The following is a 72,089-nucleotide window of genomic DNA, read 5'->3' as shown; positions in this document are numbered from 1 at the left end:
GTCATTTGGGAATGATTATTTCAAAGGTTAATAGCTATTCCCATTCCAGAAAAGCAAGGATAATGGAATGTTATCTTCCAAAAGCATACCCTGTAAACAACTATCTAAACTTGTTGAATCTGAAAGCTGTGCAAACACACAGCGATCAGAGTTACTATAACTGATAGAAAGTCTTTGTTTAAATAACGTACAAAATGTCAATGTAATACAAATAAGATAAAGAGGAGTTCTTAATGACACAACTTCTGTATTTACACTATTCTCAGCAGCACTTAAATGTGCATTGGAGATACAAAGGGAACCTTTTTTCCCTAGGCTGACAGCATGCTTAGTTCTCTCATTTACACCACACTGCAATAACATAAAGAGGGTTTTACCATTAATCCAGGTTTTACTACAAAGCATCCCGTTACTTCTCTGTCAAACACTGGCAAGAGTGCCAAATGTCTGTCATCCAATTCAAAGGATTAAGTCTTCTTTTACAGTGCAATTCTTGTACAAATTTATAAAAATACAGATATAGTTTCTTAGAGCTGGTCACAGCCTATATTTTGGCTTGAATTCATGCCACAGAGGTTGAGTATGACAGCTGGCAGGAAGCTGAGGGGAGAATACATCCTCTCCCTTTTCAGTCACCACATTTCTGTTGCCATAGTGATTAATCCTCAATTGAATGGCTGTCTTTGTACATTTCTTTTCAGTAAAACTTTAAGTAAACTTAAGTTGAAAACATACAGTTAACAACAAAAACAAAAAAGTGCCTTCACATATTCAACAGGTACAGTACAAGCTCTTGTGACCAGTACTTTTCAACATATTAAAAAAGTGTAAACTAAATCTAATGTGGAACATCATCAGTTTTTCACATTACTCAGTATCTCCTGTTCCCACTTTTTGATTGTTTTGTGAGCCCACGGGCCTTCTCCAGTCTTCCCTGTGTTTTGTCATTCCCTGCCTTGACTCAAATTCCAGTTGAAGAAATGCTAAGCAAATTAAGCTTTATAGGCAGTAGTGAAAGCCTATTTTGGACTTCTGTACTCGTGTAAAATCTTTCACATAAGCTGTTTTTACCAATTAATGGAGATATTAAACAGGAAATTAATTCAGGAATGCAGTCACTTAATTCAGAATAGACTAGAAATTAAATATCTTCTAATCTTGCCGCTGGGAGTCTTCTGTTTCTTATGGTAGCCAAGAAACACTTTAGATAACAGAACCAAACAAGAACCAAATCAAGAAAAAGCTCCCATACTGAAAATCTGCCAGGTTGCTTAGAGCCTGGAACCCATCATAAAAAGAAGAGGACTGAAGAAAACCCAAGACCTCTACAAATACTTGCTGGATGCATAATTGTTAGCAGTTTGATTGTGTTTTTTTCACCAAAATTAATAAAGTCAGAGTAATTTTGAACACACTATCACACAAATATTATGCAAGAATTTATTTAATTTTACATTTTTTCCTGAGTGGCTGAAATAACTGTAGATCCATTCTGAAAATTACAGCCTGGATTTCTATAGTCAGTCTACCATGTCCAGTCCATAGGCTTATTTAACATGTTTTCCTTTAGAAGCTTTGTTCTGTTTTGTTTTTACCAAATCCTCCTTCATGTAGTTACTCAAGATAGTTCACCATTTTGGTTTTCAGCCATCTTCTTAACAGATATTTTTAACCAAGTTATTTGCACACAAGTGTAAACAGAAGAATTTAAACTAAAATGCATTACATCAGGCTAAACCCAACAAAATAATGAAGTTATTCATTCCAGTAGATTAACTTTGAATAGAATCTTCTTCCCTCACACTTCTAAATAAAAGACCAGAAAACTATTGTTAAGAATAAGCTATGATGTAACAGATCAAGTGTATTTTGTGGTCATATGCATAAGGAATCAACAAAGATCAGCTTCTCAGTACTTTTCACTGGGGTGGATATCTGACATGCCAAAACAAAAAAAGGCGTGGATTTTTAGAATATTTAAGCCTGGTGTGATTGATTATCCTTGCACCATGGCACCACAGATGGGACTATAATTTGCCCTAACACAGCAACATGCTATGAAAGATTACAAATATCCAGAGACCTTGGACTGCAAAAACAGACACTTGACTGCTTTTTGAGGTACTCGGGTTCTGACATGTACTATTAACCCATAAGGCAGTTTAAATTGCTTCAGGGAGAACTGTCTGCCACACTTCTGCATGAAACAAAAATCCCTGGCTTTGTTTTGATAACTGAGGCTCTTAAATACCTCTAGTTATTGACACTACAGTGCCTTCACTTAAGCAGCACCACCATAACTGTTTGAGGGAAGATTATCAAATTATTCTTACATCCTTTCTTGTCAACACCTACATTGATCTGACACTGCCAATTGTGGTTGATGGTCAGACAATCCCATGGACTTCCATGATAATGGGAAATACTCTCCAAAGCACAATTTATTTTCCTTACTTTAGAATAATGCATTAATAAAATCTTTCATGTTTGTCTGTTTCTACTATTGTCACATTCAGCCTACCTTCATACGGTTATATTTCTTTAATTCAGATGCTAGGCAGGATTATGTTTTTTTATTAATGATATTCAACCAAAATATGGTTTGTTCTCTTTCTTCACCAATAAAGGAAGGACTAATATATCTAATTTGTAGTCCTTTTGGCTACTGCATATAGAAAAACAGAAAGAAGAGTATTTTAATACTGCTTTCCAAAAACTTATTTTTTAATTTTACTCATATTAATAATAAATCAGCTACTAAAATTAATAGTTTAATTTCTCGATGCCATTAGTAGTAAATTATAACAATTTCAAGGTTGAAATTCATCTTAGATGCAAAAGTTGATGGGAATTTAGGGAGGACAAAATGTGATTATGTGACTACTCGGTAACAAGGAATCATCAAAATGTCAATGCTCTTAAAACAGAAACAGCTACATGACAATTTGTGAGAAACACTGTTAGTCTAGTGATGTTAGAAGGTGACATCAAGTGAGAAACCAGCTGACAAAAATGTTTTTCTTTCAATAACTAACAATTAACATTCTAGTATTTAACACTGTAATTTTATTTACCTAAAACTATTATGGAAATGCACGCTGCTCCGCTGTATTTTTAGTATTACAAATAATGGTACTTTAATTTGTCAAAAAATAAACTTCACTTGAAATCAGTATTCTCTTTATGGTAACACAATTAGATGCCGAGAGTGAGCATTCAAACTTAAAGTGACAGCAAACCAGCAAAGACTGCTATCCAGATGAGCAATAACAACGAGATTTTTCACAGAACATCTTCTACAATAAAAGTAAAATCATGAAGGGAAATAGCAGCAGTAACATTCTAAGTCAGTCATATCTAAAAAAGTCGTCTGTGAAGCCCTGGCAGATATTGGGTTTTTCCTAGAAGCACAAAACAAAAAACCAAACCAACCAATCAACCAACCAACCAAAAACCCAACAAACAAAAATCAATGCTCTGCATTTAAGAACAGGCACCCATCTAGGGATTATTTCTGAATTAGTCTCTCTATGTAAAAGAAAGAACAGGAAGCAAAGGAGAGGCAGGCTTCTCCATAATTATTGATGGCTTTCTCACTACTCATGTCTGCAAGGGAGTTCATATGACTGTTGCTGAGTGAAAACTAGATACTTTAGAAAAACTGACTGACAAGTTAATCAAGATAAGTTCATTTGTAATACTTGCAGTTACACAAACTCAAAATAATGAGATATAAGGCACACAAATACAAATGATCTCCTGCAAAGTATTTTTAAACATAGGTGGATCAACAGACATTTACTCAAAGTACTCTCTTCAAAGTTTTCTTTCATTTATATTTAGTTTTAATAACATTGCCAGCTACTGCCATTAAGTAAGTACTTTTTCACAGTATTATTGAGTATTCTTGACCAACTTTTCTGCTAATAAAGTACATTCTAATGTAAATGTGTTAGAATTGAAAAGGCTTCATTTTTACTGGTTGGCCTGGTTTCATCTTACAGTGTATAAAGTCTTTGGCATCCCTGCTAACAGTTTAATTAAATAAATTACATCGACAACACTGAGGAAACTAGCCATTGCAGATGGTCAATACCCCAGAACAACAGTCTTGGACTAAACTGCACATTCACCAATTACTTGTTCTGTGCTTGTGGTTTATTGCATGAATCTCTCTAGGAAATTGCAAATGTTTATGACAAGGCAAACAACAAAGTGTCCAGACAGTCAGAGTAGATTAAAACCACTATGCAATATGAACAAAAATCTGGAAGCTGTACCTGAATTTATTCCAGGTTTGTATGTATCCCAAATGTAATCAAACAAGATGCATGACCAACCAAAAAAGCATAACACATATCTGTTGATGTAAATGAGCACTCCCAGTGAAGTCTAGTTTTACGTTTGAGACATTTAAGCACAGGCAATTTAATTCATTACAGCAACTGCATGTGTCCACCACTCCCAAAAAAAGTGCAAACCAACTTACATTTTACTTTCTGTGTTGCATATTCTGGCATGTATTGTGGCAATTGGATTATTTTTAACTGGATCCAGGACTGAAGCTTTTGCAAGCCTCAAATCAGAAAAATATGGCAGAGAATTTGATTTCAAACACCCAATCTTTAATCTTACCATTTCTCCCACAGAAAAATCCCACAGAGGGTGCTGTGCTGCTTAATTCTCAACTCTCAGAGCTGGCCAATGTAAAAACCACCCCAAAAAAACAAACCACAGAAGTAATTTATTAGACTTCCATTTGAGCCTTCTCCTCCCGTCCTCAGTTGCTTTGATCATTCTTGGTAGCCATTACCAGAAAAACAAGTTTGTTAGAGTTTAGGAAGAAAAATGAGGACAAAAAACCACCCAATAAAACACTCAAATAACATTTCCCAAACATTTCTCTTTACCTTGGCACTACAGAATGCTGCATTAGCAGGGAGCTGGGAAAACTGCTTCAACTCAAAAACGTCTCGCACTGCCCACCGGCTCAAGCAATTCTCAGCTTTGCTGGATCCAACCACATTCTGATTTGAATGAATATATGCCACTTCTTGAACACCATCTGATACAGTAGGAGAAAGATATAATCAAAGATACTGGTTATTCCAAAAGCCTAAAGGAGATTCTAATTAAAAAAAAAGAAAAAGAAGAAAGTTTTATGTGAAAGTTGAATAATTTGTTATGATTTCGCTAAATACCAAGTTATCAGCTCTATGAAATCAACAACAATCATTAGACTTATTGAGATTTATCCAGTTTAACACGGTTGCCATTTCACTTTTTTTTTTTTCAGATGGGCAAAACAAGTTTCAAAGCATCTATTGATTTAATGCCTGCAATATTAAAGTTAATTCCTTAATAGAATCAAATCTTCTACATTGCATTTCAAACTCCCAGAACGCATTTTTTCTTTCCATGCATGAACCTTTTTATTTAACAGCCCTGTCAAGGTCTACAGTTCAGTTATTTACATTTGCGAATTCCTAGTAAACCTTCAATCTTAGCACATTTCAATGGACAGGAAATGTTTAACAAAATACAGCCCATCACCCCAGAAGGCATAAAAGCAAGGCTAATTTTTCAAAAGGGAGATACAGAAAAAAATTGCTCAACTAAATTAGCAGAGCATCTATTAGTCTCTTCTAACAAAAACCATGTATAGCAGCAATAACTTAAATCTTGCTAGCAATAAATGAAATGTTTGTACTTTAGCTGAAATAAAATCAAAGAAATTAAATTATTAATTACCTAAATATCTGTCCATTGATTCCACTTTTTGTTCCTGACGTTCCAATACAGTTTTACTTGTAGAAGTTCTATGCACAGCACAATTGCTAGACTTCATTTTTGCCACAGACATGTCTTTAATAAGATGAAGCCTTTTAGACTCAAACTGAACTCTACCTCGCTGTTTTCTACACTTAGAACTTTGCCTTCTGGAAGGAATTTTCTCAACTGGTAAGTTATCTTCAGAAGATGAAAATTCATCTATATGCTGAGAATCACTTTCTTTTTGTTTTCTATTGGTCTTCTTTGCTTGTAGCATAGCTTTGGAAATGCTACCCAGTTCATCGTTATGCGTATGTCGGTCTTCCCCTTTCAGAAACGTGAAAGTTCTTAACTTTCTTGATTCAGAATTATGGGAAACTTCAATATCATCAGACTCATCACTTAGGTCACTTGCTTCATTCAAATCTCTTTTGTTGTTCTTGATGTCTTCAAAAGACATGGCTTTCCTGAAATTTGCCTCAGTACTATTGAATCCAAGATGCCTACTGTCGTCCTTAAATACAAACTCATCTTTTTCTTTCTCTAACTCTTCATGGTTTTCAGATATCGATCTGTATATTTCAACTTTTTTAGTAAGCATTGTTTGCTGGCATGCTGGAACTTGGGTAGGAGAGATGACATCAGTATCCTCTTCAGAACTGCTTTCAGTTTCCATGACTGTATAACACTGCTTTGAAATGCCTTGGTCCTCACGTTCCCTGTCCCCTTCCTCCTCAGAATCAGATAAAACAAGGCAGCCTGTGCTAGATGCATCTTGTTTATCAGTTTCACCTGGTGACTGAGTAGATTTCCCATGCTCCAAAACAAGCACATGGCTTTGACATTTCTGAAAATCATTGCTCTTGGTATTCACATCCGTTCTTATAATCTGATCATCAGAATTTGAATAATGTGAGTTATAATTATTATCCTTTTCTTTAGTAGTTTCAATTTCTTGCTGCAACAACTTAGAGAATCCACACTGCATTAAGGAAAGCTGTCCCTTAGTTACCATTACATTATTTGTACTGCATGGCTTACTTCTGTCATGCTTTTTCACAGAAGTTTCCAGAACATCATCATCACTGAAATCATCACAAAAATCCCTTTCTTCTCTCTTTAATTGTGCCTTAATGCTTCGGGGATCTCTATCATCTTCACAGTCTGGCTGTTCAAACTAAAAAAACAAAAATAATTTACAGCATAGGCATTAAAAACATAAATAGTATATGGAATACACCTAATTCCAAAGCAGTGTAAGACAAATGGATTTCCACTATGTTACTCAATCATCAAAATACACAATAGTATTACACTGCACAAACAGAAAACAAATACAAAACAAATAATAAAAGAAATTAGTCTTCAGAGGAATACAGTTTTTATCAGAACAACAATGAAAATAACAGAAGATACCATCTGAGACAATATATGCTACACTGCTATAATAACTTGCGTCTTCACTTCCACATTTTTCTAATTTATGCTACTCTTGCGGAAACTTCTAATTGTCATAAGTTGTTTGAAAAGAGACTTAATGATTCAAAACCTTGAAACTGTGTAATGACCTTCATAAAAAGAATGTCAGAGCAGAGGTTAATATCCTTGTATATGGCGATTCAACAGTGTAGAGGAGCTATGAGAACATAATATGTTGCTCTAAAATTAGTTCTTTCCTACTGTAATCAAACAAAAATTACCCTCAGGAAATCTTAAAACCTTTTGAAGATACAGAAGTCCAGAATACAGCTCCTAAACCATGTAGAACTAGACATGTATATAAATGGGAAGTAAGTAGGGTAAAAATTAAGTTTTTTTACACAAAGAGCTTTAAAATTAATATACTAATCCTCCTATCACCCTGCTTATGATAAAGAACTTAACATAAGCTTAAAAAGCTACTGTTTGTCACCAAGTCTGAAGTGACATTATGAACACACAGCGATTTAATTAAGAACTGTGAATTACTTTAATACTGACCTCTACCCACAGAAATCTCCAAAAAGCTTAAGAGATAGTGGCCAATTTTAGTATTAGAATACATAGAATACATAGAATAAACCAGGTTGGAAGAGACCTTCAAGATCATCGCGTCCAACCCATCAACCAATCCAACACCACCCAAACAACTAACCCATGGCACCAAGCACCCCCATCAAGTCTCCTCCTGAAAACCTCCAGTGATGGCGACTCCACCACCTCCCCAGGCAGCCCATTCCAATGGGCAATCACTCTTTCTGTATAGAACTTTTTCCTAACATCTAGCCTGAACCTCCCCTGGTGCAGCCTGAGACTGTGTCCTCTTGTTCTGGTACTGGCCACCTGGGAGAAGAGACCAACATCCGTCTCTCTACAGCCTCCCTTCAGGTAGTTGGAGAGAGTAATAAGGTCACCCCTGAGTCTCCTCTTCTCCAGGCTAAGCAATCCCGGCTCCCTCAGCCTCTCCTCATAGGGCTTATGTTCCAAACCCCGCACCAACTTTGTTGCCCTTCTCTGGACTCGTTCCAGCAAGTCAACATCCTTCCTAAACTGAGGGGCCCAGAACTGGACACAGGACTCAAGGTGTGGCCTAACCAGTGCAGCGGACAGGGGCAGAATGACCTCCCTGCTCCTGCTGGCCACACTGTTCCTGATGCAGGCCAGGATGCCATTGGTCCTCTTGGCTGCCTGGGCACACTGCAGGCTCATGTTCAGTCTACCGCCAACCAGCACCCCCAGGTCCCTCTCAGCCTGACTGCTCTCCAGCCACTCTGACCCCAGCCTGTAGCTCTGCATGGGGTTGTTGTGGCCAATGTGCAGAACCCGGCACTTGGATGTGTTAAATCTCATGCCGTTGGACTCTGCCCATCTGCCCAGCCTGTCGAGGTCCCTCTGCAGAGCCTCTCTACCCTCCAGCAGATCAACTCCTGCCCCCAGCTTGGTGTCGTCAGCAAATTTACTGATGATGGACTCGATGTCCTCGTCCAGATCATCAATAAAGATGTTAAAGAGCATGGGGCCCAGTACTGATCCCTGGGGCACACCACTAGTGACTGGCTGCCAGCTGCATATGGCACCATTCACCACCACTCTCTGGGCTCGTCCCTCCAGCCAGTTCCTAACCCAATGCAGTGTGCTCCCATCCAAGCCATGGGCTGACAGCTTGGCCAGGAGTTTGCTATGGGGAACGGTGTCAAAGGCCTTGCTGAAGTCCAGGTAGACTACATCCACAGGCCTCCCCACATCCACCAGGCAGGTCACCTGATCATAGAAGGAGATCAGGTTGGTCAGGCAGGACCTGCCCTTCCTAAACCCATGCTGGCTGGGCCTGATCCCTTGGCCATCCTCTAAGTGTTGTGTGATTGCACTCAGGATGACCTGTTCCATAATCTTTCCTGGCACTGAGGTCAGGCTGACAGGTCTGTAATTCCCTGGCTCATCCAACCGGCCCTTCTTGTGGATGGGTACCATGTTGGCCAGCTTCCAGTCATCTGGGACCTCTCCAGTGAGCCAGGACTGATGAATAATGATGGAGAGTGGCTTGGCCAGCTCATCTGCCAGCTCTCTCAGCACCCTAGGATGGATCCCATCTGGTCCCATGGACTTGTGGGGGTCTAAGCTGCTGAGGAGAGCTCCTATCACTTGCTCATGGAACACAGGGAAACTATGCAGCTCCCTGGCTCCTTCTGCCAGCTCTGCAGGCCAGCTGTCTGGTAGACGTTCTTTCCTGCTAGTAAAAATTGAGGTAAAGAAGGTGTTAAGTACCTCTGCCTTTTCCTCATCCTGTGATACAACATTTCCCTCCATGTCAACCAAGGAGTGGAGGTTGTCCCTGCCCTTCCTCTTGGGATTAATATATTTATAGAAGGATTTTTTGTTGTCCTTCACATCAGAGTCCAGTTTAAGTTCCAAATGTGCTTTTGCCTCCCTAATTTTCTGCCTACATGCCCTAGCAACATCTTTAAACATTCCATGAGTTGCCTCACCTTTCTTCCAAAGATGATATACCCTCTTTTTTCCCCTTAGTTCTATTAAAAGTTCATTACACAACCAGGCTGGCCATCTGCCCCGGCAGCTCCTCTTCCGGCACATTGGCACAGCCTGCTCCTGAGCCTTCATCAGTTCTTTCTTGAAGCAGGTCCAGCCCTCCTGGACCCCTTTATTTTTAAGGGCCGTCTATTCAGTGCCATCTAATCTACCAATATTTTCATGCTTTAGAGGCCATATTTGAGATCTATTTCCCACACAAGTTCAGCTCAAAACATTCATGAAAATGCTCCCATTAAAATCAACCTTTTCGAAAAAAGTAAACCCCACTTCATGTTCCAGAAGGAAACCATGAGATACATTGTAACTATGTTTTCTACAGAGGCCCACAAAACCTGAAATAAGCTTTGAATCCTCCAAACTGTACTCCTTTCCACAAGTGAAATCCTCTAAAAAGCAATAGGCATAATATTCTCAACTGACTTCTTTATCAGAAAACTGTCCTATCACATCATAACACTGTCTCTTTAAGACACTGCAGAGCAACGTTTCAGCAATAGTGCTCTTCACTAACAGCACATTTGTAACACAAGTCATGCAGACTGAGGAAACCCACCTGTTGTAAAGCTCACAAAATAGTCTATTACCAGGTGTTCAGAATATTCCATTTTAAACAGAGGAATAAAGACAAGATGACATTATCTAATGCTTTCAGGTATGTAAAACTAGAATCAATGAGATAGTCAAAGATGGCATTATTGGCCTAACAATACTGCACACAGTTGACACTGAAGTACCAGGAACTAGAGGGACTGGTCCGTAGTCCACAAAGATACCTCACCTTCTCAAAGTTGCATGGAGGAGTCTCTTCCTTTAGCCACGTACTTGCTGTCATGACTCCTGCTTCTACTTTCCCTTCCCTCTAAAACAATCAAGAATGTATGTAATAAAACAGTTAGCACAAGTTAACAAAGGAAAGCTCACAAAAAGACAGTTTTTCTTTTATTTCTACAGAGGTGTAAGCATCCTGAATTACAATCAGCAAGGTCCAGTCCGTAACTTCTATTTTGGCAATACATTTACTGCTCTTTGATCTAATGCAGAGCCTGCAGGAAAAGCAACATAATACATAAATTGGGAGGATCTTATGTCTTAATGATCTTAAATACCTGACACAATGTTCATATTACACAATGTTATAGTTTAATGTAAAGAAGTTTTGAGCTTAATATCCCTGTAGTATGTGTTCTTGTACTACATTAGTCTTCTGGCTATGACAGCCTGCATGGTGCTGCATTACATTCCTTAGTATAGGCAAAATAACAAAGGGAATGGTGCAAAGAAGCCTTGGATAAGGCTGCAATAAATTTCAAGATGCAAGTTTGCTGCAGCAAATATGCTGGACAGAAAAAAGTGTATTATGCACTATGGAATAAGGCCAACAATCTTCCTAAACTAAGAAATGAATCTTAAAATACAAAGCCTCAGGTGCTTCCACCCTGCAGTATTTTTAAATATAGCATTATAAAATATATTGTAATAAACCATTTTTGACATCTCAAAAGGTACTATAAAAAGGTTCCTATGATTATAAAAATGTTTTTAAGATCTGAAATCTGGCTTAAAAAGTAACTCTAGAGTACTGATGCATAAAAGGCATCTGTGTGAAGTTGACAATATGTGAAAATATCACAAAAATGTTAGAGAAGATAAATATATTACCAAACTTTGGAAAACCATAATAAAAACTTTCTTCAGATTTTTGTTTAATGGAAGGAAATTTGCTCACTCTGGTCTTTACCAGAGTGAGCAATTACACAGAGACTATTTCACTTAAGGCACAGCCTAGTCAAGTACTACTTAAGTTTCCCCATTCTGTTTCATAAAGTGTTTCTATTCAAAATTATGACAAAAGATCTCAAGAGGAAAGGGAAAACATAAAACTGATATCCCAAAGTTAAAAGGTTGGACTTCACACCTCCAGGATGTCTTTGGTAAGACAGGACCCATGAGTCCTAAATCTGAAAAGGTTATGGATCCCAAACAGCTCTCCTTGATGTTCCTTCGATCCTTGCACTGCCTCGAAATACCGTTTGGCATTTTCACTTCCAACCACTGCACAGTGGAGTTGCTAAAACAGAACAACACAAGGGATTTCAGAAGTGGTTGCTTCAGTGACATGTCAGAATTTCCTGGCATTCACATTATATACACAGCTTTAGCTGGAACACGCAGAAATTCCTAAGGGAGGGTATTTTGTTTTAATTTTCCAGGCAGATTCTGGTGGAATAGATTAGGGTATAATATCAACCTGCTTTGGTTTACTGAATTAAAAATAAATTTAAAACAAAAATCTTTTTTCTTCATTGTTGTCTAACATCAGATATTTACTATACATACTACTGATACTTCTACGTATCTGGATTCCTCATCTCTCCTCAATACTACATTCTTGCTGTTTTCTTCACACTCCTTTGCACTGCGTACTTACTTGTCAAGGACTAAATAAAGCCACAAAATTACTCCTACTGATCTCTGAATATATTAATTATTATGCACACTTGATTAGTTGACTAAATAGAAGTGAATTTCATAACCTTCTAGGTGAAAAGGAAAAATAAGTTAATAGTTTGTCAGGCAGAATTAAAATGTTTTTGAAGCCAAGCAGGTTTAGCTGCATTCCAATGACTGCAGTCTCTCAATACTTACATAATTGGTCTGTCTAAACCATGGTTTTATGGATACCAGACCTGGAATAATTTTTGTAATTGCCTCTAAGCAGTTCGCAGTTCTTCAGTTCTATTCATTTCTAGTTCTAGCACTAAACAGGTATTTTCCTAGACAGACACCTCTTGAATTATGTAGACCAATAACCACACAGTCAAATTCTACTTTATCTAAGCACAGTTTACATATTTTTTAAATGGCATTTTAAAAAGTAAGATATTATATATAATTTATATATAGTTGATTCGAATTTCTGTTAATTTCAATTTTACTTACAGTAGATTTTTCAATCACACATGACTGTCAGACAACTCAACACCACTAATAAAAAACAAGTCAGCAACTTTAACATCAAGTAGATCTCTCAGTAAGAATACACTACAAACCTGGTAACGCATTCTCACATTAATTTCAAGAAAAGGATGGATGACAACATTTAGCTGAGAGCACATTTACATCATTCACCAAAAGTCACATGTCCACATGCATTCACAGTTTCTGAATTTTCCATTGCAGAAGAATGCATTTTCATCATAACTTATTGAAAATTTCCTAACTTTGCTTAAATGTTAACATCACGGAATGCAATCCAAATGTAGACTAAATAAAAACCCCAAACAAAACAACATAAAACCCAGACCCTATATTTACAATTATTGTGCTTGTTGCTTCTTATTCAGCTTGAAAAATACATGTTAACTTCGAGAAAAAATAAATGCACAGGAACCTTTCTATAAGTTATATGCATGCCATTTGGAAATCCAAACAATACCCAGGTCTTCTTTGTCTACAAGATCACCAACTCCAAAGACCTCTGTGAAGCACAACTTCCTTCAGGATTTCAGTGAATACAGTATACCGTAATCTGGTTTTGTTCATTTTGTTAGCCTTTCTGAGACCTCTCCTACTTATAGTTGCTGTTGAAATGAATCCTTGCAAGTATTTCACATAAGAGAAACAGGAACAGGATGCTCTCTAAGCTTTTCCATGAACACTCCTTTAAACCTCACTAAAAAGTCATGGCCATAAAATATTACAAGTCCTGCTTCTGATGTTTTCAAAAACCTAAATTATTAGCTTTTATGTTTTCAGACCACTGTCCTTTAGAAATAGTTCTTGGAATTACCATGTTTTATATTTAACTTGCTTCGTAATAGTATGATTTCAAACATTAATACAAGGCCTTTTTCATTCTGGGCTTCTGATAGTTTCTATAAACTGCCCAATTAACTGTAAGCACTTCAGTCCTCGCATACTTCTTTTAACTTCTTAGCAAGTTTCCTCATTTAAGTTAGACTGTTTTGTCAAAATCAACTGAACTCACATGGCTTTTTGGCTTCTATGAAACATTGAATTTAATCAAAATTTCAAAAGGAGCATTTTAAAGCAGGCTACACACACTACTGAGAGCAAATGTGGATTTTCTATATTCTGTTACACAAAATCAGACATCTTGGAACCTAGACCAGCTAATAGTATTCAATACCATGCTGACATCAGGCCAGCTTTAAAATCAGAAGTGCCAGGTAGAGCAAAGCATCATGGGGCTTATAGTTCAGATTGTAATCTGATTGGCTTCCTGTGTCTGGGGCTGTTTCCAGTTTTGGAGTGTAGGTCTGTTTGGCTGGGTTGACTATAAGCTTGCGGGTTCATTTTATGGTTGGATTGCTTCTGCTGCTGCTTCCTCTTTTTCTGTGAAATAAGCTAGGGTAATTGTACATTGTATTATACCATTAAACTCCTCTTATCTCAACCAATAGGATTTTTCGTGTATTTCTCTCACTCCCATTCATGGGAGTGAGCCTTGTTAGAGGAAAATGTGTTAAAAACAGGACAGGAGGACAATGACAATCTGTATACTATTGCATTTCCCCACTTACCTATCCTCCAATCTCCTTGTAAAAAATTTAGCTACAACAGGGTGCATGTTACTGAAGATGTGTTATCATTTTTTTTCCTATTTATGGAAAAACATTCAAATTACTATGTTAATTAAATTTCATAAAGCTTTCTTTAACATATTCTAACACTTGCCCAGTGAAGTGATCTACCTTGTCTTTTATATGCAATGTATTCTTCAGGACAACTGTAGCTCATCAAGTTTCTTCCCTTCTCCAAGTTCACATGCCTGTAATGCTAGCACCTTAGGTCTTTAGCGGCCAGGCAGAGAGGGACCTGGGGGTACTGGACGATGGTAGGCTGAACATGAACCTGCAGTGTGCCCAGGCAGCCAGGAGGGCCAATGGCATCCTGGCCTGCATCAGGAATAGTGTGGACAGCAGGAGCAGGGAGGTGATTCTCCCCCTGCACACTGCACTGGTTAGGCCACACCATGAGTCCTGTGCCCAGTTCTAGGCCCCTCAGTTTAGGAAGGATGTTGACTTGCTGGAGCGTGTCCAGAGAAGGGCAACAAAGTTGGTGAGGGGTTTGGAACACAAGCCCTATGAGGAGAGGCTGAGGGAGCTGGGGGTGCTTAGGCTGGAGAAGAGGAGACTCAGGGGTGACCTTACTGCTCTCTACAACTACCTTAAGGGAGGTTGTAGACAGGTGGATGTTGGTCTCTTCTCCCTGGCAGCCAGCACCAGAACAAGAGGACACAGTCTCAGGCTGCTCCAGGGGAGGTTTAGGCTGGAGGTTAGGAAGAAGTTCTACACAGAGAGAGTGATTGCCCATTGGAATGGGCTGCCTGGGGAAGTGGTGGAGTCGCCATCATTGGAGGTGCTCAGGAGGAGACTTGATGGGGTGCTTGGTTGCATGGTTTAGTTGATTAGGTGGGTTGGATTAGTTGATAGGTTGGATATGATGATCTTGAGGGTCTCTTCCAACCAGGTCTATTCTATTCTATTCTATTCATCTTAAAATATAATGTCCTATTTCTTTACTTGCAGATTCTGTTAAGAAAAACAAGCTCATATTTCATATGGTTTCTCATTATTCTTCAATCTGCTCTTTGCTGTTTAAGTTTGCTTTTATTTTTTTAATTCTGGTCTCATCAGGTAGCAGTTACTAGATTATGTGTTCCTCAAATCACATACTTCCCCACCCCCAGTCTCAGATGTTTAAGCCTACCAATACTAGTAGAAAAAATCAGAAAGAAAAGTGTTTCAAGTGAGGTGTTCTGCCAAGCAACATCACTTATCATATTCATAACAGGCAACAGCACAAGTTGTTTTCCCCTTCTTTTACAAGCAAGTTTGTACAAGTAGGACGGCAGCCATGCCTTCTTTCTGCTCTATTTTCACCAACCCTTCATAAAAGCAAGCTGACTAAATTGACTGCTGCAGAAACTAAATACAACTCTCATGGATATATTTCACAAGTCTTCATATAAAACAGTACCCTATATAGCCTCATTAATGTATATTGCACAATTAATATGTCAAAAGTTACAGAAAAACTTGAACAGAAATTAACTCCGCTTTGTTCTTTGACAATTTCTAAATTGCATATCTCTGCTTTATAAGTTAAGGTAACAACATATACCATAAAAGCAAGGTAAATTACAATTTTGCTATAGGCTAGCATAGCTTTCAGTCATTGGAAACACTAAAAAGAGCTCAAATGAACTTCATGAACTTTACCTGTTTATAAACTTGTCGCAAGTACATCAGCTCTTCTACCGTTCCCAAGGATATCAATCTAAATACTTTAACTGCTTTGTACTGGCCAATCCTATAAGCTCTGTAAGGACAATGGCATATTAAAAAACATTTTTATCAGTGGGAAAAAAAACCCTCTACTCTTAGGACTAGTTAAATAAACAAACAAATAAATAAATAAAAGCATTCCAATAAAACAAGACATTATCCAGCTGAAAAAGCTTTCTCCCCATTTGTATCACAATGCCTGTCTCCCATTTCTCATGAAAACACATCTTCCACTATGTTTTCTCAGGTGTTCCTTTTCCCCTCTCTGCCTCCATCTGCTCTTGAACAAGATAGCCTCCTATTTGCATTATAGAGGAGTTAGATCATGGATTACTTGAGGCATTGCTTGAAGCAGTCTGTTCTTTCTTAACTTTATAAAGCACTCTGCAAGTTACAACATCATAAAAACAGCTAATGAACTGTGTTCTATCTAAATGGTAAATTCTAAGACTCCTAATAGATTACATCCCAAGAATTCAAGAGAGGCTGAATCAATTTATAGAAATGTAACCTTACAAACCAGTCCCTTCCAATAATACACATTTCTGACATGCATATTTTTGTAGAACAGATGCATGTAAACACCTCTCAGAATTCATAAAGACCCTTAAAATGGAATTACGTAATGGCATAGGACAGTAGAAACAAATTGATTTCTGCTTGTGAAGATACATAAATCTACTGAATTCTGAAGGCTTCCAATGCTCTTTTAGGGCAACAGCCTACAGTCAAAAAGCATTGAAAGAAAAAAAATCAGATTCCTGGAAATACTCCAATGGCATAATATCAGAGATGGAAGTAAATACTGAAAAGACAGTAATCTCCACAAGGGTGAAGCAGAAGAGAACATAACTGTTTTTCTTTAAGGATTCTGGAATTCAGATCATCACTTGAACTAGGGTCAGCTGTAACTTGTTCTGTCCTGACAAACACAGGAAAGGTGCCATCCGGATACACATACATACATACACCTTCCGGAGAGCATCAAAAGTTACAGTAACTATGGATTTTTATTAATTTTGTTAAATAAGCTCAGCATAATATCACCACAAAAGTAAAATATAAAACAAGAACAAAATTCAAGGTTAAAAGTAAGAACATCAAAGCTAAAAAAAAAAAAAAAATTAAAAAAAAAAAAAATTAGCTGGAGATTTCTTGCTGTCCTCAGGACAAGTCACACTACTTGAAAAATCTATTCCAGGAGAAAAATTTTAGTTGGTCAGAATCAGTGCAAAAAAGAGTACGGTAAGGACCAATTCCTGTATCTTGAGGGTATACCTGTCAATAGCTTGAAGATCATTTGCAGGGTTCCATGTAGGATCAAAGAGTATAACAACATTGGCACCAACAAAATTAAGACCCAGTCCACCAGCCCTGAAAATGTAAAAATGAGAAAACAGAACTATTTGACAGTAAGAAAAACAATATGGTTCTGACTTTTTACAAGTATATTAGGTCTGCCATCACCATACCCTTCCCCAGCATTCAAAAAGAAATAAAAAATAGGGGTACAGCTTTGAGTTACTGCTGTGTTAATAACCAACAACTCTTAAATAATCACTGATGTAAAATGGAGTTTTCTCACTGAAATGTTAAGAAGATTACAAACTGTAAGACGAGCTGAATTATAACGGTTATCACCTTATTACAGAAAAATTTACCAGTGATACTTCACATCCACTGAGCCCTACACAAGCCAGCTCCCCTAAGAATTATACTGAAATTCATAACCATTTTTATGCCTGTTAACTTTATGGAAGCAGGAAAACTAGCTGTTACAGGTTTAGGTCTAATATTATTGTAAATAAAAAGTTTCTAGAGGGTTCCAGAATCCAGGGGTGCTGGGCTTTCCCAAAGGGCTGAACCAGACATTGCAAAATATCTGCATCCCCTCCCATTTGCCCTGCAAGTTTCTCTATCAACTGAAGTACAGCTTGGTCTCTCTCTTTTTCCCCCCTTCTCCCCTTCTGCACTTTGCTTGCTTTTCTGCTCCTTGCTTTGTATGGGTTATGGTAAGAACAGTGGCGGGGATGGGGAAAGATAGTAATTGTCAGCCACACAACAGCCTCCAGGCTTTGACGAGGGGAGTCTGAGCTATTGTTGGGTTAAATGTATGTATACGTATGTATTTATTACCTTTTATTTTTAGTTTGGATTACTTTTATTGTACATACTATTTTCATTTAACTTCCAAATTCTGTGCAATGTGGTTATTTACTTCTCTAGGGTAAATTCCAAATTCTGTGTGATGCAAAACCACCACACTAGCTTAAATACAAAGTATAAACTAATTGTAGTCTAGGGTATATCACATCTGTAAGAATTAACAACTGTCACAAGTATACTTGTGTGGTATGAAAGTCAACTGTTAAAATACACCTGGCCATACAGCTGTATACAGACAACATTTATACCCATCATTACAAGAAGAATGTCACTGTAAGAAAATTGTCTACCATCAATTGTCTACCTCTGTCTAGGATCACAGAGAAACCAGTTTCACCACCTTAAACCACAGAAAAGCCCCACCACTTCATGGCCTTCATGAAATCCTTGTCAACATAAATACAGTTGTGGCCTCTTCCTTCCAGGTTTGGTGTGACACTGGGTTAGTTACATCTGGAAAGGAAGAGGACATGGGGACCTACCAATATTTGAAATGGTGAGTAAAAACTTTTTTAATTTTTCAGCATACCTTACTGCAATTTGAATGTTGATGTATTGCTTTTTAGTGAGGACAGAATTCAGACTCATCTTACCCAACTGACCCTGCACTTAGACTGAAATATAAATCAACACATTTTTCCAAATACTCTCTCATAAAAAGTTGCAATATTTGGAACTGAAATAATAAATAAACCTTAGGGCTAAGCCTTAGCACAAGTAAAATAGACTGACTAGAAAAATTAACTAAACAGGATACTCAGCTTTTTACCTTTTAAAATTTTTAGGTATGCCACAAAAACTCATACTCCAAACAAGAAACAGATGGCTCCTATATCCTTCACAGGCAGAATGAATGCAGTAGATAACTTGAGCATTGTAAAGAGTATCTTCAATTTTAGCTATAATTTTAACTGTCTGTCAGTTATTACTGTGAGATGGTCCATACAAATTACTACAGCATGACTCAGATGAAGACCCTTGTGTGAAAGGCTTCTGGTTCAGTTACAAACAACAGTTTTCAAGAGATCATCTTACTTAAAACCACACATTTTTGTTAAATGAATTGCTTAGCTTTATATCCTATCACTAACAACGTAATACCTCAATATTCAGAAGTTACAACAGCAATAATACATTAGGAACCCTTTGATTATACAATTCTATTTACTAAGGTAAGTATTTGTATAAAATTATCTGTTTCAGTAAGACTTGTGGCTAAAAGTTCTTTGAAGGCAATTATGTACCCATTAAAAATGATTTGCAACACAATGGTGAAGAGGTCAAGTTAAATGAAGCCCTGTAAAAGTAAAATATAATGGACAGCAGCGCAGTAACAGACAGTAATTGAGAATGCTGCAGGTAGAAAAGTACTGCATACAGTAAAACCCTGACTATTAATTTCTGTAACCATCATCTCTTCATCATCTAAGCACTTCTCTTTACATAATAAAGGAAACTGAGAAGCAGAAATATTTTCATTTATAATTATTCTGAAGGAACTAATACAGAAAAAGACTAGAGTGGAAAAGCTGGAAACAGTGATTTAACCTCAGTGTTCTTATTTCTTCCACAGGACTGCACAGAATTCAGCATTGTACATCTACAGTTCCCCTTCTTGAGGCTAAGCAGAAACAATGGAGTTGCAAGCTCTGACATTCTCCTATCAAGTTGTAGCAACTCCACCACTTATTTTAATGTTTCTAAGCATATCTAAAACTCTTGTTCTTCCAAACAGTAATACATTTTCCAAAAAGAACCTGCACAGGACTGAAGTATTCTGAAACAGATTTTACTGCATGAGCTTTAGAAGTTCCAACAGATGTATATCTACTTTTCCAAAATGCTCAAGGCTGAAATTCATGGTCTGTACCTAATGGTTTGGTGGAATTTACAAGCTCTGAAGAAAACCATATACATTCTCAACACCCACAAAATATATTTCTCCTTACAGCTATGCTAGTTATGCTTAACAATAAAAGCATTATGGGTAGCTATGTAACTATGTTTGATGCTAACATTATAGATTGACCTGAAGTCTTGCAGTTATAGACAATTGTTATTTATTTTACTTCATTGTTTAAGACCCTGTTTCTCAAAAAGCCTCACCAAACAATTAAAATCAGGATTTCAAATATCTATGGGCAATACATAGGCATTTCCAGGCAGAAAATCTATTTTGCCAGTATTAACAAAAAAAAAAAAAAAAAAGGGGTGGGGGGGGTGTGGAATATAAACCAGGAACACTGTAAATTTAACAGTGAAGTCATCATCATTGTCTGCATTGTAAGTCATTAATTTATAGGCTGGAGTTTCCTGTTTCAAATTGTATGTTAACTGTGCCAGTGGAATATAATGAGACTCAAGATCATAATGCATGGACTTCATCCTTTGCAGAATGCATTTCTGCAGCCAAAAGACAGTGCAAGTATTTTCAAGAAAAATCAACATGTAGCTCTCCAAGCAATAGGACCTTGAGATCGCATAAAAGTTGATTACACAAATGCTGGCCAGAAAGTTTGCAAGAAAGATAAAAGAGTGTGACCCAATTCCATCAACTTACTATGTATTAAGAACTAAAGATATGCCCAAAATCTCAGTAAGAGGAAGATGAAACTGTTATAGAACTAGAATAAATTACCTTCTGACTTCCAAAGGATTATAAAATTAAAGCTGCTTCCATTACTATATATCAAGCAAGCAAAAAGATCACTTCTTATTATCTGTGACATAGAATTGCACCTGCTGTTTTGCTTAGTAAACAGTTATTTTGACTGCAATTCCATCAATGTTTGTACCTTCGCACTTACTCAGCAGATGTGAAACACTACAAACCAGAGAACCAAGACTCTAGTCTCAAGCACTACCAGCAGGCATGGAAAGCTCACCAGTCACTGTACTCAAACTCTCATAACTGACAGAGAAAATCCATCTCCGATTACCTGACCTTCATTTTTATTTCCATATGTATCAGTGGAAGAAAACTGAAAAGGTTATGATTATACAACTAAACTAGACTAATAAATATACAAACTAGAGTATTTCCAAATGCTACAGATGCAATAATTCCCTGATGCCCTCAGAGACAAGCAATAGGGATTCATGAAAGTCTTAGGGAAGCGGATGGCCACATTCCACAGTTGACAGAGATTACAAACAAATGTGCTTGATCAACACCACAAATCTCTTCATAACCCTTCCCATATGCATCTGAAGGCAGTTCTGACATGTACTTGCAATCATCTCTAAGATTACATCTGACTTCTAATTAAACAGAGTGTGGACCCTCCTAAGTCCACTCAAGTGCACAGGCAAGAACATTGTGTTTGCATGTTTCATGGAGTTTCACTGAGGTTTCCTCTGGGGAGGAAGGTTACAGTTTTTCCTTTTTATTCTTTCTGCCCTTGTCTGGTCACAAACTTCATCCAAGATGAAACATGGAAGTAAGGAGAATTGCACCAAAATACCCAAACCATCATAAAGTGCTAAGCAGAGGTACTGGGTAAATACATTTTTAAAAGACAATCAAGGATTGTTTGAGTACTTTAAATAGACATATGCTTATTAACATATTAATAAAACACATTAACACCAACAGATAATCTTTCAGTTTGATAGAATACTTAATGTTCACACTCACTTGGTAGTTCTACTACTGCAATAAAGGAAATAGAGTTGTCCACAATAAATTGACAGCTTTTCATGGATAATGAGATAAAATAAAGTTTTAATAATAATGTTTTTAAATGGCTTCCTCACTTCTACAGCACCCAGAAATTTAAAACTAGAAACCAGAAGACCCCCTTCTTACACATCTTTAAAATCCTCATAAAGCAAAGGAGAGGGGAAAGAAGGAAGTTGACAGATGTTTTGAGAATCTTCAGAACACAGCAGTGAGTCTCTGTTTACTAAAAGACAAGAGAACAATGAAATTTCTCAAAAAAGTAATCCCTTACAAGGCCACCAAGCAAAATACAAAATAGCCTATTATCAAACACTACAAAGGCAAAATGAAAAAGACTTTAAGTTGTATTTTCTTACATTGTAGATACAAGACATATGTTAATTTCTTGAACGGTGTTGAACTCTCTTACAATTCTGATCCTGTCTTCGGATTTTGTAGTTCCATCAAGTCTTCGATAATCTAGCCCAGATGCCATACAATATTGTTCCAGCACATCTAGCAACTGAATAAAGTAAAAAAAAAATAAGTAAGTGATTATATGCTTACCATTATCTTTCTAATTAAACATAATCACAGAGGCCACGTTTCTCAACTATATTTTCAATAGGCCATTGGCACTTTCAATAGACATTCAAAATGAGAGTTAATCTTCACTATTTTGAAATCAATACCCTTGACTCTTTAGCTACAATTCTACAGCACTCAAGATGTTTAATGTTGGTTCTCCAACTCTGGCTGCCTGACCCTCCTCTATAATTGCTGAATCAATTTAATCCAACAAGTAGTCAGGCTACATAAGCAGTTTCCTACCAATTTCATGATCTTTTGAGGTCCCTTACAGCCCCTGAAATTCTGTGATTCTGTGAACTTTGCAAGCTAAAATTACTTGAAATACAGTAAATGAGCCAGCACAGAGAAACACTCTGGAAGGCAGAGTTCAGATGGATGGAGTGAAAGAGACTGCAGTAACCAGCAGTATCTCCTGTCTTGAACACTGTGAAGCACAGCCCAAGACACATGAGCATTGCAGTCTTCCTTAAAGTCACAAAATGGTTAAACATTTAAGACCCCAAACTGTCACACTACTATTTTTCAATATTTAAGTAAAAAAAATACCCAAATAAACTACAGACTAATCATATCAGGAAACACATTACACTCTAATAAGAAAACCAAGGAGCAATTCCCTCAAAAGGGAACTATGCATATACCTCTTGCTCCAATTGAACCCTGGTTTGTTTTCCAGTAAGTCTCAGGGTTGAAGTTTCATTACTGCTGCTGCTGAAAAGCCAGTAAAGCAGACGAAATTTAACTACTTTCAGTGTGAATGCAAAGGTTGCATGATACTTTGGCTGCAATTTGCTGTGACAATGCTCTAACTTAGATGAACTCAAAACTGGCTATCTACACCTGAGGTATTACAGTGATTTTTAAAAGCTCTAAGGAAGGCAAAGCATTACTTTTTTAAAAATTTTTTTGCAACTGCTATTTTTATCATAAGATAATGTAAGGTTTCAATATACTTCTGGAATGTAGTACACTGTCCTCATTTTTACTTCCCACAGTATATAGAGAAAGGAAATGTGGGTGCCAGCTGTCACCTCAGTTCTTCAAGCTTCATAAGTTACTGCTGCAGTTAGTTGATAAAAATCACATGTAGCTCACCTTTGTGGAGAAGGAGAAAAGAAGAACTTTATCCTTGTTTTTTCTGAAGTGATTTAAAAGCTGCTGAAGGACCTGTATATGAACCACAAAATACAAATGAAGAGGTTTTATCTACAGGCCATCTCACACACACTTGTGTTTTCAACCTTTAAACAGACTACACTGTAATTAATTGCTTGCCAAGCCAAACAGAGGCATAACAAAACCCCCCACATTACTAACATAATAAATGTGCCAAAGATAATGGAGATGCTGGACATAAGTATTTTTCAGTCATCTACATGGAAATAATTCGCCCACACACAATGTTCTTCTGGTGGGGAAGCAAATAATCCAAAGCCTTGTGTATAACAGCGATACTGTTATTTTCAAAATAAGCATGTCCACATCTGGCAACAGCAGCTCCAGAGTACTGTGCAGAGGTAATACACAAAGGAGAAAAAGGGATTGTCTGTACCATGACTGTAGCTTTCATGATAGTAAAATGGCGGTCTCCCAACAAGGCAGCGCATTCATTTTAATTCTCACATATTCAACTATTTCAAGCTAAAAATCTAGGCAGGAAATTCAGCTTTCAATACAAAGTGTACACAAAGTCTTCTGAAAACTCTGTGCTCTGTAGTGTAACTGAAAATGAGGTAACAATTGCACAAAAATTCTGAAACTTAGATAACATCTGTTGCCCACGTCCCACTCTAATGAGGATGTATTAGCTTTATATGTGTAGATTTGGATTACAGGGACAAATTTTACCAGGCTCTTGTTGTATCTCAAATTCAGACAGAAAACCTAAGGTGGCACATTGTAAATGCCACAGCTTGCAAAACACAGAGATGATGGCAGCCACAGCACAAGGCAGGACTAAAGCACCAATATGCCACACTCTCACGTACAGTCAAGCAATTCTGCTTTTACAGGTGGCAACAGACATATTCCAAACAAAACAAGTAGAACCCCTCATTTGATTCCTTATGTAGGAGAAAAGAAAAGTCCACACTGTTTTGTATCTTAACCTGCTTCTGCTGCAGCGTAGTGTCTGATTTTACTTTTTTTAAAGGGACAGAGTAATAAAATGTTCCTTGAAACAACTATAGCACTTTTAATAATTTATTTTCTCACTTTTCAACAGAAATTTACGCCGCACTCAACTCTCACCTACCAACCATACTGAAGAAATACTTTTCACTACATACATTACTTCAAAAATACAACTGCATTTTAAAATCCAGTTTCCTGTGATACATGCTGCACTTCTAAAAATATTATTTATTTAAATGGATCTTCTCAAAACATGTTCTTATTTAGTTTGGGGCTTTCAGGAGTTGTGGGTATCTTTAGCTTATTTTGTTCAGTGGCTTTTTTTAAATCTATACAACATGTTTTCTTAAAATGCATGAAAATTGATCAATATAGAACAAAAAGCTAAAGGATTAAAAACATAAAGCAAATAAAAAGCACAATATATCAGAAAGTCTGTAGTGAGACAATGAAAATCAGGATTAGAGGGTTCACAAACAATCAAAAAGCCTCAGAAGCAATTACCATACTAGTAGCTCTCTATTTTTAACCACATATTCCTCATCTCATTCTACTTATGCTTGGGCAATTTATCTAGAAAAGCCAACTGACCTGAACTTATATACCAGTAGCTGAGAGACTTGTCTTTCTAACTGTGCGGATCTCCTCAGCATTGAAGTGAACATTCAGTCTGCCTGCCATCTCATCAATATCAAGCCATCAGCATAGTGTCAGCATACTTAAGACGACCACAGACTCAACTCTCTTGCCAACTCAGTTTGCTACCAGTCAATGTAACACATAGTCCACAGGGCCACAGCTGGCTACATGACTGAGAAGATGCTGCAGTCCATGCGGTCCAAGAAGCAACTAAGACTTGTGGAGATAGTTTGGAATAGATTCATTCCAATAGACAGGTCTGTAAAGTTGTAGGCTTTAAAGACACATAATGTTGGAACTTCCGTCTTAACTCGGGCATTTTTGCTTGCCTGTGTTGCTCATTACCATGACATATTGAAAATGTTGTAAAAGTGCTGGAGTGATGTATGCAACAGCCTCAACAGGCAAATTTCAAAGAGGAAGCAAAATCAATTTTAACCAATAAAATAAGAGTTTCATAAGCACCACTGAAAACATGTTTGTATGGATATGTACTAAATATTTGCTCATAGGTAATTTAACAATACCTACCTCATGAAAATCAACTTTAAGAGTATGTATGTAGTAACAGAAGTAACAGAAAAGAAAGATGTTGCCTGCATAATAACAAATCACTAAATCAATAACAACCATTACTGTTACAGAAAATAGCCCTGCCACTGGCTTCCCAACAGTCCCAACCAGCAACTCTGAACAGCTACGATTTTAGACAGCAAAAATACCATATTTTCTGCATTCTGCCTAACTTCTCATCCTCCAGTTACTCTCAGCTTCTGGAACACTCTGAAATCTAGGATGTTTTTCTTTTTTATTACCATTACTAATACTTACTTTTCTTCTAATAAACACTTTACCTTCATTTTCCCACTGTACTTTGGATCTGAAATTGTTTCAAAGGCTGCATCTTTCCTTAACTGCACAAAATCTGGAAAACTGGAAGACAACTGGCTGCACAGCCGTTTGATATGTGCTTCCTGGAAAGAAAGCAAAAAGTCTGAATAGGCATTAAAAATTACAGCTACACTGGGATATAAGTAAGCCATACAAAGAGTTAAACAGGTTGAAACAAGTGATTTGTTGAATCTAACTGAAGCAGAAAGAGTTGTGTGTTTTATTCAGTTCACTACAGAGGTAATGATAAAACATCTCCTGTGTGTTTTGGTCTGCCTCATTTAAAACAGAAAACAAGGATCTTAATGTGAAACTGTGGGTTCTTGTTACCAGAGGAGAGAAGGCCAAAATTTCTTCTCCTGGACAAAGACTGAAATAGAACTGGCCTGAATTGTCAGCCTCAAACATTCTGTTATTTTGAGGTTTGTGTTACTCAACAGTTGCATACCAGCATTTCTCTTGATTCTTGGGCATGACAAACCAGTATGGGAATTACATGCTGTCCAATGGATACAACAAAACCCAGCATGGTAAACGCATTTAAACTGCTCAAAAGCCATGTAAAGATCCACTGTTAGAATTTTGGTAACTCTGAACCTAAACATGGCCACACACTTCAAGTGTACTTTTCCAGAGGAGCAGAAAAGATTTATCCTCTCACCTAACACTGGTAATGCACTTTAATACTAAATGTAAGAAATATTATAAAATAGTACTTTTTTTTCAGTAGATCTTGGAGGAGTTAGAAATTACACAAGCTGTAAAATACAGTAATTCTCAAATAATGTTATTTCAGTGGCTATTTAAGCTTTCAGATGTTATTGCAACAAAAAGTATACACACAATATAAAAAAAGGCAACAATGAAACATTTGGATATATATTGCACATAAGGCACTGGACACTAACAGCAACATTTCCTGAAAAGCAAAACTGCTTTGATGGAACAAACTTGCCAAAATTAGCTAAGATTTCCTAATGTGTATTCATTTGTGGCTTCTGAGAAGAAGTGGCAAAATCCCTTTCCCTTTGCTCATTCTTGGATCTCAAGGATCACATACAAGCATTTTTGAAAATTCTGCACTTTGTGGGTCTTGTAGGTTACTTGCCACAGTAAAAAGATTAACTGTTCTCTTGTTAAGCATTTTCCACTAAAGCATGTTTCTCATTATTCAAGGAAGATCAGCTCTGAATATAACATACTAGAGAAAACAAAACCCAACCACATTCTAATTACCTACTATTCATTTGCAGCAAGACATTCCTCTTCCTAGGCACTTGTCATTAGTGGAACACAAGTGGCACTACTACAAATCACTACAAAGGACTCCCCAAACTCTCCAATGTTTCTACAATCCTTATTTACAGATATGCATCAACTAAATGGACATACTGTTGTGTAACACCTTTATCTAAAAAAGCTGCATTCTGAATTACTGAATGGAAAAAGAATTTTGCAAAATATCTCAATTTCAGTTACTTAGTGCTACAGCAGCCATTTTCTCCCAAAGTTTTCCATCCAATTTTCCACAGGTCCGTTTTCAGATACCTCCGAAACTAACCTGCTGCTTGCTAGTGTTGTCTGTCTGCAACAGAGCTGCATGATTTGCAACCTTCTGTAGGATTGTCAGGTAACTGAAGCACAGTGACTTAACTGTTTCACCATGAGCATTTACCTACAAAAAAACCAAACCAAATAAAATCAATCAAACAAACAAACAAAAAACCAAAAACCACACAATGAAAATGAATGACTGTTTACACAAATACTTAAAAAAGGAAAAAAATAACCTAAAACATTATCAAGTGATGCAAAACAGAGCACTGACCACTACTGCCCGGCTCAGCCCATCTGCCTGATCCTTCCCCACTGCCTGAACCATGCCACAGTCACTTGCTCAAAGCACCTGCACTTGCCCCAGCTAGCCCTCCCCTTATGTGGTGGGCATGACATCAGTGTGATATCTGAATACCCACTGGCTGCCTCTGCTGGTGATCTTGAATGTGACACCTCCCAGCTTCTTGTGAGGAAAACACAAAACACCCCAACCAAAAATTTAATTCTATCACAGCCAAACCCAGGACACTTAGAAGTAAGAATTCCTTAGCAGACAAAAAGACATTAACTTCACAAATAATCTCAATGTAAAACAAACCAGAGTGCACCAGGGGAAGTTTAGGCTCAAGGTGAGGAGAAAGTTCTTCACTGGGAGAGTTGTTAGCCATTGGAATGGGCTGCCCAGGGAGGTGGTGGAGTCACTATCCCTGGAGGTGTTCAAGAGGGGATTGGACGTAGCACTTGGTGCCATGGTCTAGTCATGAGGTCTGTGGTGACAGGCTGGACTTGATGATCTCTTCCAACCTTGGCGATACTGTGATACTGTGAATGACTTCTTACTCTACAACCACTAATTCTAAAAACTAATGAAGTTTTACAAACAATTCAAGTAACATCACAGTACCACAGTATCACAATATATTAGAGGTTGGAAGGGACCTCCAGAGATCAAGTCCAACCCTGCAGCCAAAGCAAGATCATCTAGGGTAGTCCGCACAGGAATGCATCCGGACAGGTTTTGAATGTGTCCAAAGAAGGAGACCACACAACTTTGGGCAGCCTGTTCCAGTGCTCTGTCACCCTCACTGTAAAGAAATTTCTCATGTTCAAGCTTGTACCCATTGCTCCTTGTATCATTATTGTGCACCACTGGAAAAGAGATTGTCCCCCTCCACTTGACACCCACCCCTCAGATATTTATAGACATTGATGAGATCCCCTCTCAGTCCTCTCTTCTCAAGACTAAACAGCCCCAGGTCTCTCAGACTCTCTTCATAGGGAAGGTGCTCAAGTCCCTTAATCTTCCTTGTGGCTCTCCATTGGATTCTCTTCAGCAGATCCCTCCCTTTAACTGAGGAGCCCAAGACTGGGCACAGTATGCCAGGCATGGTCTCACCAGGACAGAGTAGAAGGGGAGAAGAACCTCCCTAGACCTGCTGGACACACTTTTCTTGATGCACCCCAGGATACCATTGGCTGTCTTGGCCACAAAGGCACATTGCTGTCCCATGGAGAACTTGCTGTCCACTAGGACTCCAGGTCTTTCTCCATGGAGCTGCTTTCCAGCAGGGCAGCCTTTACTGGTGCCTATTGTTATGCCTCCCCAGATGCAGGACCCTGCACTTGCCCTTATTGAACTTCAAACTTCAAACATTCTACAACACAGCATCAGCTAGTTTTTTTTGGTTATGGTTGCCTGATTTGATCAATATTTGCTTCCCTTTTCCTTCTCAAGTTACTAAATTTCACAGTTAACTTTGGAATAAGACAGTTCGTAAGAGAGCTTAAGTATCTGCAGGCCTGCCTACTGCTCTTTGTGGGTGAAGTTCATCAGCATTTTACTTTTTCTATAAATATCAGCAGAAACTGAAGTCTGCAAAAGAACTAACACTAGTATCTGTGGAACATTAAACAGGCTGATAGGGGGACTGATTTTAAAGCAAGATGCAGAAGAGTGAATAGGCTGCATTACATGAGGGGGAAAAAAACCCAACAAAACAAAAACCCAAGAACATAAGAACATAAACAGGCTAGAAGAAAAATAGAGAGAAATAAGTATAAGACATATGCATGTAAATACTTATAATATTTATATGCTTAACCTGAGCCTACTGAGTGATACAGGAAAAGCAAACACAAAACTAGACTTGAGTGTTAAAAAAGTCTAGAAAAGAGAAGAAATATGCAAAGCTGTTACTAGTGCATAAAACTCTGCCTGTGCTCCATGCCTACTGCCAGTTCTCCCTTCAATGTAGCAAAGTAAAATATGTTTAGTGACATAGAAAGACACAACCCAACCACAGTTATAACACAAGCAAAGCCCAGACAACCTGCAGGGTTCAGGATGCATGTGATTTGCATCTTCTGCACAGACTGCCTGAGGCACATGGGAGCAGCAGGCCTGACACATCAGAACATCCCTTGCCAAAATTCATTATATCACAATTGTACTTAACACGATACATCCACAATTTAGTGTACAAACAACAACCACCAGCTGAGGATGTGCAAAGCAGCTCTGCTATAATCCCAGCTCCATTCATGCTTGTGATACAGCAAACCCAGGTTTCCAGTTGAGACTTCCCAAATAGATGGCCTACCACCACGTTCCCCTTCTGCACGGGAAGAGTTTCTCTACAGAACTAGAAAGGACGTGTTCTAACATTGTAGCAGTGCAAGTTCTTACTTTGTAACAACAGTTCTTCCTTTTACATCCACTGTTGCAACTACAGGGCTCTCCCGCTCCTAATATTAAGCTTACATCCTCTGTGTCCAGCACAGCCTGGTACACTGCTTTCTGGAATTCAGTCAGGGAACAGTACACGATCTGTCAAAGAGAAGCCCAAACCCACTACAATTATGCACAGCACACCATGAAAACAAAAAAGCACAGCATCAGAAAACCTAGAACATGGAACACTGAAAATAAAGAACAAAACAAAAATACATTTGCTCAAATAGTTACAGGAAATTATTCTATCACCAAATGAAAAAATAAATGTGTATCTTGCCACCAAAACAGCATGAAATTTTAATAAAAAGGTACATACCCCCTTCAAAAAATCTACAAGGAGTATCAACGTCAAGCTACAATAACCTGATCTCATGTTTCTATGAACCTCTCAGTAATGGCTTTTGTGGATGTATGGGAGGAGGGTAAAGGGGGAGAAATAAACACATGATTGTAATTATGGATTCCCCTCTGTTTTGCAATTTGCTTAATTTGCCCTTTCTTTCCTCTTTTGAGGTGTAGCTGTTGTAGGGCACTACCACAGACAGGACAGACAGAATAAACAATGAGAAGGCAAGGATCTACACAGTGGTATGGCCAAAACTTCTTAGAGAGCACGGGTGGCATCTCTTGTGACATCTTTAGTCTTAAACAGCAGGAGACAGAAATCCCAAGATCATTCCCTAAGTTAGGCCACCCACACAGCAGCAGCACCATGCTGAGCTATCATAATACAGCAGTAACTTGAACATTTACTCACATGAATGAAAAGAATAAAACCTGCTACATTTAGAAAAGCAACTGACAGACGTTTGTGATAATCTTTCCTTCAGAAGATACTTTAGATGACATTATTATATGCTAAGGATGAAGAATAAATAACAGAATAAAAACCACTACCAACAAAACAACCTCCCCCAAACTGTAAACTAATGTATTTGTACACTTAGAAGAAAAGCATAAATAAATATAAGAACTTATCAAAACTCTTAGCTATAGTCATAAAGTATTATCACTTCATATAATGTTTACAATAGCATTAGATGAACAGGATTAAACACCTGTCTACAATCAGATTTTAGTCTGGGGGGTTTGTATTCTTTAGTTGTCAAAAATGAGTGAGTTAAAAATTAAAAGCACGCTGTTATTTTCACAAAGTGTCATGTTTCAAACTCAAAAGTCCTACACAGAATTTCAAAAGATTTACATATAGTGTCTTGGCTTTGCACAGGTAAGTACAAAAGTGCACACCAACCCTAGACAGAAGTCTAGCCAAGCATTTCTATGCCTAACTCCAGTTCAACATCCAATCCTAATAATTATGTGAACAAGCACCCTACTTCGTGTGCATTTTTTCCAAGCCTTCGGATTCCTCTTAAATTCATAAACCCAAAAGAAAATCACAATCTACTACAGGCACGATGAAAGACAGAATATGTGCACACACACAAAAAAAAAAAAAAAACAAACCACAAACCAAAAACCAAGAACAAAACAAAACAAAAAAAAAAAAAAGAAGAAGAAAAGAGAAGAGAAAATCATTATCACATTAGCACTGTATTTGAAATGTGCAGGTAGTCTTACTCGGTCTTCCTTTTTTGGCAATTGATCACTGATAAGGTCTTTGGTACGTCTCAGGAATGAGCCACACATTTTTCTGGCTAGCTTCACCATGGCCTTACGACACGTTGCTAGCTCCCTTTTAGTTGCAGTGTGCCTCTGGCCATGCTCCACTGGATCAGAAAATTTCTTCTTGAAATGTCCTCTGCTACCCAAAAGTCCTGGTACAGCCCTGTGAAAAAACAAAGGGAGGTATATATGAAGGAACAACAATGTTTTATTTAGTCCAAGGCAGTCTATCTTTTTGCTATTGATTAAAAGTACACTATAAATTTTTCCAGCTAACAGGAAGAGATCTTAAATTAACAATCATTAGATAAATGAATAAAAATTGCATATAAAAATAGAAACATATACTACTTCCAGACATGCTATTTTTTTAATTTGCTTTCTGTGACACTCAAATATTAAGTGATTCCCCTTAGGAAAAGAGTTGACATTCCAGAAAAACAAAAGCTCAGCAGAACAACAGGCATCACAAACAGGTAGAACTTCTAAAGCTATTACTGCCTCAGGGCTGCTACTGTCCAGGACCCTTGGAACCTTAGCAGTCATGTTTTCATTTTTTACTGCTTTTATTAAAAACAGGTTATGCTGATATGACAATTTACTAAATGCAATATTAAGAAATTCAACAGAAAACATAACTTAGTAATCATTTTATAATTTAGCAGCAGGACATTTTCAAAAAGTATATTAACAACATGAGCACAGTTATGAAGGTCAGAATAGAACATTAAGCTTACATTAACAGTATTACATTAAGGGTAAGTATTTATTTCCTGATACTTTGATTCGGTCTGTGTATCATATTTAGGTATTTTTGCTTTGTTCGTCCTCTGAAAAAGCATTCCTAGCAAGTCTTCTACACTTACATTTGTATCTCAGGTAAGTTCCATCTCTCCCTCTGCATTAAAAGTTCTTCCTGGACAAAACTGCTGCTTTGCAAATATATGCAAACTTATGCATTTTGAAAAACAAAAAAAATATTACTAGTTTCCTTTTCCAGTTAAGTCAAAATGACCTGCACACATGGGACAGAGCAAAGGCACAATATTGTTGTGCAACGCAACATTACACCAACTGTGTAACAATTCTCTATCTACTGTGCAGGGGACAGAAGAAGAAGAAAAGATGACTATTCTTAGAAAACTAAACATGGGGGGGATGGGGGGGGCGAAGAAAAGGAAATAATTTTAATTGCTTCCCAAATTCCCCCAAAGAATCCAGATAGCAGGAGCTTCAAACATATTAAACAGCTGCAACATTCATACCAGGAGCTTATTTCCACAGATATATTGGCAAAAAACCCATACTCTCATTCATACAATACACTGGGGTTTTGTGAGTAGAGAGGGCTATGTTTTGTTGCTGTTGTTTGACATTGTCGGAGATGGATTGATATCATTCAGCTCTACTCCAGTCCTACTGCATGGTTAACACATAGTGGTGTTTAATCATTTAAAAAAAAAATAAAATTATTTACCAGTCCATAACACACCAAAGCTCCTTCATATTGTTTTGCAGAATGGTTCCAGTAAGACCTATGCGAACATTGCATTTTAATGACTTCATGGTTTGAGTTACTTGAGCCTTTGGATTCTTGATTCGGTGTGCTTCATCCACTATCACAGCAGACCATTCTACACTGCAGATCAACCAGAAATACAGTATTAACAGAACCTACTTAGCCTGTCGTTGCACATACACATACAAGTTAAGTCAGCCACACAATTAGCTGTGGTTAAAGACACAACTCTCTGACTCTTATAAGCAAGTTTTAGAAAAATTAAATAAATCTCTGAGGGTAAACTATTGAAACATTATTAACACAGATATGCTCCATTTTCCCAACAAAACCTATCCAGTGTAACTAAGAGACTGAAAGCATTTCAATCTGCACATGAAAGCAACACCTTCTGTAATATCTATATGACAAACATATGGCAAAGGAGTTTCAGTATTTCCTGAATTTTTGACTAGGAGGATGTATCAAGAAGAGCAGACTGAAAAATATTTTACAGGCAGTTCAAGCATAAACCTGGAGATAGAAAGACCTGTATAATGTGATACTAATTTAAGTTACGAAGTCCCTATGAAAATATTTATTAGCTTTACAAAATCACTTCCACTTTGATGATTCTTCAAATAACCAAAAGCTGTTAACAGACATGTTTAGAAGGAAAACTCCCTCCTGAGCAGGCTGCATATAGCTCACTAATCTGAAGTCTGATCTTTCAGCAGTTTCTGATGTCTGCTAAATACATTTATTCTTATTAGAGTTCCTTACATGTCTAAAATCTGCTAAAAATACCTAACAGGTAAGCATATACTAACTCCAACTTAATCTCTAATTATCATGATTTATATGCATAACTAACCCTATGCATTCTTATTAGTGATAACTAGCTATTTAAGTCTAAAACTATTTTGATGAGCCTTCTTTTAAGGCTGATCCACCATTCTGTCTAAGCAAGACACAAAGCTTCTTCCAGTGTCAAGATCACAGGTTCAACCAGTCAGATGCTCGGCAGAAAGTCTGCCAAATACATATGCTGAAGCAATGTATTTGCAAGCAGTCTGTCACACATCAGATCTGCTCTGCACATGCACCTATTTCCTGACCTTAGTTTATTCAAAGATCAAGCCTAAAATGCTCCTCACAAAGACAACAGCAATGGTACTGCTAATACAATTCCTTTAGTCTTATCCTATCTGCACTTCTTTTTGAGACCTGAGCAGAGAGAGATGGAGATCTGGTAGTTTTGGTGATGGTAAAACAAAAGCATTATGACATACTCTGTTGCCTGGACCTTTCCCAACAAATGAAATTACAAGATCCACTGACAACACCAGGTGCTAAGGGCAGGCAGCTGCTATCACTAGCTATTCACACAACTTGTACACTATTTCCAATATTACATAATGAATACACTAGGATCAGATGAGAGAGAGGCTATGTACTCCTGAGCATAGCCAAAGGAAAGGCAAGACTCCTAGTTTGACAATGCTGACAGCTAGGGAGCAAATAAAGGAGGATTTCTAATACAATTTGCTGTCCAAAATAACTTGATTCTGTGAATTCCATGAGGTACTTAGAACTATGAACAGACACATACACATTTTGTATCTAAAAGTTTCTAGGAGTCAAGAACTTCATCAATCTAGTAAAAAATGCAAATAACAAGGAAAATATCTTTTGAACATCTGCTCAATATGCCTCCCCACCCCCCACCCCGTCCTATATTTTTTTGTTTTTCCTTTTGCCTTTTTTTTTCTTCCTTTCATTGTAATGAAAGACAAAAATCTCTTCTCTTTTAGTTACCACTGGTTTTCAGGCAGGCAATTCCTGTATCTTGTGGGGAAGACTTCATGAACAGGCTAACAGCAAAGATTAGCCTTATGAAAACTATTCAAACACTTCTCCAAGAATTCCACTACAAAGACAGAATGGTGCAAACTTCCCCAAGATCACTAAATGGGACTCACCTCTCCAGCACACTGAGTCATTGTATTTAACAGTGAATATATTACACAGTAGGACTATACAGTATTAGACAGTTAGAATTCTGCATGCAGAAAAGCACATTTAAATTATTACCTGTTAAGTTCATCTAAATACAGGCGAAGTATCTCATACGTTGTAAGGGCAATTTCACATTTCCCTTGCTTGATGCGACTTAAGTCATAATCTTTTTTATTGCCATGTAAGATACAGATCTTAAAGTACCCCCAAGTGTCTAATTCATCCTTCCAGTTGTACAGCACTGAAAGAGGGGCCACTATGAGGAAAGTCTGAAAATGAATAGATATTACAGTATTACTGGAAAAAAGTACAACATAGCACTTTCTCAAAAAGAAAAGTCAGTATGTGGAGACTTATTTTACTGCTTTGAACAATCTGAACTACCTAATTCTGTCACTTCAAAGCACAGTATAGAAAATATCTGTAATTCAATAGCAATCAGTTTACTCAGGATATTGTACAGAAGAAAAATACAGTAAGACTACAAAAAATAACAAAATAGTGCTACCTACTCAAATTTTACTCTACCTACTGAAATATGCCAGGAGATAGTACCACTTTGCTTTCTTATAGCATCTGTACACCATAAGAAAACAAAAAGATTAAGAGGGTAAGCATCTTCTACCAATCCCCAAGTCTAGTCATCATATGACTTCACAACATAAGGACCTGAAAAGGGTTTAAAAAGCTAACACAGCTCATACAACTCAGCAAATATCATAGAATAATCTGTGAGGGGGGAAGGGATCTCAGGAAGTTTCAAGGCCAACTTTCCAGTGTGTCATGGACTGAGTTGGACTGAGTTGGACCTGTTGCTGTTATTCGTACCATGCTGCCGTCATGTCAACCTCAAAAATGAAAGTACTGGCTGGAGCAGAATATTATGTGGCTTGAAGTTCAGATTGTAACAGGGAGGTTTCCTGTTCTGGTTTCTGCTTCTGGGTTTATTTGGTTTTGGTCTTTTCTGCTGGGATGGCAGTGGGACGATGAGGGATGGGAGAGTAGTTTTCTGGCTTATGTTTTTGGCTCCTGCTATTAGGCTAAGGTAGTTATGTATTTTGTACTATGTTTATCTGATTTTGATTAGTAAACTCTATCCTTATCCGACTTTTTTTTTTTTTTCCCAATCCCAAATTTCTGTGTATTACTTTTCCTTCACTTTTGTTTTGGGAAAATAGAGGTCAACCTGCTGGTTCAGTCTGACCCATTTGGTTCTGATTCAAACCATTATACAGTGAAAGCAGGGACAATACTGAATTCAGATCTGGCCATTAAAGTTAAATTCTGCTTCTCTTTTTCCCATTAGGAGTCATTTCTGTCTTTTTCAGACATGCTCTTCACCTCTTCTTGTCTGCCTGTATTTCCTAAGGAACTTACATCCATTATTGAAAAGAGCTATAGCCACATGAATCATTCTACCAGTGAAATATTATAATTATTCCAATAAAATAATGGAAAAGAGAACTCACATGAGTCCTGTGATGGGCAAAATTAAGATGATCTTTGGATTTCTCTCATATGCACACAACTTTTATATGTAACTTTATTTTCTGCAACTGCATTTGATTATGTGGATTATCATACTTCTGGTATTTGACAGTCATGCAAGAAAATATCTGCAATCACACTACTTGGCGACATGGACTTTTCAAAGTACTCTAGTCACAGATTTCATCCAGATATTTCAGAATATTTTATGTTAGTGTAGATCAACAGTATCAGCAGATGAGGCAAGAAAGGCTGGACAATGCAGTATGGCAGTCCGAAAACTGAAGACCCTCTTAACACCACCAGGAATCATGAATTGAAGTAGCTGAATTTTTAAAGACAAAGATACATAAACTCCTAAAGCAAACAAACAGAAAAAGTCCAAGTACTGCCTTTTACCAAAATCCATGAACTTGCACCACTAAAAGCTGTACCTTCTTGGGGTTACCCTTCAATTCTTTTTTCATTGTCCTCAGTAGAAATGCTGGCATATTATTTTCAATATCCTCACGTGTTCCCTTTTTGTGCAACACTGCAGCCAGAAATGAAATTACCTTGAGAAAGGAAACAATTCTTAGTGATTATATTCAAAAATGCCAACAGAAATTTGAGTGATTTCCATTGAAAATAAGTATTTAGGATAAAATCCTGGATGGGATTTACTAAGGTGGGGTTTTAGGAGGATTGGAATTTTTTGTTTAGGTTTTTTGTTTGTTTGTTCTAATAAATCCCCACTTCTAAAATGGAAACCCCTTTCCTTGAAGAACCTTGAATTCATGGTAAAAGCAATTACTTGATCAGTTACACTGTTTCATCCTCTAAGAACAAAAGTCTCAAAAATGCAGAAGAGTTTATGGATGAGCCAGGAAAAAAATAGAGAAGAGGCATTGCAATTATTCTCCATTTTCAGATGGATATTTGAATCTTAGATGAGAAAACACAAACCCACCAACGATACTCTCAGCACTACTTCTGCAAAAGGATGAAGAGGTTTAAACTAGGTTAGATTTTTACCAACACATCATTTTATTTACATTCCATTCCTTCCAATTCCTGTTTTTAGCTTCAAAATCAGTTCTTTCTTTTGTGTTTATGATTCTCTCATTTGCCTCAAATCAGTCAAGGCAATTTCCCTTCCATTATGAGGAGACACTTATTACCACAGCAAGGACAAATATCCCAGCACAGACTATTCCAAGGTGCTCCAGTAGTAATCCAAAACAAGAAGACAACACAGAGGTATCTGGCCAGAACATGCAAATCCATAAAATGCACCCAGGCTAAATGGTATCCATAGGGCTAAGCAACAGTAAGGGATAGATGTGTCATCAGAGAGGTGCCTTTGTTTTGAAAACTCAACAGGCCAGCTTCAGTCAGAGCAGCCAGCTCCAGCCACTTTTCCTTTAGCCCTCACAGTAGGGCAGAAGTAAAACCTTTTGATTACTGAAAATGAGGAAATTTCCAGTTTCCTCCCTCTAAGAATGGGAGGAAAAGAGCCAGCCAGGAGTGCAGGAAAAATATCTGAGAATAGAAACTGTAGATGAGCAGAGAAGAGAGCAAACCATCACATACAGGGCCACAGGACAGGAAAAAGATATATAGAAGAAAAAAACCCAAACTTTTTACCATGTAATATGTCATACAAACTGCGCCTAAGAGGAATTCTAAATTTGCACATGTTGTTTAGCTTTCTCTTTTTAAAATCCATTTGAGAATAAGAATATAATTTAAGTGAACATAGGATCTCTCTGTGTCTTCCAGATCCTCCTTTTTTGGAAAAATTACACATCAAATTTGTAACAATAGCAGGCCAATTTAAGCAAAAATCAGTTCAGAAGTACAAAGAACGCTGAAATGCAAGAGTTTGCTAGAAAAGCATTTACCTCATAAGTCATCCTCTAATTCAAACCCAGTAAGAATCAGCCAACTAACAAGCATAAGGCAAGTTTTCATTAAGACTAAGTTAGTTACCTAATGAAGTTTAATATTTATTCCATCATATATAATATTTTTTTCTAAACAATTTAAATAGGTTTTAACTTCACAGCCACTGAACTGCCTATCCCTTACTGAACTTCATGAACATTAAATACTGTGTTTTATAAACAATACACAAGATTTTCTTTCTACTGCAAACTCTACATTCATTAAAGTAGACGTGATAGAGGTGATTTCTACACAGCAACACATTGCCACTTTGTCAAAATGTGACCAGAAGACTATAGAATCAGTTCTGCATCTCTTAGATTTTTTGAGTATCCAACAAGACAACTTCATTTTCCCCTCTACAGTTTGCTGCTGTCTTATATAAAGGTTTCTCTCTACATTAAGTGATATTGTTTGCATTTATGAGTGGAAACAAATTTCCATAACTGCCAAGGTCCTAAACTGCCAAGAGACATGGCCAAGCCTTGGTAAAACACAAGATAAATGGAAAATGCTTAGTTTTAATAAACATCTGCTAACAGATCAGCAGCAGCTACACACATCCACAACACACCTCTAAATGCTCTGTTCAAAGTTTTGCCAATTTATTCATTCCTCTGGTCAAATTTGCTATAGAACAAAACTTCTTTTCACTGAAGGGTGTCTCCAGACATTCTCCTAAACTGAAGGGCAGCAGACACTACTGCCAGCATTTGTCAGTGAAGGAAAGAGTTTTCAACTTGACACATGGAGGCAGAAAAGACAGAGGGACAAAGACTAGCCATCACAGGATTCAAGCTGTTGACCTAAAACCAGAAAGACTGAAGAGAATTTTAAACATAAACCCACCCTAATTTTAGTAAAATAAATAAACCTTTTGGGCCACACTGATTCAAAGCATAATGGAAAAATCTAGCTATACTTTTGTCCTTTCATCAATCCAAGTTGTATTTCCAAAAAAAGTGATAAAAATAACATAGAGCATCTAACCACTTTTTCCAGAGATGGGAGTCAATGTGCCTACTTTGCCTTGTTCCCAGTAAACTACTTGTTTTCAGGGAAACCAAACCCAACCAACCAACCAAAACACCCAAGCAAACAAACAAAACACAGAAAAACAAATCAACTAACTAACCAAACATAAAAAACAGCATTCAAAGAGCAGCAGTCAGGTAAGAGCTGTTAAGTATTTCCAGCATACTGGGTGAAAATTACTTTTCATCATGCACAGGTACCAATCATGATGGTAAATTCACCATAAAAGGATTTGTAACATTTTAGCTACTGTTACTAGTCATGCTTACACTAAAAAAGGCCACATCCCAGTTTTGTGGCCTGTCAGGAGTGAATCATAAATCAGCAATGGCTCCTGGCTCTAGGTGCTGTCTGGGACAGTTGTATTCTGCCTCCTCCAGTTCCACAATAGCAAAGGGAGGTCAAACTGCATTGAAGTGATTTTTCTTAAACACATTATTCTGAAAAAGATTTACACACTGCTAACAAAAAATTCCATTCTGTCATTGCAAAAATAAAAAAGAATACCTGTATTGTCTTTCCAAGGCCCATATCATCTCCAAGAATACAACCCCTTTTATTAGCATAGTGTCCATAGAGAAACTGGACTCCTTCTCTTTGATAATCACGCAGGTATCTGTTGATTGTATATGGGATAAAATCGCCATTGTCAGACAATTTAAAAGCAACTTCCGGAGATGGAAAACTTTGGTTAGGAAAATAAGGCTTTTCCAGGTCACCATCATCAAATATTAAGCTTTTCCAGGGTCCTCTACTGGCTTTGACTCTATGAAGTTTAGTTATTGGTATTTTTCTTTCTTCAGACTCAGTGAATGATACAACAGCAAATGCTTTTCCATTCTTGTCCTTTTCAATAGAGCATATTGTTCCTTCATGAAGTTTTCCATTTTCAGAACAAGGGGCAAGGCATTTCTCCCCAGTATGCCAATTATCTATAAAAATAAAAAAAGACCAAACACACATAGTGGTAAACTGGACAGATCTACAAATACTTCATTTAGTCACACTAATAAAACATTGAATACAAATTTACTTTGTAAAATGCATGTAACTTATGAGATTTTACTGAAGGTAGCATTAGAATCAGGATACCAATCAAGGCCCCAGCTGACTGGAGGCTAGCAAATGTGATGCCTGTCTATAAGAAGGGCCAGAAGGATGATCTGGGGAACTACAGGCCTGTTGGTCTCACCTCAATGCCAGGAAAGGCCATGGAGCAGGTCATCATGAGTGCCACCACATGGCACATATAAGACAACCAGGCAATCAGGACCAGTCAGCATGGGTTTATGAAAGGCAGGTCCTGTGTAATTAATCTGATACCCTTTTACAATAAGGTGACCTGCCTAGTGGATGAGGGAAGGGCTGTGGACATTGTCTACATGGACTTTAGTAAAGCCTTTGACACTGTCTCCAACAGCAGTCTCCTTCAGAAAGTCATGGCACAAGGCTTGGATAAATGCACTATGCAGTGGAAAAAAAAACTGGCTGGGTCCAAACAGCGGTAGTGAACTGTGACAATTTAGGCTGTGCCTTTAAAAAAATTCCGAGTTAAAACCAGCTGGCAGCCAGTCACTGTGGTGTCCTCCAGAGTTCAGTACTGGGGCATGACCTCTTTAATATCTTTATTAACAACCTGGATGGTGGTATTGAGTGCACCCTCTGTACATCTGCAGATGACACCAAGCTGGGTGGCTGGGCCGATCTGCCAGAGACTGGGGAAGCTTTGCAGCAGGATATGGACAGGTTAGATTGGTGGGCCAAGGCTAATTGTATGAGGTTCAACAAGGCCAAGTGCCCAGTCCTCCACCTAGGTCACTACAACTCCATGCTAAGCTACAGACTTGGGGATGTATAGTTAGAAAGCTGCAACTTGAAGAGGGACCAGGGGCCATTGGTTGATAGTTGTCTGGAGTCAGCAGTGTGCCCAGGTGGCCAATAAGGCCAACAGCATTCTAGCTTGTATTAAAAACACTGTGGCCAGCAGGAATAGGGAGGTGATCACCGCCCTGTACTCAGCACTGATGAGGCCACACCTCAACTATAGTGTTCATTTCTGGGCCTCCCACTGTAAGAAACATATAGAGGTGCTGGAGTATGTCCAGGCTCATAAAGGGCCTGGAACACATGGCCTACAAGGAGCATCTGAGGGAGCTGGGGTTGTTCAGTCTCGAAAAGAGAAGGCTTAGGGGAGACCTCATCATTTTCTACAATTACCTGAAGGGAGGTTGGAGCATAGAAGGGGCCAGCCTCTTCTCTTAGTGGAAAGTGACAGGACTAGAGGAAATGGTACAAGCCATGTCAGGGGAGTTTTAGGCTGGATATTAGGAAATACATTTTCACTCAGAGGTTTATCAAACACTGGAGTAGTGTAGTCACCATCCCTGGAGGTGTTTAACTGGTGTGTGGATCTGGCACTTAGGGACATCCTTTAGTGCTGGGTCAAAGGTTGGACTGAATGATCTTGAAGGTCTCTTCCAACCAAATATATTCTGTGACTCTCCAGAGAACCAAATCCAGAGTGAGACATAAAATTATAGCTTGCTCAAGAACTGCTGTTTTATGAATATCGGAAAGGCTATATGAAAAACAGAAGTGCCAAATTCTGATACATTAAGTTGTTGCGCAGTGGCCTCACACAGACAAACACTGATGTGCTGATGTCTGCAGCTTTAGTGTCCAATTAACAGACCATATGACCTGGTCAGAAAGGTTTTTTGTATCAGACAAACATCTCATCTACCTGAATCTAGTATTGCACTGTAGTAAATTGTTTTGTAGTTATAACCACATAGGAATAGACCACCTTTCTCTCAACAAAATCTGGAACAGCTTAAAAAAGCCCAGCAATCTATATACAAAGATAACAGTGTGCTCACACACTAGCATATAATTTGCCTTTACTGTTCATCAAATTGACTAATTACTCAGCAACAACACAGCCCTAGTCTTGAACTATTCAAACCTGTTCCTGGGCATGGTCTCACTATAGCTTTAATACAGCATATCAAATATTAACAGCAGAGATGACTGAACTGCTTAATTTTCATCTACTCATTTTTATATTTCACGCACAAAGATGACAGTTAAATGGCATGTATGACGCTATCAGAGAAAGAACAGCAGCATGTCAGAGCCAAAAGAATCCACATCATACTAGCAGTAAATCATTAAATAAATAACCTCTGCTACTACTGAGAAAGTTATTATCCGTAGCAGTGAGAGGCACCTATGGTTTTTATGGGAAGGAGCAAGTCAGAGAGAATCTTGCATCAGAACATGTATTCATACTTCATACCTTTCTGGGAATGTCAACCCAGCTACTTTTCAGAAGTAACAAAAAGAAAAGTCCTGAAGGCAAGAAACTCCACTTTGCCCCATTTTTATGTCTCAGAGCAAAAAACTCATGGAGAAGATAGATTTTTCTTATGTGCTCAGGACCTCCCCAAAGTGCATGCTCCTAGAATTTTCTCCAGAACATGTTAGTTACATCAGCGACAACTATACTTAATTAAAAACAAAAACAACCAACAAAACACACCACAACACCAATGTAATTATGTACACTAAGAGAAACCAAAACCACCCATATCCCCCTTATCCCACTATTCTTCAACCAGTAGTGGCTGCAAGCTGACCTCCAGAACAACAAAAATTGTACAAGTGTACAGAATACCTCTCTTAAATTCTTCAGCCTTGAAAGTATTTTTTTTAGCTATAGATTTCCCCAGGCAGGTGTAGTTTGTCTATTTAGCAAACCTCAGTGGACCCCTCTCCCATGTAGCGCCGTTCTCCCTTCAACACACTCAGATTTCTTGCATTTGGTGTCTTCTGACTACAAATTTCACAGGTCTGTTCTCTAATGCCTACTGTGAACTTGGATCCCACAGCCCATTACTTCTTATACTAACAAGATCATAAACCCCAATCTCTCCATTAGAGTCATCATTTTGCAGATCAATAATGCTCCCTTTATCCTTACTTGAGAAATTCAGTCCTTCATGCTGTACATAAACTGCTACATACCTTCAGACATTCTTGCTGATCTCCTCAGACACCTGAAGCTCAAATGTGTCTTGAGAGTGAGTACAGACATTCAAGAAATCATATAGAACTAAAGTCTTGATGTTTAGAAACATCTCAAACATGCTCAAATCAACACAACAAAAAAATGTGCACATGAACTTCTCCCTGTAGTATGTGAGTCTTTGAACAATTTCTCAAAAACAAGAAGTGAGACTAAAAAAACCCCAAAATATATACAGTACACTGTCAAATATGCAAAACTAAGTTTGAAATGAGAGCTTTGCCATAATTACTTTCATTTACAGTAATACCTGAAGTGACATGCAACACTAGTTTACAGACTCTCAAATTCAAACTGTGACTTCAGATGACGATGCTTTTGTTTTCAGCTAAGTATTTACTTAATGAGTTGCCTAAGACTTGTCAAAATTAGAGTTCCAGGTGCAAAGTGCAATAAATCACACCAGACAAGTTTCACTATTGCCAAACTTCAAACCTAGTGAGAAACAAGGCACTGAATAAGGCTAAGAAAAGCAATGGTACTAAGACAACTTTGCTACAAGCCAAAGCAAGAATTGCTACATTAACTAGTCAAATTCACTAATTTCTTGGGGTTTAAACCACAGCTATGACTTAGGTAGGGTACTATCTTCTTAGCATGGGTACAGCACTCTTTCAATCGATGAAGAAAGATAGTATTTAATATGCCTGCCTCTATTTACCCCTTTTTATCACAGCTGAAAAAAATCTATAAACGTCACTAATGCCGATAATGGCCTACTGTCACATGCTACTTCCTTTCAACTACTCCTCTGCAAAAGAGGCAAAACTATCATGAATGTGTTCTAACTGTTGAGGTTTTGAACACTTAATGTAGAGTGCAAAGAAGTTTTCACATTCCAATAAATGACTGTGAAAGCAAAATTCCAAGAATACTGTAAAGGACATGCATTTTGCTCTTCTTAATTGTAAAGCTTGACAACAAAGTTGGTAAACAAGAGAGCCCCAAAAATGTTTTCTTCCAAAAGATGTCAAAGCAGGGCTTTTGAGTTTACTGAACCACACATTCCCACTTGTTGCAAGGTACAAACTCGAAATGTACACTCTGATAAACAGAGCCGATTAAAACTTTTTTTCTCAATATTTCTAAATTATATCCAGCATCTCAGAATTGAACTCCTCAGCTTTGCCGTTAGGTGAGGCCTCACAGCAGTGCCAGCCCTCAGGTTTGCGCTTCCCCACAGCAGAGGTGCGGGAGCACGGCCCGCGGGTCGCCAAGCACCGTGTCATCTCGACAAAGGCTCTCATTTTCCACCAGAGTAAACGTGAATAAGCCTCTGAACACCGCTCTTGAAAAATACGCGGAAGATACTTACCTGGGACATCATCACACATTTTAAATGTTGGTCGTGCAAAGCGTGTGGGCGGAGGCACCCGGGGACAGGGGAGACCAGAAGCCAGCCACCGGCTGCTCTGAGGGCCTGCTGCCACAGAAAGGGGACACGGAAAGATCTAGCAGCCGCACTCCTTCGCTGGACGCGGCATGCTGCCCTGGGCAGGGCACTGAGGAACACGGACAGAGGGAACCCAGGGGGCGCCGAACGTCACCCAGCGGGCACCTCACAGACCGCCAGGGAAGGAAAACGTCACTCGACCCCACGATGCACTCGCCCCGGCTCTGCAGGCCCCGACAGGACCATCCCGATAACCCACCGCACCATTACCCAACCCTCCTGCCACCCCCGCCGGGGTGCCTAGACACTAAGGCAAGCGGGCCCTCCACTTCCCCGTTTCCCGCCCCGCCCCCACGCAGCGGGCATGGCAGGGACAAGGGGCACAGCGTGGGAGCGGTGTCTCACGGGTATCGCGCGAAAGGGCAGCGCGGCGAGACTTCGTTCTTAAAGGAGCCGGGGCAGGGCGAGAGCCGTGGAGGTATCGCGAGTTTTTGTTTCTTTTGTCGCTGGAAGGGGCAGGCGCGGAAGGGCGAGGGCTGGGGTGCGGCCGTTTGCCCTGTGGGGCCCCGGGGGCTTGCGTGTCTGGCGTCCCGGGTGTTACGAGCTGTCTGGGGCGGTTGTGCTGCGGTCGGCCAGCGCTTGGGCAGAGCGCTGCCGTGGGCGCTGCTGCGGAGTGTCTGTAGGAAAGACCGGTGTAGGGCTGGGCGCGGCGTTATGCACACCGAACCCAGCGCGCTTCGCAAGGAAACGTTGCGGGGCGGAGTTTAGCACATGCAGGGGGGCAGCGCAGACCTGCGGCTAAGGAGTAACCGCGGCGTTCCCCCAGATGCTCCTGAGCAGAGCGAAGTTACTCCAGATGGAATAATTTACCATCTTGACTCACGGTGCTTGTACTGTAACTGAGCTTGCGTCTATTGCAGCCCTTGTTTGTAGCAAAAATCTGCAAAGGGGGTGGTGGTGGGGAGTGGAACCAAAGGATCTTAAGTTATTTGCTATGAAGAAAATGCCCAGGTAAACCAAAGTACTGCAATGGAAAGTGCAACGGATGTTCTCTGAGAGCATGGCCTTGGTGGCAGAGAGGAGCAACCTGCAGTGAGGAGCATGGTGAGAACCGAAGGAGGTTCAGCGAGATGTTATGGGCAAGCGGCTTAAGCGAGAGGCCCCATTGCCACACCAATTCCAGTAAAGTTTAGCTTGGCTGGTAGCAGTTCACAGGGTCTGGGGTGACAAGAATGCCACGTATTACTAATGAGACTTGTACGTGGGCTGACTGCCGAACCTCCAGTAGTAGTTTGTCCTCCCGTGAGAGCAGCCATGTGTAAGGGAGGCAGTATGCATGTGTAGCCAAGAGAATTTTGTAGCCATTCCCTGAGCACTGCCTCCAAAGCAGCTGAATCCTGAACTGCAGTGTCTCTCTCCATTCCACCTGGCTATTCTTTTGACAAAACGTTTTCACATGCATTGAACAGCACAATGCTAAGTAGTTTTCACTTACAAGAGTTAAGTATATCTGTATAAATACTGTGCAAGAACTATTTTTATGGCTTTTTTTTTTTTTTTAAATACAAAATACATCAGTATGGGGTGAATCTCATAATCTTTTAACTTCAGTCATTTTAGTAACGTTGAGGAATTAAGACGGCAAAAAAGATAGTTTTTGGCATATGCAGCAAAATTGCGTGCAATGAAGTCTGGCAATCAAAATTCTACATCCTACTCTATTTTTAGAAGCAAGGCAAGGCAATTAATTTTTTACTATATAGATCTTCATGATATGTAGGCAGCAACCTGCCAGCTCTGAGAGTAATGAATATTTGGGCAAGCTGGAGTAGTGTTAAGGTGCTACTTTAATTTGTGTGCTATCGGCCAGAATTTTGTTGTAACAGAAGTTAATGTAAGATGGATAGCATTTGATCAATTGATGATGTTATAATTAATAGGAAAAGAGCAAGCATGAAAGCACTAACATAGTTGCTTCAAGAATAAACTACAGTGTTGTTTAAAACATAATACAGCACCAATAAATTGCAGTGTTTTAAAAATACACATGTAGTCATGGACTTAAACATGTTCATTCCAAAGGAATGTGACGGGAACTATACCATCACAACACCAAGCGTGAAAACAGGATGGCATTTCCTATTTTTAAAATCTGGCAAAATAAACACATCATAGCTTTGCCATGACCTCAGATACTTACTACACCATGGCTCTCTGAGAATCTTAAAGGAAAGAAAAACAACAAACACCAATATAGGCTCTGATTCTAAGGTAAGCTTTTAAACTGGAATGTATTTGAAAATAAATGTGTGTTTACATCACAAGGCATTTTGAATATTATGTATTATGCTGAGAAAATCTCTGATTTTATCTCTGATAATGCAGAGTACAGGTGGTTTTTTTAGTCACAAATTCAGTATTATAACTTCAATAAGAAACAGATTAAACTCTTGCTTAAACACTATTTTTTCTAATAAGGCAGTAAAATTCTGCCCACACTCCCAGGATCCTGTTCTGGTTTTATGTCAATAGTAAAACCTCAGTGGCTTGGGAGAAACAGAATTCCACCTGAAAATCGCACTAAAGTCAGTAGGATGGATCTCTGTTACAGTTAGGTAGACTCTTGGAGCTCTTCCTGTCAGGAGAGAGAACAAAAGGAGGAACAGACCCTTAGCAGGAAAGGTTAGTTATGTCAGCAGGGAGTTTTCCTCTTGCCATTAAAGTTCTTCCTGCAAATTACTAGTAGTTCCTGTATCTTTACTCAAATTCATGGAATGGTTTGGCTTGGGAGGGACCTTAAAGATCATCTGGTTCCAAACCCCCTGCCATGGATGGGGACACATCCCACTAGACCAGGTTGCTCAAGGCCTCATCCAACCTGTCCATGAACCCTCCAGGGAGGGTGCATCCCCACTTTCTCTGGGCACCCTGTTCCAGTGTCTCACCATCCTCACTGTAAAGAATGTCTTCCTAACATCCAGTCTAAATCTCCCCTGCTCAAGCTTCAGTTCATTTCCTCTGAAACCATATTGAGCTTTGGTTTGGTTCTCGCTGGGTTGGTACTCCACTTTGGGTAAAATTAAAGCTAGGAAACAAGATGGCCCACTGACATTAGGACTTCTTTTATGCAGTAACCTTATGGGACCAAGCCCATAATGAACATGTTTTCAGAGGCCTGTGGTAGTTTTAGGCTGTACTCAAAGATCTTGAACAGAAAGTAGTAGAATGTAGAGAATTTCTTTAGCTCTGTTCTGTATCTTTAAAAGTCTTTTGAATGTAAAAGTCCTTTCAGGAATCTTTCTACCACAAGTTAGAAGTTATTTGCTAGGATGTCAAGAACATCTCACACTCTGTTTCTTCAGGGAAAGATTTATAAAAGGATTTCTTTTTGAAAAGCTGTTGCTGTTACTTAAAAGCTGAATATATTCAAACTCCATATTGAAACTTGAACTTTGCTCCTATTTGACTTAGTTTGGATTTCATAAGAGAAGTGTTTGGCTCGGATAACAACCAAAATTAATAGGATAGTGGGCATAAGCGCTTTTTAAATATGTGCTATATCCATGAGAGAGTTACACATGTAACATTGTCGCCTTCCTGTTCACTCTTCTTTGATAGGGAGAGGAGATAAATTAACTGATGTGCATCTAAAATTAGCAGCTTAGTTATATTTACAGCATCCTCTACTTCAGTGTGTCTGAAAACCAAGCTAGTGATTCTCAGTTGTAGTTTTGCAAGTCTAACTGAAACCCATGGAAAGTACAGATGCCTATATTTTTTAAATTATTTTTTTTTAATGCATGAGTCAGTTGTTAATTCTGTATCCAAAGAAAGAAGAGGTGGTTCAAGTCACTCCTGTTAATTAAGCATAGAAGCATTAAAAGTACTACCAAGAAGAACTCTAGAATGTGTAATGCACTGGATTAACATTTTGGAAGGCCATTTGTCTCTCCACGGTATTTTGCACGTAACCCATTGATAGCATTCAAGAAGCCGAGACTGAGAGTGTGCCATGATGTGTCTGTAGACTGTTGCAGAACCCATAGAGGACAAAGAAGAAGCTTTACAGCCCTTGTGTGCAGCTGCAAGGCTGTGGTCACTTCAGATCACAGAGACTTGGCAGGATAGCTCATGACTGTGGCTCATAGATGGGGTATTGGGCTGTTTAGGGTGGACAGGTCAAGACACTGAGAAGCAGAACTGGCCTTTTATGTTAGAGAGCAGCAGGGATACATGGAGTTCTGCCTGGTCTGCAGTGACCATGAGATGCTGGATCTTGAAGGAAGGCGAAAAGGCAAAAGGATTATCACGATGAACAGTAGTTCAAACTCGTGCCTAACCAATCCATTAGCCTTCTACAATGAAATGACTAACTTCGTGAACTATGGGAGAGTAGTGTATGTTGTTTATCTTGATTTCAGCAAGGCTTTCAGTGCTTTCTTCCACAACATTGTCTCTATACAGGCTGATGAAGTATGGGATAGATAAATGAACAGTGAGGTGGATTGAAAACTGGTTGAACTTCTAGACTTAAAAAATTGTTATCAGCAGCACCAAGTCCAGCTGCAGTCCCATTACCCGTGGAACATTCTGTCATCTGATACTGGGGCCAGTACTGGACATTACATTAATGACTTGGATGATGGGACAAAGCATATCCTCAGCAAGTTTACAGATTATACACAATTGGGAGGAGTGGTTTGCAGACCACCTGCTTGTGCTGCCATTTAAGAAGGACTGTGACAAGTGGGAGAAATGTGCAGGTAGGAATTTCATGAAGTCCTGCACCAGGGGTATAGGCTGGAGATCCACTAGTTATAAAGCAGCATTGCTGAAAAGTACTTATGAATCTTGGTGGGCAGCAAGATGGCCATGCATCTCTGTAGCACAGAGGATCAACAGTACTGGGCTATGATAGGAAGAGCATTACCCAGCAAATCATTGGAAGTGATCCTTCCTCTCTGTTCTGTCCAGTTCTTGGCTCCCCACAACAAGAAAGGCATGAACATACTGGGAAAAAAGTACAAGGCCATGAGGATTAAGATACTGGAGAATCTGACCATACCAGAAAAGGCTGAGTCTCAAGAAGGCTCAGGATGGATCTTGTCTGTGCACAAATAACTGATTGGAGGGTACAACAAGGATGGAACTATATGCTTCTTAGTGGCGCCTAAGGCAGGAGGCAGTGGGTACAAACCGAAAAATGAAATAGCATTTAAGGATGAGGAAAAGCTCTTGAGCTGTGAAGGTGGCCAAGCACTGCCACAGTTTGCTCAGATACATTGTGAAATCCCCATCATTGGCAATACTCAGAAGTCACTGCACATAGGCCTGAGCAGCCTGCTCTAGGTGACTCTTAAGTAGTTAAGACTGGACTAGATGTTCTCTAGAGCCTTCCAACCCTCAGCCATTCAGTGATTCTTTGAAGAAGTCTGTAGGACAAACAATTCTGACTAACTGCTTAGGCTGTCTATTGCTTGAAATATTTGAGTGCTGCAGATACCAGGCACATTGATTAACCAGAATCCGGTTTGTCCTGTAGCCCAGTGTGAAAAGATAGGGCATCAGCTCATACCTAGGTATTTGCATGTCTGTAATCTCATCTTCAGGTTATTCCTCATGACTCATAGGATCTTAAAGTCTTTTTTTTTTTTAAAGGATATCTGCCAGTGCTGCACAAGGCTTAAGTGAATGCCTTGAGATATCCTTTGTATTGTTAGCTCATTCTCTCTCAAAAAGATTCTGACCAGTCCTAAATCTTAGTCACTCTTTGAAAGCCAGGGTAGTATAATTCTTATAACCTGCTGCAAAGTTGTCCTTTAAAGTTTTTCTACCAGATGATGTGTTACTTGAATAAACCTGAGAGACTGATTCCACAAGTATTGCAAAGTATTGATTCATTTCCTTTGAGTGTCTGGTTAAAGAGTGACTTGAAGAAAATACAAAATTTTGTCCTTAAATAAATGTTGTATATAAATGGATCATGTCAGCAACACTCAGATTTCATGAATGCCTGGAGTGGGAACTGGATAATGAGACTTGTCAGCTCCTCTGGATTTGTAGCAGGTATTTGTGTAGAACAGTTTTGAATGTTTCAGAAAAGTATGTGGACATGTGAAAGGCTTGTAGACCGGTCTGTTAGGCTCTGGGTCTGGTTAAACCAAATCAGCATAATTGTTCTTCAGAGGATATTTTATTATGTGTTGCACATTACACTTAAAAACTATTTCAGAAATGGAACAGAAGTTTCCATTAGGAGTAGTAGTCACAGAAATAGTTTATGGAGATTACAGTTGAGTTTGATTCTCATAATCTCTTTTCTTCCTTGAGGAAAAAATAAAAAATATTTGCTTCCTCAGGTTTGATTTCATTGTTTTGAATTTTGCTTGACAGTGAATCATGAAGGGAAACATGTAAAAGCAATGCACACATGGAAAGAGAGCAAAAAAGACTAAACCTGGGAAGACAGATTTTTTTCTCTTTTGTTCTGTTTTGTTGGGAGTGACATAGCAAGCTGTCCTCAAGAGATAATAAGGTCTTCATTAGTTAAAGCTTCCTAAGCAGATGAGACACAAAACGTCATTTGGTGTGGGACATGCAGTTTTCATAAGTAAACCCACAAAACCTGGAATACACAACCCTTGTAAATAGCCATATGTCTTAAACATCAGGTCAAACCTGACTAATGCATCTGTAATCAAATAAAACAAAAGGATTATCTTGGAAATGTGATGCCAGCTGTGGATTCCTAGTCTGAAACCTGGACATATTATGATCCCAACTGGTTGTAGTTATCCTCTTAGAGATTAAATTTCTTTTCCTTTCTGATCTCTTTTAAGTCATTTACCACACTAATTGTGTGAGCCTGAACCTGATGTGTTATACATTTGAGAAAACATGCAGAAGTATACACACACACACAAAAGCATATTAGGAAGCTGCTCTGAAGCTCTGTAAAAAGACAGGACTTTAACTGAAAAAATCTTACTGTAGTAGCGTGAGTAGAATGCAGTACTTCCTGTTTCTCCTTTGTACTATCTGTACAGTACACCTAGCAAAAGTGAAGTAGCAGTTTTTAGGAGAACATTATGGCTGTGTTCAAATACATTGAAGATGTAAACTGGAGCTAGACAAGCTAAATTAGGGGCTTGTCAAACAATTCACCAGTCAGTTCCCCTAAAGCTTATAAAGATGCTGTGTGCTCATGTGGAAGGTGGGGATATTTTAGCTCCTGTGAGACTTCTCCCCCAACTCCAAAGTCAGTTAACCTCTTTTACATGGAGGATCAGACTGGTGGTGGTGCCAGAAACCGCAAATGTCTGGGACCAGTATGTCAGAGGTTATTAATGCTGAATCAGCTCTCAATATAACGAATGTATTCAACCAGTAACCCAAGCACAGAGGTATTTCATAACACAATGAGAACTGCACTGCAAAGCACATCTTTGATTTAAATGAATTCTGAGGCCCTGTCTGATGTTCACTGTTATGTTAAAAAAAACCAAAACAATAAACCAAACACCACAAACAATACCAAATTTTTTCAAGTCTTTGCTTGTGAACAAAAAAGAAGATAAAATAGGGGGAATACCATTATATAATTCCATCAAAGGAATTGTTAAGCCAGTTATATTTAATTTGAAAGGATCATAAAAAATACATTATATATTAAACAGCTGTCATGCATGCCCTTTATGTGGTTAATATAACTTAAACTGTCAGTTATTTGGTCAGTGTAATAGGTAACATCTCTGTTACATTTATGTAAAATTATGTATTGGGTTGTACCCATATGTGCACGTATATATGCTGCACCTCCAGCCCTCAAACAAACTGAAACCCATTCCTAGTTGGCAGTTAATGCTGTTCAAATGCAAGTATCAACAATTAAAACCCAATAAACCACGAAATAGCAAGCTTGGTCCATTTGCCGTAATAGCTAAGTCTTACTAGTGTCCAAATCAAATCATATGTAGCTTCCTATAAGTTACTTATAAAGCATGGAATAACTACTGTTTACAAAAGGAATTAATACTGAAAATGGAAGTGTGTGAGGTTTTTTTGCTAGCTTTAATTAATCTCAAAGACAGGTAGTAATCTTCCTTATAAGAAAATTCTTGAAACCAAAATCACTGCAACCTTCATGTTTGGGTTTTTATTTTAAACAGAATATTTTTATAGACATAAGTAAGAAAAGAACCTAAGTACTTAAACTTCTTCTTAAAGTTCATTTTCTGATCACATCTATTCACAGCAGAAACAATAATAGGAACCCTTCTTGCTGAGTGGTCTTAAAGCTTATTTTAAATGATTTTCTAAACCAGAATCAGATTAGTCAGTATTTTGTGTTATGACAAATGAGAGTGTAGGTTATATGTCATCTCAGACAAACCACAGAATGTACAGAGAATTCTACCTTGTTTCTTAAAAAACTGTGTAATCTGGGTTCTCTGTAAAAATGTAATTGAAGTGGAAGGCTACTATTAACTCCTGTGAGGTAATAGGTGGTTCTGCAATATCATTATCCAGATTTATGGAGGTATCTTTCAGCGTCATTCAAGATGTATTTCTTCTCAATCACTCCAAAAGGCTTGGGGACTAGTGATTGCTGGAATCCTCCATGGATTACCCCTGATCCTTAAGGACATGAGAGTAATTTCAAACTAACTTCCAAATACATTTATGTAAACTGTGTATCCTGCCTCAGAAAAAATAATCCACTACATTCACATATAAACAGAACCTTTAAATATGCAACAGATGTTCCATTTTTTGAAAAGCTCTTGAATTCATTGATAGGCCTTTGGCTAAACTGATGAATTAATTTGTTCAGGGCAGATTTCATAAATCCTCTAATAATTCTTACCCTTACACATCTTGACTTGATTTCTGAGAACTACAGCATGTGTTTTAAATGTTTTAACCTTTACTACTTTAATCAGGTAACATTTATTTCATGGCTGGATGATGATCGGTCATTGAAAGGTATAGTTGACTACGAAATAAAATCCAGTTTGTCAGTTAAACTAACCCCCACGTTTGAAATGAGAAAAAGTATTACTGTATCCCTGAAATGCTTAGTGGTTTCGATGTGACTCTTTCAAGAATATGTGATGATAGATTGCTAAGTATTGCTGGATGCAGTGCTTCTATGCAGAAACCAGTTTCCAATCTTATGTACAACCAATTTCTTGGGGTGGTTTGACTGTAAGCCTTTACCTTTATATTGAGATTTCTTTCTAGCATTTTGAGCTATTTTTCTTTAATACTTAGAGATTAGATACCAGGTTAAAGGACAGCTAAATCAGTGTGGAAAACAAATGTCCAAGCTGTTCGCTTTGGAGAGGTCTTCAACTTTGTTAATGCCTCTTGTGTGATGTATTAAATTCTATAAAATAATTTAAGGAGTTTTTTATATACAGATGTGTTTGACAGAGTGCAATAAAATGCACAGGTAAAATTGTATTAGAAAGACTTTTGTTTTCCATTGCTAGACAACTGACATGCCAGTCTCCCACTCAATAAACTTTCATACATTTTCTTACAATAATGGGTCATTCAGGGGTCCTGAAGTCTACAGTCTCTAAGATGTGATAAGAACATAATGCATGTATAATTTTTTTATTTCTCATTAAAACCATAAACAGAGCAGATGGCCATTTTTTACCTCTGCCATGGTGTTTGCTCATAAATCTAGGTTTAGCTAGATTTAGAAGTCTGAGTACATCAGTGCCAACTGTTTATTAGTCCCCATCTATACAAATACAAAGAATTATGAATCTTACAGACATCCATTCTCTAGTGTTTGATGCTTTTATTCTGTAATGCACTTCTTACTTGCCTTTGCTACATCAAGGAAAACTTACAGATTTATATAAGTATTAGAGGATTAGATTATACATAACACAACCAGACCTGCCCATGTGAATTCAGCCTTCAAAATTTAACTACATTCTAGTGAAAATCCATCTAGTTGGTCTACATTTATTTGACAGAGGTCAGTTATGTGTATATGCTTTTTATCCCTCTAATGTGAAAATGTTCTTCATGAAGTGGAACGTCATTTAATGACAGAAAAAAATAGTTGAAAAATGAAATTTCTGATTATCATCTTCTGTTTATTTGTTTTCCAAGCTATTCTGGAAACAGGTGACTTAACAAAGTGAATGTTTTTATCCTTGATATGTTCACCAGATTTTTCTTTCCAGTTCTGCCATAGGCATAATAATTTCAGTTATCAGCTGAGCAGCTAAGTAGCAGAGGTGAAGCAAAATACATATTAACTGCCTCCCATCTTCCCTTTTTTTTTTTGGCAATGCCACTCATACTGACTTCTCCAGTGAGATGACAAATCCAATTAATTTTTAGACATGTAATTATTACTGAGTTTTTTTAGGAGATAGGTAATACAGTTTTAGAGATTTTTAAAACTTTACTGGACAAGGTGCAAACTTCTAACTTTAAAGTAGACTTCTACCTTGAAATTAGTTTTTTTAACTTGAAATTCTAACTTAAAATTAGTCCTGCTTTCAGCAAGAGATTAGAAGTATGATCACTTGAAATCACTTCTGAGTAGCCTTGTCAAAAATTGTGTCATTCTGTCTCCCTTCTGATGAAATCGGCACAAAGATTTGGGGACTACTAGACAAGCCTAGTAAATTATATAATCACATGTGATTTTCAAAGCCATAGCGAAGATGTGGTGCAATATCCAATAAAAGATCCCAAGTACAGAGGGTGCATAGCTGAATGTTAGTTCATCCTGTGAACTACTGTGCAGCTAGAACGGGAATCAGAATTCATTGTTACTGGAGGTCCTATTAAGGTTATGACCTGGATAAGTCAGTCAAATCTCTTGGTGACCCTCTGTTGCCACTTCATAAATGATGAGGAATGATTATTCCTGAGAAATTAAGTGCTTTCATCTTATTCACTAGATAAGATTTCCTGCAGGCTAAGTCTGAATTGTGGTATTCTTAGGGATCAGGATTGATGCTAATGTGCTGCTGGCCTTGCAGCAAGGCAGCAACATATCTTGTGCCTTTGAGTTGCTCAGCAGAAGCAAATGTATCCACTTCAAATTATTGTCAGACACTATAGTTTAGAAATGCCATTTAAACTGAAGTGTGTTATGAAAACAACTATGATTACCCAATACTCTGCTATGTTGCCAGCTTTGGAATGTACTGGTGCAAATAGGTGGCAGGATAAATCTATGGCTGAAAAACAAATATATCTTAAGATGCATTAAGTTGTTCCTAATTAATTGTTTAAAAAATTTAGTTAATAATAACAATAGCTCATGTCACAGCATCTCTTGTACCTAATCAGTAACATACTGCAGCATACATTGAGGGCAGCAAAGTATTTCACAGCTAAGCAATCAAACATGAGGAGGTTGCATAAAAGATTTGCCCCAGAGAAAAGAAGAATTCCTACAGTAGCCAGGAACAATGTGTCCTTTGATTCATAGTTTCTCATTTGTAAACTTCAGGTTTGCACTGCCAACCTTGAATTCTATGATAAACTCTTAATCATAGTATGTTGTTTTATACTGAAAAAAATTAGTTCTATGCAGAAGTGAAAGGACCCAAATCTCAGATGCAAGCTTAGCTGCAGTGATACAAAATACATAAATCTACTGTGGAAAAGGCATCATTTATTCCAAAAAGATAGTCCTATATAAACACAGTGTCATGGATTGAGTTGAACCTGCTGCTGTTAGTCATACCATGCTGTGGTCATACCAACTTCAAAAATGAAAGAGCTAACTGGAGCAAAGTATTATGAGGCTTGGAGTTCAGATTGCAACATGGGAGGCTTCCTGTTCCAGTTGCTGCTTCTGGGTTCTGGCTTCTGGCTTCTTTGGTGCTGGCTCTTTTCTACAGGCATGGCAGCGGAAAGAGTGGGAGTTGGGTAGTTGCTGGGTTTGGCTTTCTGTTTTATGCTGGGGGGTGGGGGGAGAGGGTTGTGGAGTTTTTTTGTTTTGGTTTGGTTTTTTTCCCCCTCTGTATTTCACTGTGCTGCTTCTGCAAATAGGCTAAGCTAGGGTAGTCATATATTGTATTATTAGATTAATTAGATCATTAGCTAAGGTAATTATGCATTGTGTTTATGATATCTTATGTTATATTAAACTGTTTATCTCAGCCCTGAGTTTTGTGTTACTCTTCCCCTCACTTTTATGTTGGGGGAGCAGGCAGGTTAGCCCTTGCACTAAACCATTAAACACAGAAATCCTTGTTCTTTTTCAATTAAAGTGGGTGTGGCCATTTGGCCATTTCCATAAGATAAACAGAAAAGCCTATTGTGGTGGGTTGGAAATTCCCCCCAACATTAAATTTACCAGCCCAGCCCAGATGGAAGCACACGAAGCTGTATTTACAAGGAAAACTACAATCTACAGCGGAATGCAATGAATATGTACAAAATATACAATACTTACATATATTTACAGGTATTTTCAATTTACAAACAGCACAAGACCCACCCTGGCCAAAACCCAGGGGAGCTGCTAACAGCTTCCCACCCCCTGCCCCCTTCCTTACCCCCCTGGATACAAAGGGACAAGTGAAAGAGCAGAGCGTTGTTAGAACTTAGCCAAAACAGTGCAGACAAGGTCAGCAGAAGCCAGCACAGCACAGAGTGGGTATCTCCCAGAGCGAGGAAACCAAAAGAGAGACAGAAAGTTTACCAAACTAATTGTTATGGTACATACCTCTCCAATGGGATTGTTTAGAACCATAATTATTTTCCTTTTTATACCCAATGGCTATTTATTTACATTCTACCACTTTTCAAGATTTGTGGAAAGTCTTAAAGGTACAGCATGAATCCACCACACCTATATTGCATAGTGCTTGACTTGGCACTGGTTTAGAAAGAAAAGAAAAGGAAAAAAAAAATAGAAAAAGACCAGTGTTTCACTTCATTTACTTACCATTTTAGATGAAAACACACCACCTAACCTGACCATTGTCATTTGAAAAAGGCAGCTGCTTTTGGCAAAGGCAGCTAGTCTACATGTATACTGAAAACCTCTCCCAGCAATACAAGGAAGTATGATTTCTAACAATATATTTTGACTAAGGAATTACTGAATTAATTCATTTAGGTAAATAGGATAAGTTGTTTCTAAAAGTGTACTCTCTTGCCATTGTTCATGATACTCAAAATAAAGAGTCCCCAGCTGTGGCAGTATTGTAATAACTGTACCAGGAAATGTATTCTTCAGCTGGACTACAATGACCTACTTTTAAATTACCTAGTCTGGATATCAAGTAACTGTTCAGCTCCATCAGATGAAGTCTCAGCAAGGGTGGGCTTTTATTTTTTTCACTGGCAGTCTTTACAGCATGTTTCCTGCTCTGTATTGTTGACATGAATACTTACAACTGCAGATAAGCAAGACAGTATGCAGTCATAGGTAAAACTCTTAGATGCATATGCTAATATCTACCTAATTTATTGATACTGCTGTGTATTTACTTTCAGTTGCATCACAGATGTGGCCTCATAGAGTAAAGGTCCAAGTATTTAGACAGGGAGAGAAGACTTGTCAGTGTAGCTAATTCCTACCTCCATTTTTTCCTGAATTAAAAAAAACAAAACAAAACAAAACCCCAAACCAAACAAACCAACCAAAAACACCCCCCCCACCCCCCATTTATTCTAAGTGAACAATCATACATAGTTACCATTTTAAAACATGTCCTTAACATGGGATTTATCAAAGCAGAATACTGAAGACACAGGAACTAAACTTTGAATAGTTTTCCAGTCACATTACCATCTTGTATTTCTTTCCAACTTCAGGGAGCATTCCAAGTATCAGAGGGGAGATGGAATTACATAGGTTTTAGTCTGCAGGCTTTCAAAAATGGGTGCAAGAAATCACATAGCTGAAAGACATACCCATATTTACGTTTACTGACACACATTTATGTCCAAGCTTCCTACAGATGGAGCTGTAATGCTTGTAATATTTGTAATGGCATGCTTTATTTCACAGCAGAAAAAGGGATGGCATCTTCACAAGTGGGCTTCTTGTTTAGATGTCTTATTTTGTTTTGGGTGGGTTGTTTTGGTTTGTTCTGGGTTTTTTGCTTGTCTGTTACAGGAGTAAGTGTTTTTCAGAAAAAGTTACTTTAAAAGGTGTAGCTTCTGCTGTGTTGAGTAGACAAAAACATGGGCTCTGTGTCATTGCTCTGTCATTGTACTCTTGTGGCATACCTTCTGCTATTTTACCTTTTCTGTTATCTATATTGTAGGATTTGGGGACGAAAGCCATTTTTTCCACATGCAGTTATATGATTACTATTCCAAAGCCCTTGTTTTAGGAAAAAAACCCAAAACACCACAAGAAATGGCTGCAGTAGGATTTTTCTTGGGCTTCAGATGATTTAAAAATCATCTAAAACTGTGTCTTTCAGACTCCTCAATATTTCAGGTATTCATAATTTCTGGTCTTCTGCTGTGCCACTCACCTAATGAGAGCAAGTAAGAGAGAGTCTGGGCTGGCACCATGGACAGAGGTCCTCTGTGAAGTGGGTGCAGTTGTAGACAGTACATTCGTGAAAAATCTTACTCCTGTGTGTAACAAAAGAAATTATTTAATTAGGCTGCCCGAATTGGCTGTATTGGTAGATTTTGAAGGTGAATAATTCTTATCTCAGAAGTGGAAAAAGCTGACAGTTCCTCTTCTATTAAATATCTGTAGTTTCAGGGAGTTCCAAATTGACAACTGGTAGCTGAAAGATTCTGCAGTTATATTCCTTACTACATAATCTGAGAATAATAGTAAACATCATTAAGAATCAATAGTCTAATTTTGAAGCATGACACTGCAGACCATTCTTTTTGGTAGTGGTCTTTTTGCCCTCCAGAATATATTTTTGGCTCCCTGCAGTTGTCTCCATTGCTACATCTAATAAATAGATAAAGCTGTAGCCTTGGGACAAAATACAGGCATGCTTCCTGTGGCATGTGGGGGCTTCCATTTTTCATTTACTCATGAGAAATTTATTTGAGCTGGAAGACATTTTGTGCTCCTCCAAAGGATTCTGTAATTCAAATACAGCTTCTGGAATTTCAGCACTGCATTGTGATCAGCCATTCTCACTGAAAAGAGAATAACAGGGGTCTGTGCTGTGTATGGCCTAAAATTACTGCCATTATTCATTTCACATTCAATAGTTTGTCACACATCTTGGTGTTCAAGAAGACATTTAGCATCTTGACTTGCATCAGAAGCAGTCTGGCCAGCAGGCCCAGGGAAATTGTCCTTCTGTACGTTGCACTGATGAAGACCCACTCTGAATATTGTATTCAGTATTTGGCCCCTGTTTTGCCAGTTTCAGCCTTAAGGATTATTTTTTTCCTTCCTTGCTGGCCTCTCTAAAATGCCCCTTGATCCCTACAACATACGGAAGAATTGTTTGCCTTTTAACTAAGTATGTGCTGTCTTTCATAATTTAGCAAACTTAACACAGTCCAGTTACAACTTTTTGCATTTCTAACCACTGTAGTCTTTTGTGTTTCAGCTTTCATTTTGTTATCTAGACTGTTTTGTTCTAATACTTTATCCATGCAGGTCCTAGCACAGAGGGCTTGAAGCTGCTCTGTGCTGCTAAAATAGAAAAGCATCTTGAGAAGACCGGTAACAGTGTCAATGTTGTTTCAGTTCTTCATGGTTTCCTTAGTATCTGAGGGGGATTCTTATCTGAAGTTTGTTGAAAGTCATGAGTTCTACTCCTACTGTTTCCAGTTATGCATGTTTATCAGGCCCCAGACCCAAACTTTATACACTGTTACAATCCATTGGCTATGCGAGTTTTTTGAGATACACATTCAAGTGTTACAGATAAAGATCTGTTTTCAGATTAGAAATTTAAGACATACAGATTATTTCTGTGACAAATAACTCATCTTGCATATTCTGTGCTACACAGCCTCCCGATAAATTAAAATCAGCAGCCAAAAGAAATCACTCTACACTTCCTTGATATTTAACCCCAGCATCTGGGAAGGCAATTTAGGTATTGAATGAGAGGAAATGGCAACACCACACTTAGTTGGAGTGCATCATCCAATCTTATGCCTCTTTTATGTTTCTTGCCAAGCAAATTCTCAGTTTTGGTTTGAAATGTCTACACCGCTTCCTCAATAAACAGCTCCCACTTGGAAGGTGAAGTGATGATGAACAAGCCTAGGTTCAAGAAGAAAGCCTTCTTATCCTTGATGAATTGACATGGAGTACATCCAAGTACGAGAAGATAAGCTAAAAAAGGCTTGAAAGGAATCCTCCAATGTATCCATGCCACATTAGTCTTGTGGAAGATAGTAGATGTTAAACCATGAAAATGGGTGGGAAAGAACAGTGGGAGCTCAAACTAAAAGCATTTGTGGAACAGAATGTCTACAGCATGGAAGATGTAGAGATTGCGTAGACATGAATGTTCCTTCAATCTTAGTTTCAAGGATGATTTTATTTAATATATATATTAACCTTATTTAAAACCAACAGTCAAGCAGAAGACAAAGGAGTATTAAATGCATAATTCAAATCTGGGGTTTGGTTTGGTTTCTCTAGATAAAAGCCTTGCATAATTTCTATGTCAGTGTATTCTTGTGATATTTCTGTTCTGCCTGCTTCTTCAGGGCAAGCTTGCACATTTGAAATATTTACTAATTTCAGACAGTCTCCACAAACTTCAGTGTCTTCTAAAATACCAGTTGAACATGCAGTCCATCTCTGAATTGTCATCTCTCCCAGTTTGAATGTGGTACCATTAATTAAAGGAAGAAAAAAAAAAAGGGGGGGGGGGAGGGGGGGAGGAGTTAGAATCATTAGGTACATGATACCCAGTTGTAGGATAATCCTATTATGCATGGGCTGCAAAGATAACATTGTGGGTAACAGAAAGCATGGAAGACTGAAGACAAGCTGTACTTCCAGGAGGGATATGTAACTGAGGAAAAGAAAGCATAAACCTAAGTTATTTTGATATACCAGTTTCCAGGATGTCTTTTAGGAATACAGACTAGAAGCAAATGTAAACTTCTCCCAGGAAACCTATTCAGTGCACTTCATGAACACCACATCACAAAAAGCAAAAGCTACATATATATGCCTTTCCTCAACTGTACTTAGAACTTCCTTGCTCTAATTATATATATATATATATATATATATATATATATATATAGGTTAAGAAGTCCGTATTGCATCCAGCTAGTATAACAAAATATTCAGTGTCAGATAATTAGGTACTCCTGGCTGGATTTTGGTCAGAAAGAACAAAAAAATGATTGGTCACTTTTCAGTCTCCTTTCAAAAGTGGCAGATGCCATAGCACAGTATTTGCACTTCAAGTACTGTTGCAGAGATGCTTTGATCTGTACAAAACTATTCCTTGGCTAAGAAGACCTCAAACAATTCATTCTCTGTAACAGTGTGTTTGCAGGTTTTTTTCTATGTAGATTCACAGAACACTTGAAAAGAAGCTGTCCTGTTACTAAGACTGAGTAATTTTATAATATGTTATGATTCACTATTAATTCACATATATGAAGCAGCCAAACAATACTAGAGGGCCATTAATTGAATCTTCGGATCTTTTCTAATATTTGAAAGATGTGTGCTTCGTGTGTAGAAGTAAGATAGCTTGGCAAAAAAACATTTAATTGTAATGTTCCTGGCTTCTCAGAACTTATTCTTACAACTGCAATACTTCCTGCTACTGTACCTGTCATTGCAGAGTTGTCCACCAATAGGAGCAGGCATATGAGGCATGCAGTTGCATTTAAGAACTGACAGTGACATAATCCTGTGATCTGCAATAGAGCTGGTGCAGCCAACATACAATAAGCTCTTCAGTAAGCAGCAAAATAAACAAACAAAAATATCTATATGGGGGAGGTGGGGAGGGAAAGGGGGAAATTGCAGCACATACATTTAGATACAGAAGGTATGAACAGCCTGAAGTGCTGTTATAGGCAATAAACATTGACAGTAAAACTTGGGCTGTTAAGGCAAACAAATGGTGTGAACAGATGCTGGTGTAGGTGGATCTTAACTGTGCAGTAGAATTGGTAAATTAAGTTTTATGCTATGAGAGCTCTGGCATATAGTTAGAGCTCCCCAGACCACCTTTATCTGCTCTAATTTCAAGTAGGATCAGAACAGCAGGCAACAATCACAATACCAGAAAATCTTACCAGATTGCTGCCTTTGTACACCTACTCTGTGTACCCATACTCTAACCTCTTAGAGATTTCCTATGATGAAAGCTGTTTGGTCTAATTACTGGACATGTCTGTCTCTGAAATTTCCTTGGTACAGTGAATTGTTTGAAACATCTACTCTTCCATCCTGTCTTGCACATTTCCCCATTATGTTGGTATGCATAATATAGATGCAATCAATACATTATAAGATACTTCTTGAAATTATGGCCATCAAAATCTGTGGTATTTACCATGCATGATGATGTGACTTTTTAATTTCCACCTCCGGTAGAAACGTCTTTTCCTTTTAGAAAAAAAGGCTCTCATTTCTTCTTCTTAAACTAGGCATTCCAAGATTCAGAGAACACTAGTGAGATTTATCACCTTTACATATTCAGTGAGTCCCATGAAGTCCAAATTAGCTTTGAAACAGCTTAGACCAGTATTAAGTGTCTTGAGAGATTCAAAGGGAGAAAAAGGATGGGTTTTTTTGATTGGGTGGTTGGGTGGGTTGTGGTGTGGTTTAGGGGTTTTTTTGTTGGTTGGTTGTGTTTCTTTAGTTGGCTTTTTTGGGGGGGTGGGGGAGGGCATTGGTTGGTTTGGTTTTGCTTTGTTATTGTTATTGTTGTTTTACTTAAGAATAGGAAGAAGAGAAGGTTTTTAATCTGGTGCTGTAGGAGTAAAAACACTGTCTGAGTGCCAGGATCCAAGGAAGATTGCTCCATGTGGAAAGGTAGAGTCTGACAGGAGATGATTACTTTTTTAGCTGCCAAAAGCCATCTTAGGCTTGCCTCAATCTGGGCAAGATAGAAGCATTTGTAGAATCTAATTAAAAAGTCTGGCCTCAAAAGTGCTGATAGAGTTTGGATTTTGGGCTTAATTAGGATTTTGAGTAACCAAGAAGGGACAGAGTTTTTTATGATCATGTTAAGAGAGCTGTTCTGAAGACCAGATGTATAAACTGAAATATCAAGAAGAAAAAAGTTCTCACAATGACCTGCCAAGAATGAGAGTACAGTAAAAACATTTGTACTATTACTCAGTGTCATTTTAGAGTACTGTGCATGTCTTTTCCAGCTGTGTGAGAGTGACATTTAATGAGAAGAATCATCAGGCTGATGATTTCATTTTTCTTTCACTACATGGATCTGATAAACACAGAAGACATCTAAACTCTGGTGTTTGTACTATGAGGAATTTGTGTTGTATGCATCCATATGCCCAAATGCACATGTACTCCCCAAATCATTATTCTTTTAAAACTATGGATTTTTTAAGAGTTAATTCATTATTAAACCTACTGTTTCAGTGCCTAATGCTGTGATAGATTGTCAACACAGTCCACATCCTCATGTCAGATCTTCTACCACTTTTAGTAGGAAACCAATGTGAATTCTGTGTGTTTTCAGCTTGATTAATGTTACTGGATTGAGTTTACCACCATTGCCATTGTTCTGTCTTTCTTAAACTATGTTGTCACACAAAATCTGAAAGTCATTAGAAAAGTTTTATTCGCAGTGGTGCAGTTACCTTGGAGTGGGTGAGTAGATAACTGATTCTAATGGATAGCAACTATTCAATGCTCCAGGCAGGATATATTGCCTAAAACCCTCTTAGCTCACCACAGTAGAAGAACTAAGGTTTCAAGAGCAAAGACCATTTGAAATTCAAAAATGATGAGCTGTTACTCTGTGAGAGTTGTGGACTGCAATTTGGTTCAGTTTGCATACAAAAATGGCAGGCGACCAGCATATATAAAAAATGTAAATGAATGTGCAATGTCATCGAAAAATAAAATACTTTCGTCATCATCATCATCATCATCAACAACCAGGTTGGAAGAGACCTTCAAGATCATCGTGTCCAACCCATCAACCAATCCAACCCACCTAAACAACTAAACCATGGCACCAAGCAACCCATCAAGTCTTCTTCTGAAAACCTCCAATGATGGTGACTCCACCACCTCCCCGGGCAGCCCATTCCAATGGGCAATCACTCTCTCTGTATAAAACTTTTTCCCAACATCCAACCTAAACCTCCCCTGGTGCAGCTTGAGACTGTGTCCTCTTGTTCTGGTACTGGTTGCCTGGGAGAAGAGACCAATCTGCCTGTCTACAACCTCCCTTCAGGTAGTTGTAGAGAGCAATAAGGTCTCCCCTGAGCCTCCTCTTCTCCAGGCTAAGCTACCCCATCTCCCTCAGCCTCTCCTTATACAGCTTGTGTTCCAAGCCCCTCACCAACTTTGTTGCCCTTCTCTGGACATGCTCCAGCAAGTCAATATCCTTCCTAAACTGAGGGGCCCAGAACTGGACACAGTACTCGAGGTGTGGCCTAACCAGTGCAGTGGACAGGGGCAGAATGACCTCCCTGCTCCTGCTGGCCACACTGTTCCTGATGCAGGCCAGGATGCCATTGGCCCTCTTGGCTGCCTGGGCACACTGCAGGCTCATGTTCAGCCTGCCATCAACCAGCACCCCCAGGTCCCTCTATGCCTGGCTGCTCTCCAGCCACTCTGACCCCTGCCTGTAGCACTGCATGGGGTTGTTGTGGCCAATTTTTTACTGTTTACACACTGTTTAGTTGGTCATCCTGAACAAGTTTCAATATTGTCAGAAATATAAACAATTCCTAAGGAAACTATAAAAGATACGCACTATAAAAAAGAATTCTAAGAAGCTCATTATGTACATTATGTACAATCTAATGTACATCTAAACAGTAACAAAACAAATTCATATTCTTTCTTTAACTAGAGTTAAGGTTACATATCCTTTTTATGTGACTAGTGTTTGCTTTATGCATTGGGTGGATTTAAGGAATGCTATAGCATTCATTTGTAATGATTGTGCATTCATGAACTATGTGCATTTTAAAAGCTGAACCTCTAACTGTAAGAAATATAATTTAGATTTTTGACAGGAAGAGGATAAACTGGTTTAGATTTTGTTTCTCCACTCAGTGGTGATAAGGTGGTAGTGAAATGAGTATTCATGTAAGTCCATTGGAGACAATATGAACAATATAGTACTGCCAGGAATTGTGTAAAAACTTATCTTTTCAACTCTCTGGCTACAAATTCCTGAGAAGGTAACAAAAATAACATGAACAGAAACAAAATTATTGCCCAAGGTTCTAGTTCATTCCACTAGATACTGATCTAAATATATAATAGCACTCACTTGAGGCATTCAAACCCTCTTTTTCTTATCAACAAAGCATTCTTAATTCCAATTAAATGCCCACCAAAAAATATCTGGAAACGTCTCTCAGAAAAGAGCATCTGTACTTCATTCAGTTTGTCTGCCTCCAAAGGGAGGCAATTATACTGATCTATGTTACCACTATGAAATTAAATAATTACCAGTTGATGCTTTTCTTGTACTCCTAAAGTAATCTGAAGACTTTTGACATGAGGGGATGTTATTACTCTGTTAAAATTGTGCTTAATCATCTTCAGTTCATGCAACCGAATTTTAACCTGGAAATCAATACTCAGCTTGTTTTCATTAATGTGAAAGGTTTTCATACTTTACCAAACTACTGCAAGTTTTCCCCTGTTGCTGATGAGAGAGAACTTATCATTGATGACAGTTCAAATTGCAAGGATTTAAATTAAATCTGAAATTGCTTTCTGCTATGGTGGCATCTTTTTGTATCACACAATACAAAGGTCACAGGAGACTTTATTAGTAAAATAGCTACTTGTATTAAACATTGTCCAGAATCTCTAAAAGTACATAGTCATGGTTAGCCTCAATTCCATAGAATTAAGGCTAACTTAAAAATGTTTCAAAATCTCTTACGTTGAACATCTAATTTCTGTGACTCTATTTTGAAAATGTTTTCTACATAGAGTGGGTTAGACCTATTTAATCAAATACTGAATACATCATTAAAATAGTCAAGTGTTAGGTGAAAAATACAAAACTTTAATTAACTGAGGCCTGAATGAATAATACAGGATGTGGTAATCACCATGAAAACGTAGAAGGTCATTCAAGAAATACATTTGAGACCATTCCTATTTCATATTTAATTACAGTGTCACCTTTCAATTAGAAACGTTTCTTTCTTTTATCATGTATGCAGACATTTAGACATAAAACAATAAGTGCATGTGATCTTATATTTATGGCATGTATTCTTGTTTCTAATGCTGAGAAATTTTATTCTCCCCATCTTGTGACCTATAGGGAGGTTGCAGCTTCTCCCTAGACTGATGGTTCAGTATAAATGTCAGTATAGAGGCCCAAGTTCTCCAGGTTGTTGAAGGAACAGCTGAAGGAGTGGGTAGCATTGCCCAGAAGGAGGCATGACTAGATGTATAACACAGATATTGACCTGGAGCCTGATGCAGAGCTCTCATGAAACTGCAGATACCCTTCCATGGTGATGAATGGCTCCCTCTGACATAGGAGGGTTGGCTGATGTTAGGAAGTGAAAATTTCATGTCCCTGTGGCAGCTTGTTTAATTCTGAACCTTTAATTGTAATTAAGTGATGAATACACTCCCTTCATTTTTGTTTGTTTTGGTGAATTAAGGTCTAATAAAGGTGACAGATTCATTGCACTGATGAATTAATTTGGTTGAGAAATGGTTAAAAAAAAACTTCCCCCCCCCCCCCAAGAATTGTCTAAAAAAACCAATGACACTTAGGTCTAAAAATCTAATGATGCTCAGGGACTTATTACTCTCCATCTTCATTTTAGAATACTCTTCTGTCTTCAGCCTGGCTGTTTATGTTGATATATCTACTAAATAAACACCTAGTTCAAAACTACTGTAGCAGGTTGTGGTGGTTTAAGCCTTAACTGGATTTTACCGAAAAACAATCTGGAGTCAGTTTGAAAGTAGGAGAAGTATATTTTTTAACTATATATATATATATATAAATAACACGGGGGATTTACAACGGTAAAGAATAAGGATGAGTAGGAGAATATCGAAAACCAAATTTGGATGGCCTTGTACCTCCCTCAATGTATGTGGATTTCAATCCTTTAGGGAAGCATGGATGCTGCAAGGAGAAGATCAGGCCCGACCACATGGCAAAACCAGGAGGCCCGCAGTAGCTGTGGGTGCTTTCAAACAGGGGAGGGAGAAGCAAAGATCCAGAATGGCTGCCATGCCCCCCCTCTATATTCTTGCTGGACAGGAATGGAGAGCAGAACAGACCAACTTAGACTTGGGGGACCACTCTTCCCAGGAGGGAGAAACCATGTCCACCTGGGATCTGGTTTCTTTTGACTCCTGGGGGGAGCAGGAGTCTCGCAACTCCTCCCACCCTCCGGGTGGTGTAACCCAGCATACAGGTCTTTCAGTGTTTCAAATCTGGGATTTTGTAATTATCACTGAAATGAGGATTTTTGTGATATCCAAAACCACTGTCTTCAGAAAAAAAGTCTCCAAGCTCTCATCACATTGCTATGAGCTGTTCATCAGTGTCATGGTTTTAGTCAGTTGAATCCGATGATGAGTATTCAATACCATGCTGACCCAGAAGAATCAGTCTTCAATATTAATTATGTGATAAATTTCTAGTGCATTATGTGGCCTTTACAGGAGTCTCTTTAGCACCTGAAAAATTCTCACTCAACACTGAGTTTTCCATAACTTCTCAGCCTGCTACAGCTCTGTCCTGCACACAGATTTCCTGTTTATAGAGTGAACATCTTCTGATAATTTAGGATATTTAGTGTTCCTAAATTAATACCTAATGATATTATGTGGGAGGAAGTATGTCATAACTACTTCCATTAACTAAATTGAAACCCAAAGTTACGTGGCATGGGTTCCTTAATCCTTTTGATAGCTTATGATTTTTTTTTTCTCTGATAGGAACTACTGGTCTTAATATCTATTTGGATTACTAGGGTCATCTTAACCAGAACTAAATAATGACATTCATTTTAAAAGTGTGGCTAGCTCAAAACTACCATTCTGTGGTGGTTTGTACCTGGCTGGGAGCCAAATGCCCACCACATCCCCTCTATTACTCCCCTTCTTAAATGGACAGGGAAGAGGGGGAAATATATATTAAAAGCCAGTTATAAAATAGAAGCAATTTAATAATGCCAAGCATAGGCAAAAGGCTACATGCACGAATAAAAGCAGAGAGAGATGTTATTCTCTACTTCCCATCAATAGATGGTGGTCAGTCTTGGGAAGCAGGGCTCTAAGTGTAGCGGTTCCTCTGGAGGACAGATGCCATGGATTAATGTCTCCCACTTCCTTCTTTCACCTTATTCTTGTATCTGACCTGATGTCATATGGCATGGAATACCCATTTGACCTGTTCAGGTCAGCTGGCTTGACTGTGTCCCCTCCCAAGACCTTGCCCACTCCTCAGTGTACTGTTGGGGAGGGGAAATGTTGGAAAAGCACAGCCTGGGTGCTTGTTTAGCAGTAGCCAAAACACTGATGTGTTATCAACACCCAGCTACAGCACTGCGAAACAGCACTAGAAGGATGCTTTGTGGAGAATTAACTCCACCTTAGCCAAACGCAATATACATGCAAACAACTGAGAAACCTACAGTAATATTGCTGTAGACATAAGTATTCACATCCGCATACTGTATGTAGGTTAGAAATTCTGCAATGTCTGAGCATTAGTTTCTGAAATCGTTCATTTTTTCGACCCACATAACTTGACAATGCACTTATTCTTCATCCTTTTGTTCCCAAAGGTATTCCAAGCTTCATGATTTTAGGAATATGGGATAGAGATCATCCATTCCCTACATTTCTCCTGAAAGTTGTGATCAATTAATTCAGTTTTTATATTAGTGGGAATTTTCATCATAATGCAAGGATAATCCTGCCTACTGGATTTAATTTTTTTAAATAAGAGAAACTCTAAAGAAAGAGAATAAGGGAGATAATTACAAATAGTGTATTTTGTTTGAGGTCAAAGATAAGAACCTGCGCTAGAAAGAGAAAAATGTTTAAATAAGGAAATGCAATAATTTAATGCAGAAGTTAAAAAGGAGACTAAGAATAAATGTTAGTCTTGGACATCAACAACATTTGCTTTGTGTTTTTCTTGTAAGCAGAGGACAGCGACAAGATTTTCTTGGAATTCTGTGTAAGGTGTAGATCGCAGAGTAACTTTAGAAGACTGTCTTGTCAATCACACCGCATTTAGAGCTTGTACAAACTAAAAAGTGATGGGAGTCAGGCAAAATCTCTGTGACTGGAGAAGAGAAACATAATAGCTATTTTTAAAATAGGTAAAAGGGATGACCTTGGGAACTGTCAGCTGGTCATCCTTATCTCCAGCCGCCTAAATATGAGCCAGCAGTGTGCCCAGGTGGCCAAGAAGGCCAATGGCATCCTGGCCTGCATTAGGAACAGTGTGGCCAGCAGGAGCAGGGAAGTCATTGTGCCCATGTACTCTGCACCCCTTAGGCCTCACCTTGAGTACTGTGTCCAGTTCTGGGCCCCTCAGTTTAGGAAGGCCATCGAGACACTTGAACGTGTCCAGAGAAGGGCAACGAGGCTGGGGAGAGGCCTTGAGCACAAGCCCTATGAGGAGAGGCTGAGGGAGCTGGGATTGTGTAGCCTGGAGAAGAGGAAGCTCAGAGGTGACCTCATTGCCCTCTACAACTACCTGAAAGGTGGTTGTAGCCAGGAAAGGGTTGGTCTCTTCTCCCAGGCAACCAGCACCAGAACAAGGGGACACAGTCTCAAGCTGCATCAGGGGAAGTTTAGAGTCGAGGTGAGGAGAAAGTTCTTCACCGAGCGAGTCGTTTGTCATTGGAATGGGCTGCCCAGGGAGGTGGTGGAGTCACCGTCCCTGGAGGTATTCAAGGGGAGATTGGACGTGGCACTTGGTGCCATGGTCTAGTCATGGGGTCTGTGGTGACAGGTTGGACTTGATGATCCTCAAGGTCTCGTCCAACCTTAGTTATACTGTGATACTGTGATACTATGATATCCTGTATCTGTAACATAATGGAACAGATCCTCCTGGAAGCTCTGCTAAAGTGTATGAATGTCAGATATGTGATTAGAGACAGACAACATGGCTTCTCAAAGAAAAATCATGCCTGTGTGACCTGGTGACCTTCTAAGAGTGACTGTGTTGCTGTATCAGAGGAGAGCAACTGATGTAATTGATCTTGACTTCTGCAAAGCCTGTGACACAGACACCACCACCCCCACTGCCCCCCATCATCTTTGTCATTAGATTGGAGAGGTAAGTTTTGAGGAATTTGCTATCTGCATCCAAAGAATTGCAGTGCATGGTTCCATGTCCAAATGGAGATCATAACAATTAGTGTCTCACAGGGGTCTATG

General features: G+C 38.5%; 1 protein-coding gene across 1 annotated transcript; it reads right to left on the bottom strand.

Moving 5' to 3' along the window:
• Positions 1–11,710: 11,710 nt before the first annotated feature.
• ERCC6L2 (ERCC excision repair 6 like 2) lies at positions 11,711–45,695 on the bottom strand. Its single transcript, XM_009898884.2, has 14 exons — positions 45,479–45,695; positions 40,584–41,008; positions 37,550–37,669; positions 35,703–35,896; positions 33,588–33,749; positions 32,066–32,273; positions 30,437–30,577; positions 27,755–27,868; positions 26,157–26,276; positions 23,626–23,697; positions 22,317–22,462; positions 17,391–17,486; positions 16,047–16,146; positions 11,711–11,869 (listed from the first exon to the last, which is right to left on the bottom strand). Exons 1-14 carry the CDS (start codon positions 45,495–45,497, stop codon positions 11,711–11,713), a joined length of 2,076 nt encoding a protein of 691 aa, XP_009897186.2. The 5' UTR covers positions 45,498–45,695.
• Positions 45,696–72,089: the final 26,394 nt, after the last annotated feature.

This window comes from Dryobates pubescens, chromosome Z (genome assembly GCF_014839835.1).
Source record: "Dryobates pubescens isolate bDryPub1 chromosome Z, bDryPub1.pri, whole genome shotgun sequence".
Classification (NCBI taxonomy): Eukaryota; Metazoa; Chordata; class Aves; order Piciformes; family Picidae; genus Dryobates; species Dryobates pubescens.
This window is presented reverse-complemented; position numbering and strand designations above follow the sequence as displayed.

Coding starts and splice junctions, on each gene's coding strand:
- ERCC6L2 (XM_009898884.2), bottom strand. Junction 33,750..35,702: donor TATTTAGATGAACTTAACAG/GTAATAATTTAA, acceptor GTTGATCTGCAG/TGTAGAATGGTCTGCTGTGA. Junction 32,274..33,587: donor CTTTGGTGTGTTATGGACTG/GTAAATAATTTT, acceptor GTTTTTTCACAG/GGCTGTACCAGGACTTTTGG.